This window comes from Podarcis tiliguerta, assembly GCF_965153285.1.
Source record: "Podarcis tiliguerta genome assembly, chromosome: 13".
Taxonomy (NCBI): domain Eukaryota; kingdom Metazoa; phylum Chordata; class Lepidosauria; order Squamata; family Lacertidae; genus Podarcis; species Podarcis tiliguerta.
The window spans coordinates 44,495,370-44,567,458 of NC_139546.1; the positions used below are offsets into that span (position 1 = coordinate 44,495,370).

Consider the following 72,089-nt stretch of genomic DNA (forward strand, 5'->3'; position numbering starts at 1 on the left):
ACATTGGAAAGCAAACCTTCCTTCAGCAAAGGAATAACCAGGAGCCTATCTTGTAATAGTTCCTTTGAAACCGCACCCTTATCTGCCCCGTAACTTATGCAAATATCACATCGTGTGTATGGTGGATGGGTGAAGCTTTCCCCGAAATGGTTTGAAGATCCCAATGGGGGCACCTGGAACACCATATTTGGCCCACATGTCAGAGATTCCCCATCCTTGTTCTAAAGGAAAAAAGGTGACTACTAACCCACATGCACCCTAGCAGCATGGAAAATACCTGGAAAAAAGTTTGCTCAATGTTCTCCATTTTCTGGGCATGTGTGTGAGAGAAAAGGTGCATTTTTTTGTTGTTTTTTAATAACCTTCTTGTCATATGGCCCAATTTTGTATTTCTGTTTCTTTAACCTACCTCACATAGTTGTTGTGAGGGTGGAATGGGTAGTGGGGAGAACCATGCACAGCACCTTTTGCTCCTTGGAGGTAAGGTGGAATTTAACCCAGTCAGTGCTTTTTTTTTTTCCTGGGAGTATGCAGTGGTACGCATACCGCTAGACATTTTGTGAATCTAAGTTTGGCCTCATTGAGGGGCAGTATTTCAATATGAGTAGGAAAATGAGAGTACCCCTAAACATTTTTTTTAGAAAAAAGCACTGACCACATCACCCTACAACTTGCCCTCATTCTCCAGGCAATTTGTAGAAGAACAAATCAAACCAATGACAGTTCAACAAAGGAAGAGCAGGATGGATCAACAAGTTGCTTCATTCTCAGAGTGTGAATTTTCTCTTCTTCAGACAGTCTTTGAAGGCCTCCTTGACCTTCTCATTCCTTAGAGTATAAATAAAAGGATTCAGTAAAGGAGTAACTACCCCAGTAAGGACAGCAAGGCCCATCTGGACATCTTGGGAGTATCCCTGGCTGGGTAAAGCATACATGATAATTGAGCTGCCATAAAAAATGGAGGCAACAGTGATGTGAGATGCACAGGTGGAAAATGTCTTTTGTCGACTTTTGGTGGAATGCATGCGCAAGATGGTGCCAATGATGTAGACGTAAGAGAGAAGAGTGACAAACAAAGAGCCCAGGAGCATAACTGAGCACAAGATATTCTCCAGAGCCAGGAGGGCCTGCACATCACTGCAAGAAAGCTTTACAACTGGGGTGTAGTCACAGAAGAAATGGTCTATAATATTAGAGCCACAGAAGGATAGTGGGTAGAGTAAAATGATTGGGGCAACAGGAGCAAGGAAGCCACCGATCCAGCAGCCCAGGACCAAATCAATGCAGACCCATCCATTCATGATGATGGCATAGCGCAGTGGCTTGCAGATGGCGACATAGCGATCAAAGGCCATCACAGCAAGAAGGATGGTTTCACTGGCACCAAAGAAGAAGTAGAAATAGCACTGGGCCACACAGGCCAAGAAAGAGATGGCTTTGTTCAGAGAAACCATGTCCACGAGCATCTTGGGGATAATAGACGTGACAAAGAAGACCTCCATGAGTGAGAGGTTGCAGAGGAAAAAGTACATGGGGGTTTGGAGATGCTGGTCCAAACATACCAGTGTGATGATGGTGATATTCCCAGATATTGTTATCAGGAAAACAACAAGAAGCACCACAAAAAGGATGAGCTCCAAGTGCCTAGGAAGTTGGAAGCTAGTTAAGATGAACTCAGTCACCTGCTCCATGGTGCTCTGGTTCTTCAATCCCATGGCCAATGTGGAAGTATAGAACAATCAAGCAGTTGAAACATGTATGCTTTAGAGTTTGTGTGATTCAAGGCAGACTCTTTTTCCGCTCTTCTACTGTTCTGGGCACTAACAGGAGCTTCCTCGCTGACAAGAATTATCAAGATGTTTTCTGTTGACACCACAACTAATTCTTTGTTCCTTTTGTTCTGTTGCTCATAAAAAAAATACAGAATGTTTTGTTTTCTTGCCAGCAGTAGAAGTTTAGAACAGAAAGCTCAAAGTAGGTTTTCCTCCAGATCATGATTCTGCAAAATTGTCATTGATTTTGCAGTACTCTGCACTTGGAAAATGACCAGCATTCTTCACTGTACATTGCATGTAAACATGTGTTGTTCAAGATGGTCAGAACTTCACTGGACCTTATTAAAAGAAAGATAGCTGCTTTACCTTACCTCTAATTATGTGTTTGTTTTATTTCTATTGCTTCTTTATAATATCATTTACAAGATAAAGTTGTTGATCACAAAGAGCCTTATTTCTCATTTATATTTTCATCTCTTTTTTTAAAAAACAAAAAAACAAACCACAGCATCCTCAATCTTCCATCTAGGGATGGGGGGGGGAATAGGAGAAATTTGCAATGAGATACTGACAATTTTTCAGGATGACTTAAACAACAACAACAACCACAATCCAATTTGAAAATGTGGGAAACCAAACTTCAGAATGTGAAAAGTGAGGAACAGAGAAAAACCAAAATTCACACAACCACTCATCCTTATATCCTACCAAATACAAAAATTCAGCACTTGTACATAGAGCATTAAGGCTGCAATCCTATCCCCATTTTCCTAGGATTAAACCTTGTTGAACTCTAGGAGACAAGCTTCTAAGAAGACTTTATATGATTTCATGGTATATCCCTTCCTGAAGAAATACACCCAGCTTCATATGTATAATCAAATAAAGACTTTGATAGATAGATACATAATATTCACAGTAATCAATTTGTGGTTCCATTTCCAACTGCTTTGTAGATTATGCTTTTGGGTTTTATTCTAACTTTATTGCCTATTTAATGATTTCATTATGTAGAAGTATAGTATATTTATTTTCAGACAATGACTTGTAGAGTAGGTAGGAAGAAAACAGAATGCACAAAACACAAAATAATGCATTTATACTGCACTAGATGTCTCTCACACAAAAGATAGTCATGTTCAGCCCATAATAAAAAATCTATAAATACATTTATAATGAAAGCAAATCAGTAGAATATTCTGTAATATGCCTGGCATAGCCATGGTGAAATTATATTTCATGTAGATTTCTAAATCCTATAATCTTACCACAGCTGATTGTCTTGCCTTCATTCTGTTGACATAATATCAGTTAAGCAAGCTTTATTTAAAGGTGCCTTGGGAGGATGGTCACAGTGCTTGAATGAGCCTTCTACAATCTGTGCTCTTGTTATGTTTGGATTACAATTCCCAGTAGGTCCTGCTCAGTTCAAACCGTCCAAACATCAACCATCACAGACCCTCAAAGTGTCCCTATTTTCAGGGGACGTCCCTGATTTGGAGAAGCCATCCTGGTTTCTGATTTGATCCTGGAATGTCCCACTTTTCCTTAGGATGTCCCTATTTTCATTTGAGAAATGTTGGAGGGTATGGAGTTATCCGACCCCTATGCTATCTTAAAGCAATCTGGTATAGGTAAGTTTTTTTAAAAAAATGTTTAATATTTTATTATGTTGGAAGCTGCCTAGAGTGGCTGGGGCAACCCAGTAAGATGTGTGGGGTATAAATAGTAAAATTATCTTTCTGGAATGGATTGTCCCTATTTTCAACAGAGAAACGTTGGAGAAAAATGGAACTGCCTTAAATTACGATTGGGCAGTTTTCAGATTTGGAATCTCGGGTCCTATGGTCAATTAATTCCTCTTTCCCATTCCATGGTTACCGATGTTATCTCTCCAAGGCAGTTTTCTAACAGCAATATTAATCATAAGCTTTCCTCAGGAGGATTATGTGTATCTTGCACTATGTGTGAAGAACCAAATTTCAGCTATTTGCAAAAGAAGTATGCTATCCGTTGTTGTTTTTTTTAATAAAAAAATAGGCCCTTCAGTGCGTAAGAATTAAGTGTCCTTCTCTCTAGTAATGTTTGAGAATTCATAAGAACATGAGAAGAGCTCCACTGCATCAGAACCAAAGGTTCATCTGTTACAGTGTTCAACCAGACTCATTTATGAAGCCCATGATCCCTCTCTCACAGTTGTCTCCCTGTTTCTGGTACTGTGGTAGCTCGAGTTACAAACACCTCAGGTTACAAATTCTTCAGGTTACAAACTCCACTAACCTGGAAGAGTTACCTCTAGTTGAGAATTTGACCCAGGATGAGAATGGAAATCGTGTGCCGGTGGCACAGCGGCAGCAAGAGACCCCCATTAGTGAAAGCACGCCTCTAGTTAAGAACAGTTTCAGGTTAAGAGTAGACCTCCAGAGCGAATTAAGTTCGTAACTAGAGGTACTACTGTATTCAGAAGCATGATGCTTCTGGTCCTGAAGACAGCATACAGGTATTATGGTGAGTGCTATCATTGGCTAGTAGTCATGGACTAGTGGCCAATGGGTGGTGCAGTGTTCAGAGGGCCAGACTAGGACCCAGAAGACCAAATCACTGGGTGACTTTGGATCAGTCACTCTCTTTTCCTCGAACCCGCCTTGAAGGATTCTTGTGAGGATAAAAGGGGGAGGGGGAGAATAATGAGCTCCTTGGAGGAAATGTGGGATATAAAATGCAATAATGTTTACAATAAAATAAATAGAATAAGATTTTGCCTATGTGAATGTTAAATCATTGGGTTTTTTGTGGGGGGGGGGTATATTCTTTTTATCACAAATGTATTAGTTTGATGTTCCAATTTACCACTTGACTCTTGGTGGACAATCTAAGTCTGTTGCTTTTCAATTAAAAACAAACAAACAAACAAAACAAAACTTTTCTGCCTCATTCTCTGATTAGTGTGCAGCTAGCAAAATAAATGCTAATTGATTTCCCCTTCCAAACCAACCTCATTATCTGCTTCCCCTGATGTACCAAGAGAACAAAAAGTTTGCTACTAACTCTTCAAAACTTTGTTGCCTGATTAAGTCCCATGCCTATAGATTAATTTTGTTCACAGTTCTGCAGGATACCCCCAAAGGCCTACAATACTTACTGAATTAATTAAAGTGCTCTACAGTCTTAAATTTCTGCCAAGGGAGATGATCAAAAGGATTTTGCTAACTTTTCTCCTACTGTAAATGCAGTAAGAGGTTTTTTTTCCCTGCTATAAAATTATACATATATAATTTGTGTGTGTGTGTACATATCAGGAGCTTTAAGATGTTTGATTTCATGTGCTCATCCTAACTTAGACCCCATCTGTGCTATGCATTTCAAACAGTATCATACCACTTTAAGCAGCCATGGCTTCCCCAAAAGCATCCTGGGAACTGTAGCCTGTTAAGGGCAAGGAGAGTTGTTAGGCGACTCCTATTCCCTTTTCTGGACTACAGTTCTCAGAGTGGCTTAACAATCAATCCCTCTTCCCAGGAGCTATGTTTCCTAAGAGGCTCTTCAAGCCTTTGGTCTCCACTGCACAGGGTAACAAGAAGAATTGGGCCAAACATTCAAAAGTAAAGTCCAATCCAGTTCATATCTTCCTTCCCCCCCCCCTCTCTCTCACACACACATTTCAAGATGGGAAAGGGGACAACATTAAGGAAGTAGTAAATCTGAATTGCCCCCAATCTTCATAATGGCACAGCTCCATCCTATGTCCAAATTTATGACTGCACAAGCTGAGGCACTCAATGCTGGCTAGCTGCTCTCAAAGTTGTTTCTAGGGGAAGGTTCAGATTGAGTTAGGCCTGATCAGATTTTGGTTGTGGAGCTGGTTTTCCACACTAAGATTCACCTTCAAAACATGGCACACTTGTTGTGTGTCCCAGAAAAAAATGGGACATACTTTTATCTCCGTGCAAGATCACAACAGCCATTTTGCGTGCTGTGAACTCTCACCGTCTCACCCCCAAAAAAGCACTTTTATCAGAGTAGAGTGAGGCGTGGGTCACATGACTCACCTGGGTGTGCATCCCAGAAGATACACATCCTGGTATCAGATCTCCAGAATTCGGAGGGTATGACATCAGAGTGGTTTTCTTACATCATCCCAGTGCCTTTTCCCCATCCAAAGCTTATTTTTCACACAGTAGTTATCACTGGCAGATTTCATGAGAAAACTATGAGAGGGAGAAAGGCTCATCAAGTTTGTCCACCATTGACCCAATAAAGCAGATTGTAACAAGCAACCAGATCAGCCATTTTTACTATTCTTTCACCAGGATACCTGATAGAAGCCTCCTTTGGGAACTTCTGGGTGTGAATTTAGGGCTGTAGCCAACTTTGTTCTATCCGCAGAAATTAATTGGCCTAAATTGGCAGCTATATTAATTTCAATGGGTCTATTCTGAGTAGGACTAACATTGAAGACAACATTGAAGTATTGCGAAAGGAGTTGTTCAGATATTGCAAGTGTGTGTGTGTGTATATGTGTGTGTGTGGTTTATTAGAATTCCCCATGAAAGGATAAATCCAGATTAAATGGGGGTGGGGCATTCTGATGCCAACAATGTTGTGTAGACGCTGGCAAAAATGTTTGTGCATTAAAAGCACACAACAGCCCGTTTTATGTAATCAGTTTCTCTCACAAATTGGACTTTTCACAACAGGGTCTTCCAACCAGAAGCCCCAGTTTTCGCGAGAACGGAGGTCGCATGAGGGTTGATAGTCAAACCTTTGCAGAGCTGCAATTCCTAGCACCCTTAGTAAACTACAGTTCCCAGAAATCTTTGGGGAAAGCCATTATTTTTAAAGCTGTATGAAAGTGCTTTAAATGTATGGTATAGGTGTGACCAGAGAACTGTAACCACCCTGGCAGAATATATGAACAGGGGCACAGGCTTACTGCCTCAAAGGTTTGTTTTGCTGACCAAACTGCATATGTAGGGCTGTACAAATGAGATGGCTGGCTGATGACAAGATACCTATATGATTCTACGATCTTCGGACTATGAAATAAGGATCTGGTGGCAATTCAGAGGTATTTCACACCAATGAAGGCTTTTGTTTTAATGAGAAAACTATGTATTTGGGCTTCATGGATCTACTTTAACCAGTTCATAACTCCCATTCCTTCCATCATTTCAAACTGCATGAGTTTCTCTGCATTTTATTAAATACATGCCTGCAGGCAAAAGCATTTTTCAAAGCATCTTGGACCTGCCTGTTCCTCAGGCTGTACACAAAGGGGGTCATTAGAGGACAAACCACATTGTTAAGAATGGCCACAACCTTGTTGAAGTTTTGCCCACCATCCTGCTCAGGTATGACGTACATAGAGATGCAGCTTGCATAGGTGACAGTGACAATGGTGATGTGGGAAGCACAGGTGGAAAAGGCCTTCTGCCTCCCTGCAGAAGTTGGGATGCGGAGAACAGTTGAGATTATATTCACATAGGACACAACGGTGATAGCAAAAGTCCCCAGTAGCGTAAACACCGAAAGAATAAAGGCGGAGAGCTCTACGACATGTGTGTCACCACAGAGAAGATGGATGTCAGGGGTTCAGGAGCAGAGTCACAGGAGAGGGAGGAAATGGAGAGCGAGGGGGAGGAGTCCGAAGGAAATGTCAGCGATGACAGCAGTCAGAGGTCTCTGAGTCTCTCCAGTGACTCGGAGGATTCACAGAAAGGGGCCCCCATAGTCAGGGCAAGGGGAGTGCCCAGGGGGACACCTCGGGAGGAAGGGGCCAGAGGGGACTCAGAGAGTAACAGCTGGAAATCCGGACCAGCGTCCCCCCCAGAGTGCAGTAGGGGGGAGGAGTCCCAGGCATCGGGATCAGGTGGCGCGCGGGCAGCGGGAGAACGTGAGGCAGGAGTGACCACACCCTCGTCAGGGAGCGAGGAAACGGTCATCAGGAAAGTTAAACGCGCGCGCGCGCCAAGTTCAAATGTACAGGAGGGCGGCAAGGTGGGCAGCCCGGGTAGGGAGCCAGGTCCTAAAGCCCGCCGAAGAGAGGGGGAGGAGTCAGAGGGGTCAACGTCTGCGTCAGAAGAGTCCAGGAGGGAGGAGACCCCGGGGGGTAGTAGGACCCAGAGGAAGAGAGAGAGAAGGAAGAGGTGGAGTAAGATTAGAGTCTTAAACTGGTGCACAGGGGGCGGAGACTCAGACGGAGCTTCGCCGGTCTAGACTCCAGACGTAGAGCTGGGACGCTGAGGCTTGGAAATGGAAACTATTCTTCAATAAAGACTTTGATACTTTACTACCGGCTAGCGTTGGTCCTTGGTGAGCTGGGACCAGGAGCCAGCTCTGACAATGGGTTAATGGTTTGCTGTCGCAGAAGAAATGGTCAATGATGTTTGAGCCACAAACAGGAAATTGAACTAATAGCAGGGTTTGGGCCAATATCCCAGCAAGCGACCCAATCCAAGAGAACAGCACCAAAAGTGTGCAGAACTTCTCATTCATGATGGTGGTGTACCTTAGGGGGTTGCAGATGGCCACATATCGGTCAAAGGACATCACAGTTAGCAGAAAGAAGTCTGTGGTGCCCAGGAAGAAATAGAAAAAGAATTGACTTATACATCCAGCATACGAGATTGTTTTCCTGCCAGATGCAAGGTTGAACAACGCCTTTGGGATGGCAGCAGTGGTGTATCCAATTTCCAAGATGGCATAATTCCGGAGGAAGAAATACATGGGTGTCCTGAGGCGGAAATCCATGAGAGTTATGGTGATAATGGTCATGTTTCCCATTACAGCCATCAGGTACATGATTAAGAAAAGGACAAAGAAAAATATCTCTAGTTTGGCGTCAAAGTTCATTATATTATGATAAATTGTTTTTTAAAAAATGTAGATTAGGAAGAAATGTGCACATTAGGAGAATTTTTTTCATGAAGACTTAAAAATATATGTAAATACGAGCTGATTTGCCAAAATTTTGTACTAGTTAACTATTTAATCATATAGCTTGGCACTGATACTACCCTAGATATCTCTCTCAGAAACAGGAATAATTGATTTGTTTGCCCATAATGAAAATAAGAAAATTCTGAATACCTTTATAAAGCAAAGCAGTATCATATGCTATAATATGCCTCACCTTGGTATGATGCAGCTATCAGCACCAAATCTATAATATAGATTTCCTGTGTCACTTAAATCTTATCATGGCTGGGTGTCTTTCATCATCCTCTCCATAGAATACTAGTGAGACAAGCTTTATTTAAAGGTCCCTTGGGAGGAGGATGTTCATTCTTAAGTGGAACAAAGCTGCCTTAATTTGTATAGATTAGCCTTCTCCAACCCATGCTCTCCACATGTTTGGACCACAGCTCCCAGCAGCCACTGCCAGACTCAGAGGGTCCCAAATTCAATCTCCAAGTTAGGAGCTGATGATTATTCCAGTCTTTCCCAGGCCTATCTGAAGTTGGTAGTCATTGAACCCAGGACTTTCTGTCTGCAAATCAGATGCTTTACCACTCAGCCCTCCCTGCCCCCCACAGTGGAATGTGTTGCACCCATAACGAAGGACAGAAGGCAGTTGGTCAAGTGCAGGAAGTCCCCAATTGTTATTTATATTATATATATATATTAATTATATATGTATTATATGTGTGTGTGTGTGTGTGTGTGTGTGTGTGTGTATAGGCAAGGATAGAAAGGAAGCCCCCCATCCACGAACCCAGGACCAAATAGGTGCAGACCCATCCATTCATGATGATGAGCGCAGTGGCTTGCAGATGGCAACATATCGATCAAAGGCCATCACGGCAATAAGGATGGTTTCACTGGTAGTAAAGGAGAAGTAGAAATAGCACTGGGCCACACAGCCCAAGAAAGAGATGGCTTTGTTCAGAGAAACCATGTTCACCAGCATCTTGGGGATGAGAGATATGACAAAGAAGACCTCCATGAGTGAGAGGAAAAAGTACATGGGGGTTTGAAGGCGCTGGTCCAGACATACCAGTGTGATGATGGCGATATTCCCAGGTAACGTTAGCAGGAAACTGAGAAGAAGCACCACAAAAATGAAGAGCTCCAAGCACCTAGGAAGTTGGAAGCCAATCAAGATGAACTCTGTCACTTGCTCTGGTTTGCTATGATTTATTGGCTCCAGATTGAGCTACAAAATGGTCAAGTGGGCACACACACAAATTTAAAATGGTAGAGTTTGTAGCATTCAAGGCAGGCCACTTCCCCCCTTTCCTGGGGTTAAAAGGATACAAACACCTCTCATCTTCACCTTAAACATTCATATAAAGTCATCTTCTGCAAGCCAGTGATTCCCTCCCCCCAATTATGAGAATACTTCTCATAAAACATTTTTTGTTGGTCCCACTCTTTTTGCACTGAAAGATTCTAGTCAGATTGTCCCAGTTCAGCTCTTTCTCTGAAGACAGCCTAAGAAATCAGTGGTGGATTGTTGTAGTCCTGTGCTGCCAGCCATGACAGAGCTCAATGGAGGGAGAAGTCAGCCAACCAGCCAAGTCTCAGAGGGGTACGTGCCTGGAGGCAGAGTCCATATACAAGGTCCAATCCAGTCCTAAGGTCAGGAGTATCTCAGTTCATGTAGCCAGACGATCCAGGGGGTCAAGAAAGCCGAGGGTCCAAGGCTGCAAGAAGCAGCAAGGTCTGTTCAGGAATGACAAATGTTGTTTCCAGCACTTGGTGGAGGCTGGAAACCCTACTTAAGAAAGCTGGAGCCAGCTGGTTCTCTTCAGGAGCAAGAAGGCAGATGAGCAGCAGGTGGAGTCACTTCACCTTCTGCTCCTTCAGGCTGCTGCTCAGCAGGTGAAGCTGACTCCTGGCCCATGACACAGACATAGGAGCCCTATGAGGGGGTGCACCCCCCCAAGTTGATGGACATTGCCATTCAAATGGTGTGTGTGCACCATGTCATGTGATCAATTATGTGGGGTGGGGCTGACCTGCCATCCCCCTCAATATTTTCTTCAACTTGGCACCCCTGGTGGTGGAGACATTGTTTAATTGCATTGAACCATCACACTATGTGTAACAGGAATATAAGAGGTATACATGAATGATTAAATTTAGAACCGCCTGATGTTTATGTGGGGGGATTGTTCTTCTTTTAATTTTAATTGAATATCCCCCTTTAAAGAATCCCTATTAGTCTTCATATCAAATGTCCATGTGTACTGAATACTCTACAACAAATTGAACATACAACATGCTGGGTTGTACCAATCTCCTTTGTTTATACTCACAGAACCCCATTTTACCTGGAAGGGCATTCAAACAGCAGACTGGACAAAGGGACAGATACAGTATTTTCAATTCCGCTTCCACTTGTCATCCACATGTGGATCCCTGAAATATTTGTCAGGTGTAGATACTCCAGTGATTCAGAAAGCCTTCTGTAGGTTGATGAACACAATTCGTTACAGCCTCTGCCTTCTCTCCTGGAGTCAGTGTTAACATTTATTGGCCATATCAAGGTAATGAAATGCAATTGGTTCTTTCAGTTCTTGCCATGGCTTGGTATAGTGTCTTTCTCCTTTACACAGTATGAATTATCAGTAAGATGAAGCTTATATGAAGGCACTTGGGGATGATCATTACTGAGTGCCTAGAAGGTTCAGCTTCACACCTAATGCCAGGGGAACCCAAGTCTCATACCAAGACCTTCTGATCTCACTGCCATTACCCAGATAACCAAAAACACAATGAACCTCCTCAGTGGCCACAGAATGCTGCCAACTGTTGTGAGTGTCGAAGGAAAACCAGTTTGCGTGGCGGTGGCAGTGGAATGGTGCATCTTGAGAAAGGGCATGACATTTCCACACTTCATGGGACTATTTGCACCCTGCATATACTTATGTCCACCATCATCTGATGACCCACACCATCAGACTTTAGCTACAGACAGTAGGTGTCTCTCAAAAGCCAGTTTCTAATAATCAGTGGTGAGACTACAGTACATGTGAAGTAAAATGCGCACACACCCTTTAGTCTTACAGGAATTGTTATGAAAAGAAACAGCAGCCACAGAAGAGGTGGGGAGCATCAAATTTTGGAGTGTACGACACAGTGATATTTTAAACCCTTTCCTTCCTGGCTGTGGTCACAATGGAAATTACAGTGGAATAGGCCCTCTGTCTTCTAGTGGCAGAAGGCATATGCAAGACATTTCAGATTATTTTGGTGCAGGGCACTACGGTAATGCTCAAGTTGCCATGCTGTTATGTACTGAGTTGAATAGGATCCAAAATGCAGCAGTCTGATTGGTCCTAGAACAATAGGATTCAGAATGCAGCAGTCTGATTGGTCCTAGAACAATGCAGCAGTATGATTGGTCTGCAGGAGCCACCCAATCCGGCTCCAGATGGAAGTGAATCCACAACCTGATTGGCCTACAGGAGAATTCCGGAATTAGCCAGTCACGTGCAGCCCATTATGTAAATAATGTATATAAAGCAGATACTTTGAGGGGACTTTCATTCCTCCTCACCACTATGAGCTGAATAAAGAGCATGAAATCCACTCTCAACTCTGAGTATATTTCACATGTAAAGAAAGCATGGTAATAATGAACCCAAGAAATCCCAAAAGCCACATGTCATCACAAAGGAACTTGATCAATGGTTTACTGTCATGGAATAAATGGTTGAGATGATATATATGTCAATATAGCCTATACCGAGCTGGTTGGACCAATGGCCTGTCTCAGTATAAGACAAGTTCCTATATTTTTATTTTGGATAAATTTAAAAGAGGTTCTTAGACTGGTGGTATCCCTCCCAGAAACCCCCAAAGAAAAGATGCAGGCTCCAGGTGAAAATATACTCCTTTATTGAAATACAAATGTGCATAGAGACACCCTCAAAAATAAACAGGCTGCAAAGAACAACATCCAAATCAATGTTTCTTATACACTTCCAGATTACACATGTGATTTCTACCCACCACTCAAAGGATCAAGGCAATCTTAATAGCTGCATCCTAATGTCACAATCAAGATTATTTGGGTCTTCAGATCAGCCCTCCTCATAATATCATATGTTTACCTAAATCATTTTTCAAAGTCTTTCTTTATTAAGTTGTTGACTATTTTTATTTAGCAATTAAATTTGTATACCACCCTTTATCTGCAGGTCTCAGGGCAGATCACAACATAAGAATGCAATATGAAAGCACAAAATACATAATACAAGCAAGAAGTAAAAAGCACAAACCAATAAAAACCCTCCCCCACCCTATTTTCCTATTCATTAAATTTCTCCCCATATCCTGTTCTATGGGAAGCGGGTGGCGATGTGGGTTAAACCACAGAGCCTAGGACTTGCCGATCAGAAGGTCAGCGGTTCGAATCCCTGTGACGGGGTGAGCTCCCGTTGCTCGGTCCCTGCTCCTGCCAACCTAGCAGTTTGAAATCAAGTCAAAGTGTAAGTAGATAAATAGGTACCGCTCCGGCAGGAAGGTAAAAGGCGTTTCTGTGCGCTGCTCTGGTTCGCCAGAAGCAGCTTAGTCATGCTGGCTACATGACCCAGAAGCTGTATGCCGGCTCCCTCGGCCAATAAAGTGAGATGAGCACCGCAACCCCAGAGCCGGTCACAACTGGACCTAATGGTCAGGGGTCGCTTTACCTTTATCCTGTTCTATCTACAAAACAATCCAAGATTAATGACAATTGCCATGGCTTTATTAATGCAGACAATGGCTATCATGAGTTACCGTATTTTTCTGTGTATAAGATGCCCCATGTATAAGACGCCTCCTATTTGGGGGGACTCCAAATTAAGAAAGCACCCCTCATCAATACATGTGTATTTTAAACCTAATTTTTTGGTAATAAACAACAACCAACCTAGTCTTATACACAGAAAAATATGGTAATCATTCCCAGTGTTTCAGGATGAACATTTGCTACAAACAGTGCCTAAAAGCAACTAATTCTGTACTGTAAAAGGTCTGGAAGGGCCTCCTTCTTTCACCATTTTATTTAGGGATTGATAAATGGTGATGCCATTTTGACTTCCCTCTGAAAAGATAGGAGAACAGTCTCAAATGATTTCCACTCATTGTGAGAATGCCCACTTCCTCAGACAGTCTTTGAAGGCCTCCTTGACCTTCTCATTCCTTAGACTATAAATAAAAGGGTTTAGTAATGGTGTTACAATGGCAGTAAAAACTGCAACTACCTTCTGTACCTGCCGAGAAAATCCTTGGCTAGGTAAAGAGTACATGAAAATTGCACTGCCAAAAAAGATGGAGGCAACAGTGATATGAGCAGCACAGGTGGAAAATGTCTTTTGTCGACCTTTGGCAGAGTGCATGCGCAAGATGGTGACAATGACATAGATGTAAGAGACGACAGTGACAAACAAAGAGCTCAGGAGCACCACTGAGGACAAGACATTCTCCAGAGCCAATTGGAAATGTACATCATCGCAAGAAAGCTTTATCATTGGGGCATAGTCACAGAAGAAATGGTCTATAGTGTTAGAGCCACAGAAGGATAGGTTGAAGAGCAAAATGATGGGGCCAAGTGTAGAGAGGAAACCACCAATCCAGCAACCCAAGACCAAATTGATGCAGACCCAACCATTCATGATGATGGTATAGCGAAGAGGTTTGCAGATGGCAGCATAGCGATCAAAGGCCATCACGGCAATAAGGATGGTTTCCGTGGTTCCAAGAAAGAAGTAGAAGTAGCACTGAGACACACAGCCCAAGAAAGAGATGGCTTTGTTCATGGAAAGGAGGTTCACCAGCATCTTGGGGGTGATTGACAAGACAAAGAGGACCTCCAGGAGGGAGAGGTTGCAAAGGAAAAAGTACATGGGGGTTTGGAGGCGCTGGTCCAGACATACCAGTGTGATGATGGTGAAATTCCCAGCTACTGTTAACAGGAAAACAAGAAGCAACACCACAGAAAGGAATACCTCCAATGGCCTAGGAAGATGGAAGCCAATTAAGATGAACTCGGACACCTGTTCCTCACAGCTCTGATTCCTCAACCACAGTTTGAGCTGCAAAATCGGCAAGTGAAGACACATGCAAATTACACACGTTGGAGTTTGTGTGATTCAAGGTTGCCACTTTCCCCCTCCACCCTAAAAAGTCTTCTCTTGTATTCCAGTTACTTCTTAATTTTGCGATACTTCCCTTTTCATAAATTCAGAACATTATTCTTATTCGTATTATTCCTCTCTTCCTAACAATAAGAGGTTCCATAAGATTGTCCTAGGTTGGCTTTTTCTCAGATCAATGCCTAACAAGTGGGTGATAGAAAAGTCGATTACTGTATTTTTCTGTGTATAAGACTAGGTTTTTTTTTTTTTACAAAAAAAAAAGGTTTAAAATTGGGGCTCTTCTTATACATGGGTAGTGCTGTGGGGTGTTTTCTCAATTTGGAGTCCCCCAAAATAGGGGGCGCCTTATACATGGGGGTGTCTTTTACATGGAAAAAATACAGTATCTGTACTGGAAAAATTCACCACCCCATGCATGAAACAAAACAGTAGTATAATAGGCATGTTTGAATGATTCAGTTTAGAGCTGTCTGATGTGAGGAGGAAGATGAACCAATTTTTCTTCTATTAACTTAATTCACATACCTCTTTAAAGAATCCCCATTATTCTTAAAAGCCAATGTATGTGTATAGTGAATAATCTAAAATAAACAGCCAACATTATTTGGTTTTATCCAGTGGCTCCCACTGAGCCCTCTTCTTTTCAGGAGAGCATTGAGTCAGTAGATTGGAGAAGGGGCCATATTCCCTTTCCACATTGCAGACCCATATGCACTCTAAAATCATACTCAGAAGGTGTTGCTGGGGTGGGGTCAGAGCAGTATGGAAAGTGGTGCCAATGGAAGGGGAAATTGGCAAAAAACTGTATCTTCTCCTACTCCAGCACCGTAAGACTCCAAAGAATTAGAAAGTCACAGACAAAATTTATTACATCCTCTGAATTTTCTTGCGTAGCTAGCGGCCATATCAAGATAATAAAGAAATAAAGTGTTGGTTCATTGGCCCCCTAATCTTACCATGACTTAGTGTCGTGTCTTCATTCTTTCTAAAGAATGTGCTGTCATTGAGACAGAGTTTATATGAAGTTACCTGGGAATGATTATTACCGAGTCCTAAAAGCTCCCAGCTGTATACCTAATGTCAGGGGAACCCAAGTCTCAAGTAAAGTCCTTCTCATCTCACTTTCATTGCCCAGAGATCCAAAAGTACATGTGATGGGAGGGGTAATGGAATGACCTATCTTGCAAAAAGGGCATGGCCAACTCATTGACATCTCCACACTTCAACTGCCACAAAAGCATCCTCCTCTGCTTTCATTTATGTCCACCCTCACGACACTCACTTTCAGACCTTAGCTACAGACAATAGGTGTCTCTCAAGGGCTATTTAGAAACTGTTATGTACTAAGCTTGGATCCTAGAACAAATAGGATCCTAGAATGCAACAACTGATTGGCTTGCAGGAAAAGACCAATCAGGCTCCAGGTGGAAGTTAACCAGCCCATTAGGCTGATAGGATCGTAGAATGCAACAACTGATTGGCCTGCAGGAAAAGACCAATCAGGCTCCAGGAGGGAAGCAGAATCAGCCAATCAGACGGGACTCATTGTGTAAATAATGTATATAAAAGCCTGAGGTTTGGGGCGCAATTCAATCACTGTTTTACGAGCTGCAACAAAGAGCATGAAATCACTACAGGACTCAGAAACCAACACAGGTCATCCAAAATGTAAAGTTAAATGTATCTCTCTAGGTTTACAGGAATCCTTTAAAAAAGAAATGGTAGCCACAGGTCAGGGAGACATCAGGTTGGGGTGTGGGGTGCTAACCTTTCCCTTCTGGCTTTGGTTACAATGACTCAGGGTCCATTCCATGATTCTATGATTATATGAAAATCCTCTCCCCTACCTTCCAGCCTCTATTGGCATTTAGAAGAAAGCTCCCATTTGAGTCAAAGAAAGGGGCTGGAGAGAGATTTGGGTAAATAGCTGGGAGGGAAATGGTTAAAAACCTTCCATTCCCTCCATAGTTGTGGGCTGAATCATCATTATCACATTATGATGCAAGCATTTTAATATTTTTAAAATATTAACAATGTTGACCCTGATTTTTTTTTTAATTAAAAGTATATCACTTAGACCTCAGTTATGAATTTTATAGCATTGCTATTTAATTCTTACATTCTTATCTCACCATTCCATGAATGGTTCCTGCCCCCATTTTATCTTCACAACAGTGAAGGATGTTAAGCTGAGAGAGAGTACCTGGCCCAAGGAAAGTTTCTGAGTTCTCTGGGGATATGAACCTTGCCCTCCTGGGTTTAAGCTCACCATGCCCTGCCCTAGATGCAACATGGCCTCTTCTTTTCACTCCCCCATTTCAAGTACGGAGTCCGTAGAATCAAAACAAGAGAGGATTAAATTAGTCATCTGTTACTCAGAATACATAGATCTTCTGGGAACCTATAATGTTGTGGGAACCTATAATGAGCCACAAAACTAGATCTCCGTTCGTCAATATTTCTATACAGCTTTCAAATATAAAAAAGAGAGGAGATATTAGGGGGCTAATCATTCACAAATGTTGTCCACGGTCCTTTACACTGCAGTTGGCACAGCCACAATATGGAAGGCATGAAATAATTTGCAAGGTAAGGTTTAGAAAGGAGAGGTGGCTCATATCCTTTGTCAGGAATGGGGAGGCTGTGGCTCTGCAGATCCTTTTGGACTTCAACTCCCACACTGTTTGACCATTGGCCATGCTGGCTGGGGCTGGTGGGACCTGGAATTCAACAACCTCTGGAAGAACTTAGGTCCACCAGCCATCTTAATTTAAAATGGACCCCTATCTTTCTACCCACGATTATCTGGATATACAATGTACATTGTAATGTTTCTGCAGTTTTCCATGATAGCGGGAATGCCATTTGGAACCTTGACAGTCTGACTTCATAGTTCCAGCAAAGAGCTTAAAATGGTGCACATGGTTCTCTCGTTCCCATTCTTTATCACAACAAACCTGAGAAGTTGATTAGGCCAAGGTTCATGACTGTGTGAGGATTTGAACTCAGGTTTCCCAGGCCCTAGTCCAACACACTAAACACTGCACCATGCTGGTTCTTTTCCAAAGGTGACACACTTTAGAGTTACTGCGAGGATGCGGAGAAAAGATTTTCAGTAGCTTAGAATTTTATACCTATCCACCAAGATAAAAAGCACACACAGGCTTAGATTCCTCCCTTTCTCCTCTTCCATCCACCTCTGCCTTTCTTATGGTTTACTCTTCTAGCCATATGTGTGTGTGTGTGTGTGTGTGTGTGTGTCTGTCTGTCTGTCTGTCTGTCTGTCTGTCTGTCTGTCTAAATATAGTAAAGGTCGGCATCAATTTTCCTACTTTGTGTGTTTTCCTCATGTTTTGTAGGGGCCATAGCCCAGCAGTAGAGATAACGGTTATCTTGATTGAACTCAATCCTCAACATCAACACCATTAAGTAATTTCGATTGGCATATTTGAACTTGGAGGTTGCGCATGCAATTGCCGACAGCTCTGTAGTGACTCAAATGATTGTGAACATTTATTCATTTATGTCTTTGCTTATATTTATCATGCCATTCATCCAAAGTGGTTCACAACGTTATTTATTTATTTCAATGTTCTTTATTTCTGTCCATCACTTTCTTCTCCTACCCCATCTCCAGTTCTAAAGAAGGTATGAAGTACAACCAAACAACAGTCAGTGAGCTTATCCTTCTGGGCTTCACCGACATCCGGAAACTGCAGCTCCTGTTATTCACCACCTTTCTCTTTTCCTACCTTCTGGCCATCCTAGGCAATGCAGTGATTATCACGGTTGCTCAAATAGATCACCGGCTACACACTCCTATGTATTTCTTCCTCCAGAATTTCTCTTTCTTAGAAATTGGCTTCACCACAGCAATAATCCCCCAAACCTTGGTCCATCTTTCAACCGGCAATAAAAACATCACATACATTGGATGCATGATACAGTCCTTCTTATATTTCCAGCTGGGAACTACCGAGTTCTTCCTCTTAGCTGTCATGTCCTACGATCGATATGTAGCCATCTGCAATCCCTTACGATATCCAGCCATCATGAACCATTATTTATGCATCACACTGGTTGTGTTTTGTTGGGTTGGCAGTTTTCTCCTCATCATTGGTCCAGCAGTGCTTTTCCTACAGTTTCCAATATGCAAGTCCAACGTCCTTGACCACTTCTTCTGTGACAATACACCGTTGATCAAACTCGTTTGTGGGGACACATCGCTTTTGGAATTCTTTGGGTTCATCACTGCTGTGCTTTCTGTGCTGGGAAGCCTGACAATTACAGTAATGTCATATGGCAATATAATCCAAACCATCTTACATTTCCCCACTGCCACAGGGAGACAGAAGGCCTTTTCCACTTGTGCCTCTCACTTCATTGTGGTGTCCATCACCTACGGGAGCTGCATCTTCCTTTATATCAAACCAACACAGAGCAGCCAAGTGGAGTTTGGCAAAATGGTGGCTGTCCTCAATACTGTTGTGTCCCCTTTGCTCAACCCTTTCATCTACAGCTTGAGAAACAAACAGGTTCAGGAGGCCTTGAAAAATTTGTTTGGGCAACTCAAAACCATTGCTAAGGGACCAGGGACCATCTGAAAAGGAACTGTGAAAAGAGATTATCTGAAAAGAGACTGTGAAAGGAAATGGGCATTGTATTATTCTTCAGAAGTATCCATCTTTGCAGACGCTCTGCCTAGAAAAATTAGTGTTACACTCCATCTTGTAACATCATCATTACCAGTTCTTTTTTCTGGGGGGACACAAAGTTACGCATAACCCTAATCATTTTGTGAATTTTTGTACAGTGGTACTTCGGGATACACATGCTTCAGGTTACATACGCTTCAGGTTACAGACTCCACTAACCCAAAAATATTACCTCGGGTTAAGGACTTTGCTTCAGGATGAGAACAGAAATCGTGCAGCGGCGGTGCAGCGGCAGCAGGAGGCCCCATTAGCTAAAGTAGTGCTTCAGGTTAAGAACAGCTTCAGGTTAAGAACAGATCTCCAGAACAAATTAAGTACTTAACCTGAGGTACCACTCTACTTTTGTCCATTTGCTGTATTTATTTTTCCCAGTTTGAACTATAAAATGGTGATTTTCTTGAGTCAAAACAAGAGTACCCCTAAACATTTTTAGGAACAAAAAAACCACTGATCGTTACTATTATTGTTCTTTAATTCTGTTAAATAAATGTATTATTTAATTTCATTTCATTAAACAGACAAACATATCCATATACTGCATACTGTTCTGGAAGATGTATTATATATTATCTTATATAGCACAAGTTCTACTTTGAATTAGGCTTTGCCAGCATCCTGTAGTTGAGATGGTTTTTCATGCAATTCCAGAATTTGAGACTGAGGTAAGTAACATTTCCCACATCTGCCAATGCCAAATGATGTGCTTGTTCCCTGCCACCAACCCCAAAGCTGATGGTTTTGAACATAGCCATTCTCATTTGCAAATTTGGTAAGGAAACAGGTGTTGTGACAGCCTCCCATCATGAGTTGATTCAGATGCTCTTGCTCTGGACTCCCTGAATTGAACAAGGATTTAGATTATTTGGCCTAAAAGGTATAAAGAGAGGTTTTGCAAACAAAGGAAGGTTTCCCCTCCCCCCCCTTTTCCTTTTTAAAAACTATTTGTTCCAGCTTTTGACATACCCCAAGAAGTATCACGGGCCTATTTGAGTTGGTTCACACTTATCCCTCCTGTCTTTCTTTTGAACTACACCAGTTTATTTGTCCTTTATTAAATAAATGTCTGCAGTCAAAAAGCACCTTTCAAAACATCTTTATCTTGCCTGTTCCTCAGGCTGTACACAAAGGGTGTCATAAGAGGACACAACACTTAGTTAAGAAATGACACTACTTTGTTGAAATTATGCCTATCACCCTGATCTGGTATGATGTACATAGAGATGCAGCTTCCATAGGTGACAGCGACAACAGTGATGTGGGAAGCACAGTGGAAAAGGCCTTCTGCCTCCTTGCAGCAGTTGGGATGTGGAGAACAGTTGAGATTATATTCACATAGGACACAACAGTGATAGGTAAAGTCCCCAGTAGCATAAACACTGAAAGAATAAAGGTGGAGAGCTCCAGAAAATGTGTGTCACCACAGAGAAGATGGAGTAATGGTTTGCTGTCACAGAAGAAATGGTCAATGATGTTTGAGTCACAAAAAAGAAATTGAAGGAATAGCATAGTTGAGGCCAAAATCACAGCAAGCGACCCAATCCAAGAGAACAGCACCAAAAGTGTGCAGAACATCTCGTTCATGTTGGTGGTGTACCTTAGGGGGTTGCAGATGGCCACATATCGGTCAAAGGACATCACAGTTAGCAGGAAGAAATCTGTGGTTCCCAGGAAGAAATAGAAAAACAATTTACTTATACGTCCAGCATATGAGATTGTGTTCCTGCCAGTTGGAAAGTTGAACAACACTTTTGGGTTGGCAGCAGTGGTGTGCCCAATTTCCAAGTTGGCACAATTCCGAAAGCCATTTGTTTTATTTTGTTTTTGCTTTAATGGCTATCCCACATGTCCTCCAACCAAAATGCCATATATAGTTCTGCCTTCTGTATTTTATCCATACCACCATTCTCTGAGGTAGGTAAAGCTGATACATTTTGAATGGCTCAATTTCATCCAGTGAGCCTCGAGACTGAGCAAGGATTTGAGCCCTCATGTCCCAGATCCTAGTCCAAAAAATGTCAAAGAAAAATGAAAAGTCCATTACATACTTATAAGTCTGAAGGAAGAGGAAATCACACTAGTTTATCTATCTATCAGAGCCCAGAACCAATGGAAGCACACAGTACGGGCCTCTGTGGCATGGCTGGGCCAAGGCCTAGTTGCTTACCTCTCTTTCCCTTCATTTCAGAACCATTGAACCATAGTTGTCAGAAGTAAGCACCGCTTATTCCTATGGAGCTAACTCCTCAAACATCTGACCTGGTAAGGTGGAGCTGAGCATAGCATAGCCTTTCTGTCATTTACCAGAAGAGGAAGAGCAAGGTGGCAGCCAGGTAGAGGCTGCATGTGTGCAATGGCAGGAGAGCTGTATTGACCCTGACGGTGGGGCCACACAGCCCCACCATCATCACCTGCCCTCCCTCCTGGTATGTGGCAGTGATCTCACTGTTGCAATCTGCCCCACTGAATGAACCACTCCTGGCTCCTTTTCAGGAAACCGTGCATTGGATTGCAGTCTTTCTGACAATAATAATAATAATAATAATAATAATAATAATAATAATAATATAATGATAATAATTTATTATTTATACCCCACCCATCTGGCTGGGCTTCCCCAGCCACTCTGGGCGGCTTCCATAAAAATATTAAAATACTGTGATACATCAAACATTAAAAGCTTCCCTAAACAGGGCTGCCTTCAGATGTCTTCTAAAAGTCTGCTAGTTGTTGTTCTCTTTGACATCTGGTGGGAGGGCGTTCCACAGGGAGGGCGCCACTACCGAGGAGGCCCTCTGCCTGGTTCCCTGTAACTTGGCTTCTCGCAGTGAGGGAACCGCCAGAAGGCCCTCGGTGCTGGACCTCAGTGTCCGGGTAGAACGATGGGGGTGGAGACGCACCTTCAGATACATTGGATAATATATTCTGTTTCCTTTGCCTCATGTGTATGTGCCTGTATGCAGATCATGGATTACCATTAAGATGCCCCTCAGAAGTTGTTGGACTACAGATCCCGTCAGCCTCAACATGTATAGCTATTGGTCAGGGACAGCAGTATCAACAATCCAACTTCATGTGGAGGGCACTGTTTTGGCTACCACTGATGTATATAGTCCACACCTGCCCACTTTTGTGGACACCCGTGTTGGGGGGGGGGGCTGTCCTGATAGGTTCCTGCGCTTTAGAACTGACCACTTCACCACTGTCTACATGCTGGTCTATGAGAAGGAGATCTGGTATTCATTCACTTGTTTTCTGATTTCCTGGTATCAACCAAGGTTACTAGAGGTCAACATCATCATCATTATTATTTTTAAAAAAGTTTAAGAAGTTTGTTCCTAGCAATCATTCCCTAGAGAATTAATTACCCTAAAGTGAGAGGCAAGTTTTGATCCTTGGAGACATCTCAACTTAGATGGTTTAATTTTTAAGAAGTTAATAAGTAGACTGGAGCTTGGGAACTAATCAGCTGTTTAAAAAAAGTTTTGAAATTAATTATCTGCCAAGTTTCTAGCAATGCTCTATGAAAAGGCCTATGAAAACTAGATTTTTAAAAGTCCTGTGTAAAAGTGTAATTTAACATCAGTGTAAAAAGACATACTGTATATTTAAAATCAACATGCTTTTGAAAAAGGTCCTCCTTCTGACAGGTAGAATGTCTTGTTTAGAGTTGAGGTGATTTCACAAACACTTCCAGCTCTGTCAAAATCACTCTTATGGCAACTTTTTCTATGCACAAAAAATTTAAAAAAATTATTATTATTTTGTTTAAATTCCCACCACTTGCCCACACTCTTAGTTCCTCACAATTGCCCTCAGTTATGCCAACCAGTCAAATCTGGGTGGCTGTAAGGGACTCTGATCTGCTAGAATCAACTAAGGTTGCTGGAGGTCAGAAATTATTCTGTCACAGTTTAATAAATTTGTTCCTTGAATTCATTCCCTAGAGAATTAATTACTACCCAGAAAATGAATAAGAAGCACACCTTGATTCATAGGGGTATTTCAGCAGAGATACTACTACTATTATTATTAAGAAATTAATGAGTAGACTTGGAGCTTAAGAAAATATATAATAAAGTTTAAAGTTTATTATATAGCAAAGTTTCCTGCAGTACTTTTAGATAGTCTATGAATACTGGGATGGGTGGTTTTTTAACAAACTAAGTCCCCTAACTTAAACATCAATGTAAAATAATATACCTTTTAAATCGGCACTCCTTTGCAAAACTGTTGTCATTTGTATTCATTTCTGAAAAAAAGCAGCTCTCTTTAGAAATGAACAAATACTTTCCACTTTGACAAAATCACTTTTATGACAACCTTTTCAGTATTCTGGATAAAAGTAAAATTAAAATTAAACACCACTTGTCGGCACCCTCAGTTCCCTACTTTTGCTCTCAGTGATACCAGCTAGCCATATCTGGGTGAGTTCACATTTAGATACTTATAAAGTACTTTTGGAAAGCATTCAAGGAATGAGAGGAGCGGAGAGATGGGCTACAAGGAAAAATTAGCATCCATTGATGGCGGTCAGGCCACTGCAAGCATGAAGAACTGGCAAACAGCTATTTCAGGAGACTGAAACACTCACCATAAAACTGTAAACTCCACTGTAAGGGAGTGTACAGCTCATTTAAATAAATTAAATGTCTGCAAAGCATTTCTTTGGGAGGAAGGTGTGTGGAAAATGGACCCATTTTAATCACTGCACACTGTCACTTAAACAGGCAAAGGAGAGGGGTGATGTCTATAGACAGAGCAAGGGTAGCTAACCTGTGGTATATATAAAACAATTGGGGACTTCCAGCACCTGGCCAACTGCCTCCTATCCTTAGTTATGGGTACAACATATTCCACTGTGGGGGGCAGTGGAATGTGGCTGAGTGGTAAAGCATCTGATTTCCATACAGAATGTCCTGGGTTCAATTGCTACCAACTTCAGATAGGCCTGAGAAAGACTGGAATAATCATCAGCTCCGAACCTGGAGATTGAATTTGGGACCCTCTGAATATGGCAGTGGCTGCTGCGCACTGTGGTCCAAACATGTGGAGAGCATGGGTTGGAGAAGGCTAATCTATACAAATTAAGGCAGCTTTGTTCCATTTAAGAATGAACATCCTCCTCCCAAGGGACCTTTAAATAAAGCTTGTCTCACTAGTATTCTATGGAGAGGATGATGAAAGACACCCAGCCATGATAAGATTTAAGTGACACAGGAAATCTATATTATAGATCTGGTGCTGATAGCTGCATGATACCAAGGTGAGGCGTATTACAGCATATGATACTGCTTTGCTTTATAAAGGTATTCAGAGTTTTCTTATTTTCATTATGGGCAAACACGTTAATTATCTCTTTTTTTGAGAGAGAGATATCTAGGGTAGTATTAGTGCCAAGCTATATAATTAAATAGTTAACTAGTATAAAATTTTTGGCAAATCAGCAAGTCTTCATGAAAAAAATTCTCCTAATGTGCACATTTCTTCCTAATCTACATGTTTTTTAAAAGCAATTTATCATAATATGATGAACTTTGACATGTTATTGTCACCAATGTGTGCATTTTATGGACTTTTTATCCCAGTATATGCACATTTGCACCCACTACATGGCATTCCAAAATTTCGAGAACTGAAATTTTTGAAACACCCCCCCCCCGCGTTTATGTGTTATTAGTGTTATTAGGAAGTTTTGAAAGCCTTCAACAACACACATTTAACAACAATGTAATGTGAAAAATGTTGACGCTTTCCTTAAAAACTTTGCTCCCAGACTTTTGCTGACTTGGTTGTCCTTCTGTGGCGATAACGTCATAGACCATTTTTTGTGGCTAAAAATTTCCTCTCTCCACTTTCAATTTATTTCTTTTACAACCCCCTTTTACAACTTTTATATATGCTGTAAGTGGCCCAGAGTGGCTGGGGAAACCCAGCCAGATGGGTGGGGTATAAATATTTGTTGTGTTGTTGTTGTTGTTGTTGTTGTTGTTGTTGTTTTTAGCAGAATTTGACCACTTTTGCCATTATATTCATAGTATTCCCTCCCTTCCACCTGTGATCCTTTAGGCATTGTGGCGAGACTCCAATTACACACCTTTTGAAATCTTAGAACTCTCTCACAGCCATTTTGGGCAGGAAGGCTTCTATGTACTCTGACTTCAAGCCACAGACGCCATACATGGTAATTTTCTGATCTGAGCTCTGTGATGGTTAGCAAAGCTGTTGTAGCAATTTCCTGCCACAATCCCATTGGCTCATATTGTGATTTTGGTAATCCAACCATTGTCACAGTGAAGTCAGACTCTCCTTCAGGGCAGAGGCAGTCACAATACAATGGACATGGTGAGATGAGGTATTACGGAGCATGTGGCAAAGGGCAGGATGTCACCTTCCCTCCAGCTACAGAAACTGCCTATACTGTGGCAGCTGACTCTTACATCAACACTGGTGAAACAGTGAAGTCCTCTGCCAAACTTTAGCTGAAGGAATATATGGCAGGGCTTGTGGTATCCACAACTCTATCCTCAACATTGCACTGATACCGTTTAGCTTCTGTTCCATAAGGTAACTGCCTCACTCAGCCTAAGTTAGGACCGACCATGGTGATGTGCAAATTCAGTAACTGTCTTCCTCACACACTATCTTACAAACACAGTTATTAAGTCTTCATTAAGTGTAAGTACTAACCATTTGTGTGAATGTCAATTACCAATAAATATTGGTGGTCCCAATTAATTTCTTTTCAGATATGTTGTCAGACAAGGACTTTGCAAGTGATCAGTTCAGTGCTTGACTCTTTGCATGTGTGCTTTGGATAAAAATGGCACTTGTAAATGGACATTTTCCCTCTATCTTTGCAGGTATGGTCAGTTGAATCCAGTTGTGTGAATTTCCCCTGATTATTTAGCTCAGCTGGAAGAGCATGAGACTCTTAATCTTAGGGTCTTGGGTTCAAGTCCCACACTGGGCAAAAGGATTTTTGCATTGCAGGTGTTTTGACTAGATGGCCCTTGTGGTCCCTTTCAACTCTGTGATTCTATGAATCCGATTCTGAGTCAATGTATGAAACAGGAGGCTGAACTATATGATTCTGTGGTCTGATTCAGGCAGGCTTGGCTTAACTTCATAATGATAATGATAATGATAATGATAATAATGCTATTTATCTATACTCATCTTTTGCCAGCAGATAACTCATGAAAGTCAAGGCTTTATGGAGAACCAAACAAAGATCAATGAATTTCTACTGCTGGGATTCACTGAGAATGGCAAACTGGAGATATTTTTCTTTGTCCTTTTCTTAATCATGTACCTGATGGCTGTAACAGGAAACATGATGATTATCACCATCACTCTCATGGATTTCCACCTCAGGACACCCATGTATTTCTTCCTCCGGAATTATGCCATCTTGGAAATTGGATACACCACTGCTGCCATCCCAAAGGCATTGTTCAACCTTGCATCTCGCAGGAAAACAATCTCGTATGCTGGATGTATAAGCCAATTGTTTTTCTATTTCTTCCTGGGCACCACAGACTTCTTCCTGCTGACTGTGATGTCCTTTGACCGATATGTGGCCATCTGCAACCCCCTAAGGTACACCACCATCATGAACGAGAAGTTCTGCACACATTTGGTGCTCTTCTCTTGGATTGGGTCACTTGCTGTGATTTTGGCTCAAACTCTGCTATATGTTCAATTTCCTGTTTGTGGCTCTAACATCATTGACCATTTCTTCTGCGACAGCAAAGCATTACTCCATCTTCTCTGTGGTGACACACATTTCGTAGAGCTCTCCAGCTTTATTCTTTCAGTGTTTACGCTACTGGGTACTTTAGCTATCACCGTTGTGTCCTATGTGAATATAATCTCAACTGTTCTCCACATCCCAAGTGCTGCAGGGAGGCAGAAGGCCTTTTCCACCTGTGCTTCCCACATCACCATTGTCACTGTCACCTATGCAAGCTGCATCTCTATGTACGTCATACCTGAACGGGATGGTGGGCAAAACTTCAACAAGGTTGTGGCCATTCTTAACAATGTGGTTTGTCCTCTAATGACCCCCTTTGTGTACAGCCTGAGGAACAGGCAGGTCCAAGTTGCTTTGAAAAATGCTTTTGCCTACAAGCATGTATTTAATAAAATGCAGAGAAACTCATGCAGTTTGAAATGATTGAAGGAATGGGAATTATGAACTGGTTAAAATAGACCCATGATACTTCTTATGGAGTTTCAGAAGCCCAAATAAATAGTTTTCTTGTTAAAACAAAAGCCTTCATTGGTGTGGAAAACCTCTGAATTATCACCAGATCCTTATTTCATAGTCAGAAAATCATAGAATCAGAGTTTTAGGCAGTGTTATTTTTCTATAAAAATTAATGCCAGAACTCACCATGAACCTCTCTTTTGCTCTCTTATAATGGCCATGGTGCCCACCTGAGAGGTGCCAGAACTGAGTTTTGATGAACTTTGGCTGACAAGGACCCTCGTAGCTTCGGGACCACCTCTCCTGGTATGTCCCACAGAGGACCTTTCAGTCTTCAAATAAAAACATCTTGGAGATCCTGGGCCACAGGGAGGTTAGGCTGGCCTTGACCAGAGCCAGGGCATTTTCGGCTGTGGCCCATATCTGGTGGAATGCTCTGTCACAAGAGACTAGGGCCCTGCCGGACTTGACATCTTTCTGCAGGGCCTGCAAGACAGAGCTGTACCGCCAGGCCTTTGGCCAAGGCACAGTCTTACCCCCCTCTCTCGTTTATCTAATCCTCATAGAACTCGAACCCAATGGTTGCCATTAATTTGATTCTGAACTCATTTTAGAATGAATGTTTTTTTTATTAATTGACTGTGTGGTTTTATGTACACTGTACTATTTTTACTTGTTGTTACCCGCTCTGAGCCCAGCTTTGGCCGGGGAGGGCGGGATACAAATAAAAATTTATTATTATTATTTATATATATAAAAAAACCTGGTTTGAGGCCTTGTAGGCCATATCTGCATCCAGGGCTGGAAATCTAGAGCAAGCCAACCTGGAACATATGTGGCCATTCATGGTAGGAAACATTCACCACAACACTTTGCTCCGATGGAAGCTGCATCTCTATGTACAGTGGTACCTCGGGTTAAGTACTTAATTCATTCCAGAGGTCCGTTCTTAACCTGAAGCTGTTCTTAACCTGAAGCATCATTTTAGCTAATGGGGCCTCCTCTTGCCGCTGCGCCACCGGAGCATGATTTCTGTTCTCATCCTGAAGCAAAATTCTTAACCCGAGGTAATATTTCTGGGTTAGCGGAGTCTGTAACCTGAAGCGTATGTAACCTCAAGAATATTTAACCCGAGGTACCACTGCACATGAAACCAGAGCAGTACAGCCTTTCAATAAGGCTGTGGCCGTTCTCAACATTGTGGTTTGTTCTCTTATGACCACTTCTGTGTACAGCTTTGTGGAACAAGCAGGTGAAATATGCTTTGAAATATGCTTTTGACTGAAAACATGTTTTTAAGTTCATGGAGTTTGAAACAACGGGAGGAAGGGGAAAAGTGAACTGACTAAAATAGGCTCATGAAACATTTTGTGGTATATCCGAACCCCAAATAAACCAATTTCTTTTAAAATAATCATTGGTTTCCAAAAGTCAATGAACTTGGCATATCATGTGTGCCGCTTGAATTTCAAGCAACAGAAAACTCTGTTCTACATAACTGGATACTGGTAATCACTCTTACTCCCAGTATAGTTGTTTTAAGAAAACTTAAGCTTTTTGTGGAAATTGTGTTTTTATTCCTTTCACACATACCAATCATAGTATCTTTTTCAAGGAAGACCTCTTTACTGTCGAAGATTAAACAAGCTTTTAAGTGCCACTAGGGGGCAGCACTATGCAGTTTTGTAAGCACAACAACCGCCTGAGGCAGGAAGCCTGTGCCCCTGTTCATATATTCTGCCAGGGTGGTTACAGTTCTCTGGTCACACATTTAATGCACTCTTATACCACTTTAAAAATAATGGCTTTCCCCTAAGATTTCTGGGAACTGTAGTTTACTGAGGGTGCTGGGAACTGCAGCTCTGCAAAGGTTTTACTAGCAACCCTCATACCTATTGTAAAAAGTCCAATTTGTGAGAGAAACAAATCACATAAAACGGGTCACCAAGTGCTTCTAATGCATACACATTTTTGCCAGCATCTACACAACATTGTTGGCATTCAGAATCCCCCACCCCCATTTAATCTGGATTTATCCTTTCAGGGGGAATTCTAATAAACCACACACACACACACACACACACACATTTTCAATATCTGAACAACTCCTTTTATAATACTAAGAGTTGTCTTCAAAGTTAGTCCTACTCAGAGTAGACCCATTGAAATTAATATAGCTGCCAATTTAGGCCATTTAATTTCAGGGTAGAACTTAGTTGGCTACAGCCCTAAATTCACATCCGGAGGAACCCAAAAGAGGTATCCTGGTGAAAAAATAGTAAAAATGGCTGATCTGTTGCTAGATATGGTCGCTTGTTACAATCTGCTTTATTGGGTCAATGGTGGACAAACTTGATGAGCCTTTCTCCCTCTCATAGTTTTTTCATGAAATCTCCCAGTGATAGCTACTATGTGATGGGGAAAAGGCACTGGGATGATGTAAGAAAACCACTCTGATGTCATACCCTGCAAATTCTGGAGATCTGATACCAGGATGTGTATCTTCTGGGATGCACACCCAGGCAAGTCATGTGACCCACGCCTCACTGTACCCTGATAAAAAGTGTTTTTCCAGAGTCAGACCGGGAGAGTTCACAGCATGCAAAATGACTGTTGTGATCTCGTATGGGGGGGAAAGGGATGTCCCATTTTTTTCTGGGACACACAACCGGTATGTGATGTTTTGAAGGTAAATCTTAACATGGAAAACCAGCTCCACAATCAAAATTTGATGGCGCCTAATTCAAACTGAACCTTCTGCTAGAAACGACTTTGAGAGCAGCGAGCCTGTATTGAGTGCCTCAACTTGTGCAGTCCTAACTTTGGACATAGGATGGAGCTGTACCATTATGAAGATTGGGGGCAATTCAGAATTACTCCTTCCTTTATGTTGTTCCCTGTCCCATCTTGAAGTGTGTGTGTGTGTGTGTGTGTGTGTGAGAGAGAGAGAGAGAGAGAGAGAGAGAGAGAGAGAGGGCGATATGAATTGGATTGGACTTTACTTTTGAATGTTTGGCCCAATTCTTCTTGTTACCCGGTGCAGTGGAGACCAAAGGCTTGAAGGAGGCTCTTAGGAAACATAGCTCCTGGGAAGTGGGATTGATTGTTAAGGCACCCTGAGAACTGTAGTCCAGAAAGGGGAATAGGAATCGCCTAACAACTCTCCTTGCCCTTAACAGGCTACAGTTCCCAGGATGCTTTTGTGGAAGCCATGGCTACTTAAAGTGGTATGATACTGTTTGAAATGAATAGCGCAGATGGGGTCTAAGTTAGGATGAGCCCATGAAATCAAACATCCTAAAGCTCCTGATATGTACACACGCACACACAAACATGGAGCCAAGTGAGGATTCCCAGGTAAGATCCCTCCCCCACCTGGCCTGATCTTCTTGGCAACGCTTCCCCCAGATGGGATTGGACAACTGACTGGGGTAGGAGGAGACCTCCAGGTATCCCACCTGAGGGAAGGCAAAGCCAAGCCTATGCTGATGGAGCCGCTCCAGATCCAGGGGCTGCGCATGTCCACGCAAAGGTCGCCCCCCGTTTTATGCGGGGAACGGTCATTATAGCAGGGAAAAAAAACTGTTACTGCATTTACAGTAGGAGAAAAGTTAACAAAATCCTTTTGATCATCTCCCTTGGCAGAAGTTTCAGACTGTAAAGCACTTTAATTAATTCAATAAGTTTTGTAGGCCACTGGGGTTATCTTGCACAAATGTGAACAAAATTAATCTATAGGCATGGGACTTAATCAGGCAACAAAGTTTTGAAGAGTTAGTAGCAAACTTTTTGTTCTCTTGGTACATCAGGGGAAGCAGATAATGAGGTTGGTTTGGAAGGGGAAATCAATTAGCATTTGTTTTGCTAACTGCACAATAATCAGAGAATGAGGCAGAAAAGCTTTGTTTTGTTTGTTTTTTTAATTGAAAACACAGACTTAGATTGTCCATCAAGAGTTAAGTGGTAAAGTGGAACACCAAACTAATACATTTTTTATAAAAATAACATACCCACCCCCGAAAAAACACCCAATGAATTGATGTTAAATAACAACATTCACATAGGAAAAATCTTATTCTATTTATTTTATTGTAAATATTATTGCATTTTATATCCCACGTTTCCTCCAAGGAGCTCATTATTCTCCCTCTCCCCCTTTTATCCTCACAAAAATCCTGCAAGTCGGATTTGAGGAAAAGAGAGTGACTGATCCAAAGTCACCCAGTGATTTGGTCTTCCGGGTCCTAGTCTGGCCCTCTGAACACTGCACCACCCATTGGCCACTAGCCCATGACCATTAGCCTATGATAGCACTCACCATAATGACTGTATGCTATCTCCAGGACCAGAAGCATCATGCTTCTGAATACAGTGGTACCTCTAGTTACAAACTTAATTCGTTCCAGAGGTCCATTCTTAACCTGAAACTGTTCTTAACTAGAGGCGTGCTTTCACTAATGGGGGCCTCTTGCTGCCACTGTGCCGCTGGCACAAGATTTCCATTCCAATCTTGGGGCAAAGTTCTCAACTCAAGGTAACTCTTCCAGTTTAGCGGAGTTTGTAACCTGAAGCATTTGTAACATGAGGTGCTTGTAACTCAAGGTACCACTGTACCAGACACGGGGAGACAACTGTGAGAGAGGGATCATGGGCTTCATAAATGATTCTGGTTGACCACTGTGAGGAAGAGGATGCTGGAACAGATGGTCCTTTGGTTCTGATGCAGTGGAGCTCTTTTTGCATTCTTATGAATTCTCAAGCATTACTAGAGAGAAGGATGCTTAAGTCTTACTCACTGAAGGGCCTATTTTTTAAAAACAAAACAAAACATTGGATAGCATACCTCTCTAGCAAATAGCTGAAATTTGGTACTTCACACATAGTGAAAGATACACATAATCCTCCTGAGGAAAGCTTATGATGAATATTGCTGTAAAAAAAAAATGCCTTGGAGAGGTAACATCAGTAACCTTGGAATAGGAAAGAGGAATTAATTGACCATAGGACCTGAGATTCCTAATCTGAAAACTGCCCAAGCCACGTGAGCAACTGAATGGCTACAATCCACAGGGAATATTTCCACTCTCCACTGCAGGAGGCAATACACCTCTGAATACCAGATGCTGGGAATCACAACTGGGGAGCAGGGGTGCCCTACTTCTGCGTTCAAGCCACCCCCCCAATAAAGGCTGCCTCGCTTGCTGGCTGCGGAGGGCGGCACTGAACTCCTTCTCTCTTGGAGGCAATACTGCTCCCATCTTCTGCCTTTTCTCATTGACTTTGTGGGTGCCTGGCCCCCACAATTATATTATTGTGGGTGCCCAAGCACCCCCGGCCCCCTGGAGGTGGCTCCTATGTTGAGGAGAGTGCTGTTGTACTCAGGTCCTGTTTGGGGGCTCCCTGTGGGCACTTGTTTGGTCACTGTGAGTACTGGGCTAGATGGGCCATTGGCCTGGTCCATCAGGTCTCTTCTTATGTTCCTCTTCATACATAGCAATAGTTCTCAGATTGTTGGGGGTGATAAAGCAAGGGCAGGTGAAATAGACTTTACATGTGCCACTGTATTCTGCTCTGGTCAGACCTCACCTGGAGTACTGTGTCCAGTTCTGGGCACCACAGTTCAAGAAGGACACTGACAAACTGGAACGTGTCCAGAGGAGGGCAACCATAATGGTCAAAGGCCTGGAAACGATGCCTTATGAGGAACGGCTAAGGGAGCTGGGCATGTTTAGCCTGGAGAAGAGGAGGTTAAGGGGTGATATGATAACCATGTTCAAATATATAAAAGGATGTCACATAGAGGAGGGAGAAAGGTTGTTTTCTGCTGCTCCAGAGAAGCGGACACAGAGCAATGGATCCCAACTACAAGAAAGAAGATTCCACCTAAACATTAGGAAGAACTTCCTGACAGTAAGAGCTGTTCGACAGTGGAATTTGCTGCCAAGGAGTGTGGTGGAGTCTCCTTCTTTGGAGGTCTTTAAGCAGAGGCTTGACAACCATATGTCAGGAGTGCTCTGATGGTGTTTCCTGCTTGGCAGGGGGTTGGACTCGATGACCCTTGTGGTCTCTTCCAACTCTATGATTCTATGTGTGGAATGTCATCTGCGTTTTCTATAAATACAAACACTGAAACACAGAAGTAACTTCCATGAATTCTGGTCATGGCCACTGCTTTGGGCGGTTTCAATAGGGTTTTAGACAAATCCATGGAGGATAAATTCTATCAATGGCTGCTGGGTCCACAAGAGCCAAATTTCCAGAGGTAGTGTGCCTTCATCGTTGCGTTCTTATGGGTCTCCTTGAGCCACCTCATTGGCCATTGAGGACTGTAGAATGCTGGAGCAGATGGATATTTGGGCTTGATCCATCAGAGCTCTTATGTTCTCATAGAATCTGTCCAGGTTAGGGGAACTTCACTTTGCCATTGACCCACTTGCTCTGTGCACCCAGTGACAATGTTGTACTGATGCAACAGCTGACAGTATACTGTAGAAGCAAAGGACTCACAAAAAGGTATTAGATAACAGGAGTGGAAAATATGAAAGGTGATCCTGCATTGAGAAGCATCAAAGTTGAGCCTTCATTGGGCTAAACGACCTCCAAGATCCCTTCCAATATTTCAGTGTCTTTCAGTGTCTTGTATTTTTCACTAATCCGAAAATGTCATTAGCTTCAGTCTTTGTTTGCTCTCTAAAAATATGAGATCAACAACAACAACAGCAGCAACAACAACAACAACAACAACAGGTTTCTGCAATCTGCTTTAAAAGATACCATTTTGAGGCTCTCGGGCTTATTTTCAGACCATGTGGTTGCTGTTCTGAAACAACCACCTGTGGTTCTACACCAGCTTCCACTTCATTTGAATGCTGAATGCCGGAAGAACGGTAGCAGCTGAAACTGAGAAGCTTTGAAGCGTGGCCACCCATGAATGTTCAGCAAAGTGGCAAACCCCCAACTAAACTTCCAGATGTCATCTGGCTTGTTTGGAGCACTGGATGTAATTACTTAATTTTAGAAAAAACGCAAGGTAGTCCTCTTGATAGAGAATGCACTGGAAAGCTACACTGAATCCAGAGAGACAGGAGGGAGTTAGGGGTTTCAAAGAAAGACCTGCAGACATCTAGTCTAATTGCAAATGCACTCTATGTGGAGCTACCCTTGAAAACTGTCTGGAAGCTGGGGCAGAATGCTTCTGTTGGGGCAGAATGCTTCTTCAAGGAAATGGGACAATTTATCACAGGTCCTTCAAGCAGTACACTTCTATGTGCTACTGGGCCTGATTAAAAGTTTCAATACTAGAGTTCAAAGCCTCAAATGGCTCAGGGCTCAAGTTCCCAGCCCTTGATGTACAAAGCCCCTAACAAGTTTGGTCCAGGATAGCTTTAGGACCACCTGAACCCTTCACTCAAACATATATCACTGAGCTATGTTTAAGGAATACTGTTAACTGAATGTGGCGTCCTTGAAAAACTGAGCATCTAGCATAGCTGGCCCAGCAATGTGGAATGTCTTCCTGATGGCAATCTTCCAGGCACCCTCATTTCATACTTCCAGATGCCTTCTGAAGACATCCATGTGTCTACAGCTCTTTTGAGTTGCATGGATTCTATGTGAATGGCTGATGCCTTCCAATTCCTCCATTGCTTTTATATTGTTCTTATTGTGTTATTTATTTATTGCATGTATATCCTATCTTCTTGTCCAAGGAGCTCAAAGCGGCTTACATAATCCTCATCCTCTTCATTTAATTCTCACAATAACCCTGAGAGGTAGGTTAGGCTGAGAGGAAGTGGCTAGCCCAAGGTCACCCAGTAAATTTCATGGATGAGTGGGGATTTGAAGCCTGCTCTCTCATGCCCCAGTCCAACTCTCTAACTACTGCACAACACTGTCTTTTTTATATTTGCCATGCACCACTTAAATATTTTCTATATGAGGTAGTGGTATATAAATATTTGTAAAAGAAGTCATACTCTCCAATCCATACTTTGATATATACCAGTTTATTCTGCCTTGGGCAGACCACACCTGAAGTACTGTGTCCAGTTCTGGGTGCCACAATTTAAGGAGGATATTGATAAGCTTTAACATGTGCAGAGGAGGGCAACCAAGATGATCAAGGGTCTGGAAACCAAGCTTATGAGGAACGGTTAAAGGAGCTGGGACAAGAGGAGACAAAGAGGAGATACAATAGCCATCTTCCAATATCTTAAAGGGTTGTCATATGGAAGAGGGAACAATATTGTTTTCTGTTGTTAGAGAGGGTAGGACCTGAACCAATGGCTTCAAGTTAGAAGAAAGGAGATTCAGAATAAACATTAGGAAGAGCTTTCTGAAAGTAAGAGCTATTTGACAATAGAACAGACTCCATCAGAAGGTGGTGGACTGTTCTTGGAGGTTTTTAAGCAGAGGTTGGATGCCCATCTGTTATGGATGCTTCATCTGAGATTCAGTTGAAGGTTGACATTGATGCCAAAATCCAGCATTGCCTGTGCTCTGCAAGTGCAGCTTTCTTCCAATTGAAGTCCAGAGTGTTTGAGGACTGGGATATTCACAGGGAAACCAAAATGCTTGTTTACAAAGGTATTGCACTACCAACCTTACTGTATGCTTGTGAAACATGGACCACTTATAAACACCATCTCGTAAGATTCCATCAACAGTGTCTCCGAAAAATTTTACATATCACTTTGGAAGACAGATGAACTAATGCCAGTGTACTGGAAGAAGCAAAGATCACCAGTGTAGAAGCAATGGTTATTCAACATCAACTTCATTGGACTGGCCATGCTGTGCGGATGCCTGATTATTGTCTTCCAAAGCAACTACTCTATTCTGAACTTAAAAATGGAAAGCGTATTGCTGGTGGTCAACAAAAGAGGTTTAAAAACTCTCTCAAGGCAAACCTTTAAAAAATGTAGTATAAACACTGGCAACTGGGAAACACTGGCCTGTGAGTGCTCCAATTGGAGAACAGCCTTTACCAAAGGTTTCAAGGGCTTTGAAAATACTTGAACTTAGAACGAAAGGGAGAAACAGGAAGGCACACTTGGCAAACCCTCACCATGATCCACTCCTGCCCAGAAACCTATGTCCCCACTGTGGAAGGACATGTGGATCCAGAATTGGCCTCCACAGTCACTTACGGACTCACTGTGTTTATGAAAGACAATCTTACTCAACTATGAGTGATGACCAAAGAAGAAGAAGTTGAGATTTCTGCATTGCAGGGGATTGAACTTAGAGGACCATTTGTGGTCCCTTCCAACTCTACGTTTCTATCATTCTATCTGCAGGGGAGGCTAATGGACAGTGACTCACAACAGGGCCTTCTCCATGATCGCGCTACATTTATGGCACACTGTTCCCAGGTGACGCATCTGTCTATTACACTGTTGCTGTTTAGGGCAGCATAAAGGCCTGTTTGTTTATCCAGCCCTTTAAGATGTGAATGTCTATTGCAATCTCAGCAGCGGCAGTTAGGATACATTCTGAATATTTTTTATATATATTATATATATCATATTGTTTTGCTGCTTGCTGGCCTGGTCTCCCATGAGAGGAAAAGCAAGCTAAAAATGAAATCCGTGCTAGTTCACAGTTAAAGGGGCTAAATTATGCAAAGTTTAGAAATTGTAAGAAGGGAGAGCAAAAAAAAAAAAGTTGTTTCAATCGCAGCAATAAACATCAATAAAGCTATTATATGGGATAAAAGAGGAACCATAGAAAATGCGTTCTTAAAAAATATGCCCTATTTTTTGTTTGTTTGTTTGTTTGTTTGTTTTGCTTCTGTAATTTAATCTTGACTATGGCTACATACATATTAACACCTTGAAATGCCTCATGTTGTTTTGCCTATTGGTTTTCAAGTAACTTTTTAAAAAGGGGCAAGGTGGTATTCACCTGATGTCCATTACCTGATTTGCTTCCAATTTACTGAAATTGTCATGTCCTGTGTGAGTGCCTGGAGGCGGTTGGAGGATGGATGGCGGCTAACAGATTGAGGTTGAATCCTGACAAGACTGAAGTACTGTTTTGGGGAGACAGGGGGTGGGCAGGTGTGGAGGACTCCCTGGTCCTGAATGGGGTAACTCAGCCCCTGAAGGACCAGGTGAGCAGCCTGGGAGTCATTTTGGACTCACAGCTGTCCATGGAGGTGCAGGTCAATTCTGTGTCCAGGGCAGCTGTCTACCAGCTCCATCTGGTACACAAGCTGATTCCCTACCTGCCTGCAGACTGCATGATCTAGTCATCTCCTGCTTGGACTACTGCAACCCGCTCTATCTGGAGCTAACTTCGAAGGTGACCCGGAAACTACAACTAATCCAAAATGTGGCAGCTAGACTGGTGACTGGGAGTGGCCGCCAAGACCATATAGCACCGGTCCTGAAAGACCTACATTGGCTCCCAGTACGTTTCTGAGCATCAGATGTCAAGGAAATAAACAACTATCTGACTTTTAGAAGACATCTGAAAGCAGCCCTGTTTTAGGGAACTTTTTAATCTTTGATGTTTTATTGTATTTTTAATATTCTATTGGAAGCTGCCTAGAGTGGCTGAGGAAACCCAGCCAGATGGGCAGGGTATTATTATTATTATTATTTACAATGGCTGCCTGACACATCTCAGTTCTACCATGGCTTCTGTTTTCTAATCAGATGGAACCTAGTTGGAGAGTAAGGTGTCTTTCTAAAGGAGCTACATAATACTGAAGAATTGTGGTGAATGTCATGTGCACTTGGCTTCAAACACCAGTGGTTCGAGTATTTTATTCTTAATCTGCACCTTCCCAGATACATGCAACCTCTAGCACACAAAATGGAGTCTCTGCACCCAACCTCTAGCATAGTCACCCTACTAACAAAATGGAGAATCCCAGAAATTGTAGCAAAACAACTTTACCACCATTACACCATGGTACAAATTGTTTTCCTGGATCATTGCCTTTCTCTGTGTATTTTTTTCCCCCTACCCCACTTTCAAGCTCATTTGCAAGGATATACTAAAAATGGCCTTCAGTCTCTCGGTCACTGCTTTCAAGTGCAGTCATGATCGGCAGATGTTTTCAGAGCAAAGGAAACCAAACTGAATCATGCGCATCTAGGCCTGCATCTGTGGTCGCTTCCTGTCTGAAGCTCTATAGAGGGCTGACACCCCAGGCTGGAGAGAGAAATGATTAATAAAATTAAATGCCTTGAGAAAGACATTAAAAAATCAATGAATGGCAATCCTTCTAGACGTGAGATGAGCAAATATTTGAAAGACATTCACAGGTCACTTCTCCTAATCTTTCTTTCTTTCTTTCTTTCTTTCTTTCTTTCTTTCTTTCTTTCTTTCTTTCTAACGAATCATACCCTTCACGGGAAACTGGTCTCATGAAGCAGCTTTTGCATCTCTAAAACACATGAAAATACCTTTACAAAATGCAAGAAGAAGAAGAAGAAGAAGAAGAAGAAGAAGAAGAAGAAGAAGAAGAAGAAGAAGAAGTTACAATTACAAATTTTGCAATGTGTAGCTGCTTGGGTGGGGAAATTGGATCTGATTTCAAAAATATGAATTCCTCAATTGGTGTAGTGGTTTGAGTGTTGAACTAGGCCCTAAGAGACCAGGGTTCACATATCCACTCGGCCATGAAGCTCAATGGGTGACCCTGCCTCTTGGCCTATCCTAGCTCACAGGGTTGAGGTAGGAATTAAATGAGGGGCAGGAGAACGGTGTAAGCTCCATGGAGAAAAGGTGGGGTATAAATGAAACAAACAAACAAACAAACAAACAACTCTCCCATGTCAACATCTACATTGTATTATGATTATTGAAGAGAAGCCCCTGGCACCAAGTGGCTGCTCATAGTTCCAACAGCTCAGAGATTCAAAATGTTTTGCCTTCTATCTGGGAAAGAAAGTTGTCCACAGAGAAACAGCTTTGTGGGGCAGGTTGAGCACTGGAAAGCGTTGCCAAGTTGCAGAAATGCTAAGGGAGGCAAAGTTTCTCGAAACAAGGTGCTAGGAGAAAAGGTGTTCAATGGGATTGGTAGGAACAAACAGAAATCTAGCCTAGCTCAAAGAGAAGGAACACAGAATCAATGACTTTGAGACACAGTGGCTATGCCTTTGCTGGGAATCACGAGTGGGGAGAGGGTAGCTGCACTCAGGTCCTGCTTTCAGGCTTCTCATGGGCATCTGGTTGACCTATAGCCATCTGGAGGGCTCTGTCATGAGGCAGATTGAGGTGGTTGCTTCAGTCAGAAGAAGCCCCTAAGATGGCAGCCCCATCGGTATCCTGGGCATATCTTGTGGGGCAGGTTCAATGAATCATAGAATCATAGAGTTGGAAGAGACCACAAGGGCCATCGAGTCCAACCCCCTGCCAAGCAGGAAACACCATCAGAGCACTCCTGACATATGGTTGTCAAGCCTCTGCTTAAAGACCTCCAAAAAAGGAGACTCCACCACACTCCTTGGCAGCAAATTCCACTGTCGAACAGCTCTTACTGTCAGGAAGTTCTTCCTAATGTTTAGATGGAATCTTCTTTCTTGTAGTTTGGATCCATTGCTCCGTGTCCGCTTCTCTGGAGCAGCAGAAAACAACCTTTCTCCCTCCTCTATGTGACATCCTTTTATATATTTGAACATGGCTATCATATCACCCCTTAACCTCCTCTTCTCCAGGCTAAACATGCCCAGCTCCCTTAGCCGTTCCTCATAAGGCATCGTTTCCAGGCCTTTGACCATTTTGGTTGAGATCTCATCGAAAATTAGTGCTGATGCTAGTGTTATTTCTTGGCCAGCAGCAGTGGCAGCATGGTTGGGAAACAGTGCTGGTGGCAGCAGGCACGGTTGCTGCAAATCACCAATGGGAAGAACACTGCAGCACTTGAGTCCTGCTTTGGGGCATCTCATAGGTATCCGGTTAGCCACTTATTACTTTTTAAAATGCCATTGAATTACTTATTTAGAGAATTGTTCACTTGAGTTTCTATTTTGTTTTGTTAAACACATAGGAAGAGCCTGCAGGATCAGGCCCATGACCATTCTAGTCCTGCATCCTGTTCTTAGTTTGGCCAACCAGATGCCTGTGGCAAGTAGGACCCAAGCACAAGAGCACTCGCCCTTCCTCCACTTTCCAGCTGCAGGCATTCAGAAACATTACTGACTCTAACCACGGAGGCATAGTTTATCCATCATGGCTAGTAGTTTTTATTGTTTTCGCTTCCATGGAGTTATCAAATACCGTATTTTTCGCTCTATAGGATGCACTTTTTCCCCTCCAAAAATGAAGGGGAAATGTGTGTGCGTCCTATGGAGCGAATGCAGGCTTTCGCTGAAGCCTGGAGAGAGAGAGGGGTCGGTGCGCACCGACCCCTCTCGCTCTCCAGGCTTCAGGAAGCTATCCGCAAGCCTTCGGAGCACGGCGAGAGTTCCCGCAGGGCTCTTAAGGCTTGCGGATAGTAGCCTGCATCCCGAAGCCCGGGGAGCGCTCCACAGCACAACCCGGGCTTCGGGCAGATATCCGCAAGCCTGGGGAGCCCGGGTTTTTTTTCTTTATTTCCCTTCCCCCCAAAAAACTAGGTGCACCCTATGGTCCGGTGCGCCCTATAGAGCGAAAAATACGGTACCCCTTCAAAGCATCCAAGTTCTACATTGGCTCCCAGTATGTTTCTGAGCACAATTCAAAGTGTCGGTGCTGACCTTTAAAGCCCTAAATGGCCTTGGCCCAGTATAGCTGAAGGAGATTCTCCACCCCCATCATTCAGCCTGGACTCTGAGGTCCAGCTCTGAGGGCCTTCTGGTGGTTCCCTCACTGCAAGAAGTGAGGTTACAGGGAACCAGGTAGAGGGCCTTCTCGGTAGTGGCACCCGCCCTGTGGAATGCCCTCCCATCAGATGTCAAGGAAAGAAACAACTATCTGACTTTTAGAAAACAACTGAAGGCAGCCCTGTTTAGGGACTTTTTAAATGCTTGATGTTTTATTGTGTTTTTAATATTCTGTTGGGAGCTACCCAGAGTGGCTGGAGAAACCCAGTCAAATGGACCGGGTATAAATAATAAGTTGTTGCTGCTGCTATTATTATTATTATTACTACTACCACTACTACTACTGTTACTACTATTGTCGCTATCACTGCCTCCTGTGGAAACAAGTTCCATAGTTTAACTGTGAAAAAATATGTTCTTTTATCTGTCAGCTTTATTGCTCCAACTACAACATTCAGCTAAAATTTCCAGAGTGGTTTAACAACCAATCCTTCTGCCCAGGGAACTCTGGGAATTGTTGTGTTCCAAGGAGAATACAGGTCTCCTAACAACTCAGTGTACCCTTAATAAATGACATTTGCCATGATTCTTTGAGGAAGCCATGACCGTTTATCATGGAATGATGCTACTTTAATGAATATTGCAGTTGGGGCCTAATACCAAACAGTAGGTTTATTTTCCCAATGTATCATTCTATTGCCTATTTCTTTTTTTTAAAGGGTGGTGCTTGAGAACACAACTTGTACAGCTGGGATTCTCACAAACCTCTTTCGAAGCTTAAACCTCATCTTTCGCTACAGTGACAGAAAGCATTGCTAAAAACTCAAACACACACGTACAAAAGAATTACCCTGATTAGCACATTTGTGGTTGGTGGCCGTTGGCTCATGTTATCACCTCTGAAATATTTTTGTCTAGATATTTCTCAGAATCCTGACACCTGGGTATTTCAGTAGTGGCCACTGGATGTCATTTGAAAGCTCCATCAAGAACAAACTGGTTGAGATAATGAAGTTATGAGAAAGCAGAAATACGAATCACCGTTATTCAGGGTCTAAGGAGGAGGAGGTAGTTTTGGTTTCTTGATGAAATATGCCTAGTTCAGAAATAGGTCTAATTTTGGACAGTTTTAACAGGGTCCGTCCCCCCCTTAATCAGACACCTGTTCCTTTTGGGGAAATATGTGTAGTTGTAATAATTTATTACCTTGACACAATAAAGTTGATAATCATAGTCTAATGATAAATTGCATACAGTAGTAACTGAAAATATCTTGTTGGCATCTTGTTGACAGCAAGAGCTGTTCGACAGTGGAATTTGCTGCCAAAGAAGGAGTCTCCTTCTTTGGAGGTCTTTAAGCAGAGGCTTGACAACCATATGTCAGGAGTGCTCTGATGGTGTTTCCTGCTTGGCAGGGGGTTGGACTCGATGGCCCTTGTGGTCTCTTCCAACTCCATGATTCTATGATTCTATCCATCTATTTCAGGAGACAATGGAGTGAGCCTCTGAGGGTGAAGTCAAACCAATATATTAGCAGCACCAAAGTGACATTCCTGGGGCACAAGCGTGGACAGTGTGTATGGAGGTTCTGGGCTGCCCAGACAAGACCACCCCCTCAGCCTGCATGATGCGGTCCAAAGGAAAATAGAGCAATACATTTGGAACCAGCTTGGCTTCAGGAGTTGCCAGAAGGAGGTGTACAAGGCACCATCCAACCATCTAGGGCAGGCATGGCCAAACCTGACCCTCCAGCTGCTTTGGGACTACAATTCCCATCATCCCGGACCACTGGTCCTGTTAGGTAGGGATGATGGGAGTTGTAGTTCCAAAACAGCTGGAGGGCCAAGTTTGGCCATGCCTGATCTAAGGACTCCACTCCGGAATTGTGTAGGGTTTACTCCTTAGATAGGGTTGCCATATTTCACACATTGATGAGCATTTTCCTGCCAAATCACATGAAATAGTGATGTTTTATGCTATTTTTTATGGAAAATCAGCAAAAACTACACTGCCGACATGAGTTGCCACATGTCTGGATTTCCCGGGACATTTTGCTGATTTCCACCCAGACACTGCTACCAACTACAGTATTCTGGATATGTCTGGGAAATTCCAGACATATGGCAACTCTGCCTTAGGCTTTTCTTCTCCCAAAGAGATCCCACAAAACAACAGTGGTGGCAGCCATGTTAGTGTGCGAAAAACACTACAGTTTGGTGATACAAGACATTTTATGGCAGCGTAAGCTTGAACCTTGCATCGAAGTGAGCTCTGATCCAAACAAAGCTTTTACCATAACGTGTGGGTTAGGTTGCATTCATACAGCAGTTTATTCAAATCCATGAATGTTTCCCTGTGGAGATTATGTTTTTGCTGATAAAGAGTTAACTCCATCTTTGAACTGTGTGATTTACTGACTGGCACGCTCTGAGACAGTTGGAATGGGTAGCTATGGGGTGCTGGTTTGTGGGGCTTTTAGATGCCCAATTATTCTACTTTCTTGTGTCTGGGCTAGAGAGACAGAACATTCCATGTCCATCATCTAGACTTGCAGATGATGATGAAGATGATGATAATACCAGAGATGGCAAATCCATGTCCTCCCAGATGTTGCTGGACTTCAGCTCTCATCATGATGGTCTGGGGCTGATGGGAGTTGGAGTCCAATACTGTGAGGTCCAATTTCACAGACATAATCTAATTATTAAAGGAAGCGCTTCAGGTAGGGATAACCATGAGATGTAAATACTGGTCACCATTTATGATGGTCGTTTTTTAAAAAATCCTCAATTATTTAATAAGGAAACATATTTTATTCTCCAAAGCAAAGGTATCAGACTGCTATTTTGCCACTAGGAAGGAGCAGGTGACAGTTTCAGAGGTATTGGGAAGTACCAAGACTTTTAGGTTTTGAGTTTCATTCTAAGTGAAGAAATATGAAACTGAGAAGCAGAACTAACGATGAATGTTTGAAACAGTTGTAGTTGTGCCAGGTGTGTGAGAGAGAAGAGCAGAGAGAGAACGTTAGGTATAGGATGAGGACATTTCATGGCCCTCATTCTTTAATTATTTTAGCATCATGTTTAGCTAATTTATCCTCCCAGTGTCATGGCTTCATCCACTTAACAAACACATGCATTTCTCTCTTTCTTAATGTATATACATAGACATTATGTATGGAGTATGTAGACAAGAGAGCAAGAGAGGGAAGCAGAATTCAATAAATGCACACAACTCATGAAGCACTTCTTCAGCTTACACAAATCTTTGCAATCCTATTCCAATTTTCACTATAGGTGAACTAATTTTGACACTTCGTTGGCCCAGTGTCACTGTTCAAATCTCAATTTAATCCAAGGTATCTCTGAAATATTTCATTCTTCATCCTCATGCCACTTCTTCATTTCTCGTCTCTTTGTGTGCTGAGATTAACCCAGGAAGTCTTCCATTAACCATAGTTAACTGTTCCATCTGAACCAATAAACTATCATTATAAGATTTGGAATAAGCTAGGATCTTAAACTATGGTTTAGAATTGGTTTAAATCTTGGTTTGCCCTGATCCTGGGGAACCTAGCCTGTTGGTTCATATATAACTGGAGTCTATGGTTAATGGAAGACTTCCTGCATTAATCCAGCACACTAAGAATATGGAGAGAAAGGGCATAAAGCTTGTGCATATTTCAGTTCAACAAAATGAGTTATATATGTTTGAATCAGATCATTAACTGCAATAAAGACACCACAGAATACAGGAAGGGCAGCTCATAAATAAAAGTATGTATATGTTTAAAGTACTATGGATCTACACATGTACCCAGACAGCAGTGAGAATGGAGGCAAAGATGTCATCCAATCATCAACATTATTTTATTTCATTGCATATTAATCCCACCACAACCAGTAATTTGAGGGACGGCCTTCTCTTCTGCAGAACACCCAAGTCAATGTGTTATTCTTAGGCTGCTACCAAGTCTGGGCGGACTTACAAACACTGTTCTTTGGGGGTTCCAGACTTACTTGTTGTGTGGTCAAAGATGCTCATAATTTATGAAGTGCAAAGGTCTTCCTTCCTAATGCTTTTTGTGAAGCATCTTTGACCTCATTGTTCCTGATGGTGTATATGAAAGGGTTCAGCACTGGGGCAAATATCATGTTCAATACAGACACAACTTTCACCAACTTGAATGAAGCTCTTGTGACAGTAGCTCTTAAGTAGATGAATTGGACTGCTCCATGCAAGATGCTGACCACAATGAGATGGAAGGCACAGGTGGAGAAGGCCCTCTGCTGTCAATGATGTTGGAGATGCAGAAGGAAAGCAACACCACCACAACAACAATCATTGTTTATGTGCCTCTATAACAAACTCTGTGTCCACAATACCTGCCCCCCCCAAAGGTTGTACATGGAAGGGTGTTGATTTTCTTCTCTTTGCTTAGATAAAGAACCAAGGGCAGTGGTAAAACCATGTTTCCTTCAACAGTGCCCACCTTTCAAGGAGATCTAACCAACTTTCCCTGTAAAAGATGTTTCATTGATGGTCTAATTGCACTTCTGATTCACACATGAAAGGGATATTTCATCTACACCTTGCAAAGCCCTTCTTACAAATTGTATAACACTAATGAAAAGTTATTTCACCTTCTCCAAAAGTTATGGGATTCTGTCTCTAGGGCTGTGCCCCTTTGTGATTTCCCATCAGAAACACCCAAAGCTGAAGGTTGGATCAGGTAATGTTGAGTCAGCCAGGCCCCACATGTGTTGATGTTCCGTAAAGAATTCAATGCTTTATTTGTCATCCTTCACATATTCTAAGAGTCTACATTTTCCCATGTATTTTTTCTGGAATTTCCTTTAGAGTAATGTATGGAAGCAAGAATTCAATCATGCAATATTTTACACAGGTTTCATGGCTGTGTAAGGTTCAAAGGTTGGCTACAGTAGCCCAGGAGTGAGGATCCTTTTTCAACTTGTGTCTCATTCCCTACATGGCAGTGATGTGCTTAGAGCTTAGAAACTGCAAAGGTCTTACTTCCTAAGTCTTATTTTAAAGCACCTTTGACTTCATTATTATGCATTGGTATTGTGGAAATCCCTTTGGTATTTCTTCTTTGGAGATGATAAGCTGTTTAGAAATCATTTACTAAAAGAAAACTTTGTCTTCCTGGCCACACTATCTTATTACAGCTGGGGTGAGGAATCTGTGGCCCACTAGATGCTGTTAGACTCCGAATCCCAACACGAGTCCCAGTCATCATAGCCAATGAGCAAGGATGATGGGAGTTGTAGTCCAGCAACATTTGGAGGGCCACAGTTTCTTTATCCCCATAGCATCTTCTGAGAGTGCCACCAAGTCTGATAGGACTTCCAGACACCGCTCTTTGGTGTCCCCAGACTGATGTGCTATGTAGTCAAAGCTGCTTCGATGCAGGGTCTGGAAATGGACAAGACACCCAAAGAAGGTGGATGAAGCCAGGTATTGGCTTTACTGAGACATTACAGAAGTGTTCTCAGGTTCAGTCCCCATCATCCACAGGTAGGACTGGGGTAAACCTTTGTCTGCAAGCCAGTATTGGTCCTGCCAGTCAGTGTGGACATATCTGACCTAGATGGACCAAGAGTCTGATTCAAAGAAGGCCAATTAATCAGCTGTCTCTTGCCGTTATCTGGTAAATTGGGACATAAGAAGGTAGAATCATAGAATCATAGAATCATAGAGTTGGAAGAGACCACAATGGCCATCGAGTCCAACCCCCTGCCAAGCAGGAACCACCATCAGAGCACTCCTGACATATGGTTGTCAAGCCTCTGCTTAAAGACCTCCAAAGAAGGAGACTCCACCACACTCCTTGGCAGCAAATTCCACTGTCGAACAGCTCTTACTGTAGATTACACTTTCTATTCCCATCCATCCATCCATCTCCTCTAATCATCACTAAATTGATTGGCAATGGCACCATTTCAGAATAGAATCAGAGCTGTGGTAAACTTGGATTCAGAGGAGCATACGGTAAAATTACAGGGGATGATGATGATATATTTATATACTGCCCATCTGACTGGGTTGCTGGGATTCAGGTCTCTGTGAGCACTGAGTTAGACAGCAGTCCTTTCCAACCCTAGTCAGTGCTTAGAACTTAGAAACTGCAAACCTCTTCCTTCCTAAGGCTTTTCGTAAAGCATCTTTGACTTCATTATTCCTGATTGTGTATATGAAAGGGTTCAGCACTGGGACGACGATCATGTTCAATACAGACACAGCTTTGACCACACCTAAAGAAGAGCCCTTGACAGAAGGTCTCAAGTAGATGAAAAGGACTGACCCATACAAGATGCTGACCACAGTCAAATGGGAGGCACAGGTGGAGAAAGCCTTCTGCTGTCCACTGGATGAAGTGATACGGAGGATCGTGGAGATTATGAAGATGTAAATTACAGCTGTCAAAAGCAGAGAGCTCAGGATCACAGCCACAGACACCACAAAGCCAAGGGCTTCAATTATTTTTGTGTCCCCCCCTGCAATCTTTAGCAAAGCCCCAACATCACAGAAAAAATGATGTACAATGTTGGAGCTACAGAAAGGAAGCCTCACAGCCTTCAACACCTGGAAAATAACTGAGAAAAAGTCTGCAAGCCACGCAGCCAGTGAAAGCTTAAGGCAAACCTGAGAGGTCATGAGGGTGGGGTACCTTAATGGATGGCAGATGGCTAAGTAGCTATCAAAGGACATGATAGAAAGAATGAAAAACTCTGTGACACCAAAGAGGAAGTAGAAGAATGACTGCCATGCAACAGTGGAAGCAGATCGTGTTCTTTGCCGACAGGAAGTTGACTAGCATCTTCGGCATAAACACAGTAGTGTGTCCAATCTCAATAATAGAGAAGTTGCTAAGGAAGAAGTACATTGGCTTCTGGAGCCGATGGTCCACAGTCACAATGACAATGATGAGACCATTCCCTGTAAGGCACAGAAGGTAGAGCAGAAGGATCACCACAAACAAAAGGATATGAAAATGGGGGAATCCCAGAAGGATGAATTCTGTCACTCTTGAGCAATTTGTTAAGTCCATCCTTTGAGCCTGCAAGTAGACAGGAGAGAAAAAGAGCTAATGAGGAAAATAGGAAGCTGCCTTCTGGTGAGTCAGACAATAGGGTCATCTAGCTCAGAGTGGTCTATCACACAGCTCGAGGGCTACATGCTTGATCTTGTAAAAGCTTGGCCTTGTAAGTGTTGTTACAGTTGTGCAGTAACAACAGTTGTGCAGCCCATAAACATCCCACAATGACCACTCGCAGATGGTACGGCAGCAGAAAGCAGACTTAGCATCAGCTCCAGGCATGCTAGCATGGACAAGCCAGGACAAACCAAGTAGTCAAGTATGGACAGAAAATCTGCCCATTTTGGTTCTCCAATTTTACCTCCTTCCAAATTTAAAATCCATTAGCTCTTTGCTACAAATTTCTCCCAGTCACCACATCTACATATGCAGTTTGGGTTACTATACAATCTCTGCAAGCTTCCTTGCATTTATATGGGTTTTTTTAAGTAATAAATGCCCTTTCCCCTAGTATACCTATGCTGCATTGGAAGATTGGGTTGATTTGATTAGCATCCTATGCCCTTTTAAAATGTGTTGGGGAAGGGGTTTATGGGGTTGTTGTTTTTATTTTGATTATGTGTTTTGTGGTTTTATATTCTGATTTTATTCTGTGAAATGCACTGAGGCCTGCGAGTATAAGGAGGTATATGAATTGAAATAATAATAATGATGTTGATAATAATAATAATTGTAATAATCTGCATTGGAAGTGTGGATTTAGAACAGGGGTCGGCAAAGTTTACCTTGCCTGGGCCGGTTCACTCCAGTGGAGATCTCTCTGTGGGCCGGATCGCGGGCGCGTGTGAGAGCGCGTGTCTGCGATTTCCGGACGCCTGCACAGATGCAATATTTGACATCTGCAACTGCGCAGACTTAATTTCAGGCATCTTCACATGCACAGATGTGAATTCCAGTACTGCGGAATCAAGTCCCTGCGCCACGCTATGCCAGTTTAGTGCAGCATGCAAGGACTCGCTGAGCGGGTGGCTCAGTTCAGGGCCGCTCATGGGCGGGTTAAATGACCCCTGTGGGCTGCTTGTGGCCCATGGGCCTTAGGTTGCCGATGCCTGATTTAGAAGGATAGCTATGCTTGAGCCATGTATTGCTTTGAAGAATGCTAATTAGAAAGGCTTGCCTTTAAATTTGAATTGAATCATTTTTCCCCCTCTTTCTTCCTACCTAGTCTGTGCAATTTTGTACACATTACACGGCTGAAAAAGTGCATTGAAAAATTCAGAGAGGTGCAAATTTCAAGGGATGACTATGTTTGGGTTTGTGCACTGCATCAGAAAGTGATAATTATGTAGGTTAAGTGAGAAATGAATTAGATTTCTCCTGCATTTCTAGTTTTAAAGCATGGGATGGCAGGGAGTGGGATGGGAGAAAAAGAGTGTAAGGATGATCATAGGAAGGAGGAGAGAAATGATGTCCATTCTCTGTATGTTAGATCTCACCCATTAAATCTACATCTCTGCAGTCTTATTCTAATTTTCAAATATATTGTAGAACCCTCAGTTTTGCCACTCATGCATGTGCAGACAGTCAAAATGACATCACACGCATGCACGGAAGCGGCGAAACATGACCCTTGCACATGCAGACGCGTTGTCGCATCTTACGTTCTATTCAGGATGCGAACAGGGCTCCGGAACGGATCCCATTCGCATCCCGAGGTACCACTGTATGCCTAATCCAGTCCATTACAGATTGAGCAGTCTGTAGCTTCAACATTTATCATGTGAATAGGCAAGGAACCATTAAATTGGCTTTAGATGTTGTAATAATATGGAATATGGAATTAAGCCTGCTGTGCCTTTCACATTCTTTAAGGGTGATGAAGAAGTCCTAAGAACATATGAGAATCCTGCTGGATCAGACCAGTGGCCCATCTAGTCCAGCATCCGGTTCTTACAGTAGCCAATCAGAAGCCATGGGGAAGACCAGAAGCAGGACCTGAGTGCAACAGCTAGTTAAGAAATAAGTGCTTAATTCAAAAGCAAGTTATTTTTTAGTTAGGTGAATTCAAAACTATTTGTAATGCGGAATGTTGATTTCCCTTATGGGAAATTACAGGGCTTATCATTAGAGAGCGAATCCAAAAACATTACGCAGAAGATCCATAGATAGCTCCTCATTTGCTCCGTATAATTTGTGGGAAAGTTTTTAAACAGTGCAGATAAATTTGAACATATACACATACACCAAATTGCAGACGCAGCATTGTGCATCTTGATGTTTCAACACATGCTTTGCAGGTCTAGGGAGCAATAATCTCAAGGCAATCTTCAGCAGGGTTGGTAGATAGAGACAGGAGATCAATCAGAGCAGATATAGTTATGTAGCTGACACTAAGGGAAAGGACAGGATAGAACGGCAGCTGGATAAAACTCCAAGACTTCTGAAGAAGAAAATCCATAGGATTTCATTTCAGTAGGATGATACATTTGGAATATGACTGGCAAAAATGTATGATCAGCTATCTGATTGTTGGCCTGAACAAGCACTATTGGCACATTTGTGATGGATCCAATAGCTATAATGTGAGTATATAATCCCCCACCCATCCCTTTTTAGAAAATATGCTTTGTAGTCTTAAAGCAAATACTCATTAGTTTTCAGTCATGCATTCATTTCCTGCAGAAGCACCCTCTTGCCTTGCTTTGTATCATTTCTCAGATTCTCCAAACTTAGACCTGAAAACAGCACTTATTTGAAATGTTTATTCTGCTAAAAGAATCTGTATTCTGCTAAAAACAACAAACCTCTCCCTCCCTTCTCACTTCCCCACTGACTTCACCTGTGGCTTCTTTTCAATATTGTGTTGATCGAAGCAGAAAGTAGATATATTTTTTGTGTGTTTTACTGGGGGCTTCTTGTCTCACTCCGCCACCCGTTATGAGAACTCTTGCCACTTTGTATTCAGAGGAATATTAGAAGTACAACATAGCTATAGTGGTTAATATATGTAGAAACTTGTATGTGTGCCCAGCTGGATCTCACCAAAGGCCCATAGAGTCCAGCATCCTCTTCTCATAGTGACCCACCAGATGCCCCTTATAGGAAGCCCATGAGCATGATCTAAGTGCAACAGCAGCTCTATCCCCACCTGTGATCCCCAGCGAGTGTCAGGCTTCAGGGAATTGGCTTCCTCCCCCTCCCCCTTTGACAGTAGATAAGCAGAACAAAGGAAAAGGAGTCTCTTCACCAGTTAGAAACTTTAATGACCACAGAGAGAGAACAAAGAATCCATTTCCTAGGAATGAAGGTGCTCCCAATTAAGGGTCCCACCAACTTCCTCCCTAGTCACCCGCATCACTACTGCATCTTGCAACCTGAGCTCGTAACCACTGTGCTTCTGTGCAGGCACCTTAACTGTTCTCCTTGACCTTGGGCTGAGCAGATGGATGCTTTCCAGAGACAGTTAATCTCTCTCTCTCCCCCCAGTGCTTCTTCTCCATCCAGGATTTCCGAGCTTCTGCCTTCTGAACTATGCCCCTCTGCAAACCACTGGTCCAAATCTATACTGTCCTCCTGCTCCTGGGAAGCTTCAGGATGTTGATCAGGAGCAGGGGAGGGGGAGTCTCCCACCATTTCTCCTCAGTACTGGGTCCCTGACAGCAAGTGGCATTCAGAGGCATACTGCCTCCAACAGCAGAAGAGGAATACAGCCAGTGCAGCTAGCAGCTATTAACTAATGCATGTAAATGATACTTTTAAAACAAGAGAGGACCACCTGCAACTCTCCAGCTGTTTTTGGTCTTCAGATCACATCAGCCCCCAATCAGCATGGCTTATGATCAGAGATGATGGAAAATGATGTCCAGCAACATATGAAGGCTCATTGGTTCCCCACTCCTGGAACATATAAGTGTTTAAATTAAAAATGTTTTCAAGAGCTACATTGTTCACTTATTTTAAATATTCTGTGGCTGCCTTTTCAAGGCCAAAGCTTCCACAAGGCAGTCCATAAAAAAAAATGGAGGTTGGTAAAAACGTAATTCCAATATATACAGTGATTTTAAATGAGCAGTTAAGTTAAGTTAAAACATTGTACAGTAATACCTCCATGAATGTCTGCCTCATCTAGCTTCCATTCCGGTGAATGTCCACAGCAAACCCAGAAGTACCAGAATGGGTTCTTTCTGGATTTTCTGCTCGCGCATGTGGAGAAGCGCTAAATCGTGCTCTGCGCACATGCACAGACATGACACTTTGCCCTGCGTCCTTTTCGGCTAGCAGCCTGGGCTCCAGAACAGATCCCGGCCACAAAACAAGGTACGACTGTACAGGCGGGCCAGAACCACACTCATATAAAATAAATGTAAGATCAATAGGAAGGAGCATGTTAAAGTCAATGTGTTAAAAGAAAAACAGCAATGAAAGTTAATAATAATAATAATAATAATAATAATAATAATAATAATAATAATAATAATAATAATAATAATATCTTTATTGTCATTGCCCCCTTGGGGAAAACGAAATTACTTGACTGCTCCATAAAAACACTAATTAAACAATACAGTATAATACAGCAAGGGAGATTAGATGACTTTCAAAGTCCGGGCTTCCCATTCAGGGCCGAGATCACTCTGGAGAAGAAGCTGTTCTTAAGACGGCTGGTTCTTGTCTTCATCGTCCTGTATCTCCGTCCCGACAGCAAGAGCTCGAAGAGACAGTGACCAGGATGCGATGGATCTTTTACTATGTCCAGTGCCTTCCTATGGCACCTTGTGGCATAAATCTGCTCTAAGGTGGAGAGTGGGCAGCCAACAATGCTCTCTGCTGCCTTAATAACCCTGCACAACCCCATCCTGTCCTGGGTAGTACAGCTTCCGTACCACACACATAAGCCATAAGTGAGCACGCTCTCAATGGCACAATGGCATGCAGCATTGCATTTCGACTAAAAGAAGAAGTCTAGAATAGGGTTTCATAACCCATTTCAAAGCCAGCACAGATGTATTTCCCCCAGGAGGAATTTCCACAAATGTGGCTTGAGAACAAAGCCAAAAATCCTGGATCCAAGTTTGGATTCAGTTAAGTTCTCAAATATCCAAACTAAATCAAATTCAGTCTCCATTTCTAATGTCAGTATTTCCTTCCAATAAATTCCATCAGCCTACAGAGGGAACTTATTGCCTCTGCTGAAATACTGTCACCTGGCAGCAGGCATTCCCATCAGGCTACTGAACCTATTTCTATCCTAGTAACTTTAAAAACAGGTCTCTGACCTTGATGTTTCACTCCTCGCTCCTTATCCCCATTTCTTTGTGTGTCATGAATTTTAGATTGTGTGAAGACATAGACTATCTTCCGCCTGATCTTGCATGAACCTGTGGGAGCCTCTTTTTATGTTTTTATTTTGCTGAAGAGTGGGATAGACATGCTTTAGCTAAACCTATTAAAATAACATGGGGATACGGGAAATTCAATGAAATAAAGAGAGAAAATGTATTCTGCTCTCTATTTTGGTGCAGGATGAATTGAATATCCAAATAATATTTTTTAAAGTTTCCATCACCTCTCTCTTAACAATCTTGGTGAGCCCAGTTATGGATTTGACCAATTGCACAAGAGTGTCAGAGTTCATTTTGCTTGGATTCCCACATATTTGGGGAATGAACATCACCTTGTTCCTCGTGGTCCTCCTGCTCTACATTTTGTCAGTTGCAGGGAATGGTCTCATTATTGTCATGGTGAGAGTGGAGCGTCGGCTCCAGAAGCCCATGTACTTCTTCCTTAGCAACCTCTCTTTCCTGGAGATGTGGTACACCACTGCCGTTGTTCCCATGATGTTGACCAACCTCCTGTCGGCAAAGACCACCATCTGCTTCTATTGTTGCATGGCCCAGTCCTACTTCCACTTCCTCTTTGGCATCACGGAGTTTTACATCCTCACGGTCATGTCCTTTGACAGGTACTTAGCCATCTGTCAGCCACTCAGGTACACCACCATCATGACCTCCAATGTCTGCCTTCAACTTTCGCTGGTTACATGGCTAGGGGGCTTCTGCACCATCCTTTTGCAGACGGTGCTGGTTGTAAGGCTTCCCTTCTGTGGCCCCAATGTTGTCAACCATTTCTATTGCGATATTGGGCCCATGTTGAAGATCGCCGGTGGAGACACGCATCTTATTGAAGCCCTCGGCTTCCTGATTGCTGTGGCTGTGATCCTGGGCTCCCTGATGCTAACGGTGGTATCTTACATCTTCATCATCTCCACGATTCTGCGCATCCCATCAGCCAGCGGACAACGGAGGGCCTTCTCCACCTGTGCCTCCCACCTGACTGTGGTCAGCATCCTGTACGGGGCAGTCCTTTTTATCTACTTAAGACCTTCTGCCAAACACTCATCTTTCAGCCTCAACAAAGCCATCTCTGTGCTGAACACTGTGATCACCCCAGTGCTAAATCCTTTCATATACACCATCAGGAACAATGAAGTCAAGGAGGCTTTACGGAAAGCCTTAGGAAAGAAGGTGCAGAATCCACTTATACTGTGAGATTTGGACTGTATTGGGAAAACTTACAGAGCAATCTAGTGCTAGGGATAGAGAAGGTTTCCATGTGGTCCACATTTTTAACCAAACCGCCCAAATTTGCACCTCTAAGACTAACAGGTGGGTCAGAAGAACATCTCACTTCTCCAAATTTCTTGGCTTATTTTTTTTTTTAAAAGGTACCCAAATGTCTAAAGTGCATATTCTATAAATGTGTATATTGTGTTCAAATATGTCCATTGTGACAATAACACTTGGCTGTGTTTAGATTAATTTCTCAGATAGAGGTATCCCAAGATGGAGACAAATAATTAAATACAGATCAAAGATAGAAATGGATTAATTGAAACTGCAAAGAGTAGGCAGAAGTCAACAAACCAACAAATTAAAAAAGGGACTCAATCCAGTATGAGGGGTTTTGTGAGCAGTATACCAGTAGAATACCCTGGTACTGGTTTGAATGAATTAAATCTTGCTTTTTGTTTAATAGGTCATTTTAGTTTTGTTAATTTTTTGGTTTTGTCGTCGTTCAATTTTCTCTCCTCCCTTCCTTTTCTCTCTCTCTTTTTACTTCTTTTATATAATACACATTTATTTTGGATTCTTGACAATTCAATTATATATGCTGTAATAACTATCTAGAAATATCTAATGTACGATTAGTTTGTTTTTTGCTTTTTTGTATGTTATGCTTGTAATATTTATTTATTTATTTTTTTAAAAAAGAAAGATATAGACTGCAGTTTGCTGATTCCTGCATTGCAGGGGGCTGGATTAGACCCTGAAGGACTGATGCTAACCAGTGTGGGCAATTTGGATTGGACCACTGTTGTGACCCCAGTATAAAGCAGCTTCATCTGCTCCTATGAGTAGTACTCAATTCTGAAACACAGGAGCTTATAATCACAGTCACTCAAAGCCACACATCCCCATGGAGAATCCAAAAATGCAGGCAGCTTTGCTGATCTTATAGTGAGCTGACAATTGATGGTATAGTGGTTAGCATGGTGGACTTAGGCTTGAAGACTGGGATCCACAACCCTGATCATCTGTGACATTCACTAAGCGACCTTGGGGCAGTGCCTGATTGATCCTGGTCTATCTCACAGTCAGCATAAAGTGAGGTGACCCAACCCTTTTTCTGTGCCACTCTGGTGTCAGTGGAAAGTGGAACACAAATGTGAACTCTATTAAAGCACCATGTGGTCCATAGACTGCCATTTCTCATGATGGCTTGGTTTGAATGGAAGAACAATTGCTTAATGCTGTGCCATATATTGAATGCAACAAAAGTGTCTTTTAAAATAGCCAAGCAAGTCTTTTGCCAGGTTAACTAATGAAAACAGAATTTGTTTAACAACCCTGCTCCCCACTGCCACCAAGTTCACAATACTGGCAAATATCGCTCCTGTTAATCCACTCTGAGAATTGTAATTCTGGGGAGGGCAGAGGAGTAACAAACCATACTTCTCATTATTATTTGAGGGAAGCTTAAAGTGGTGCCTAGAACACCAAAGCTGTAACAATTGCTTGTACCGCCTCACAATTACATTTTGTACTGCAGAAGCTGGAAAGAAATTTCATACACTTTTCTACAAGATGCCTGTTGCACTTCACAAGTGTTGTCACGACACCTAGTGGCCAGACCCAAAAGCAATACAGTGGTACCTCAGGTTACATACGCTTCAGGTTACATACGCTTCAGGTTACAGACTCCGCTAACCCAGAAATCGTGCTTCAGGTTAAGAACTTTGCTTCAGGATGAGAACAGAAATTGTGCTCTGGCGTTGCGGCAGCAGCAGGAGGCCCCATTAGCTGAAGTGGTGCTTCAGGTTAAGAACAGTTTCAGGTTAAGAACGGACCTCCGGAACGAATTAAGTACTTAACCAGAGGTACCACTGTATCTTCATCATCATCTTCTTCTTCTTTTTGCTGCTGCTGCTGCTGCTTTCTTAACCACCCTTCAACATGTCCCAGGATGGGCTACAACAATTTAAAAATACAATATTAAAATTAGTTAAAGCAAGTTACTGTCAAGTTGGAACTAAAATATATAATTCAGGCGTCAAGGGCAAAAGTCAATTGGATGCAATTTCAGCATACAACAAGCAATACATAATCAAGGTGCCAGATTCACTTTTGTGGGGAGGGTATCCCACAGATTTGGGGCTGTCACAGAAGATAATAATAATAATAATAATAATAATAATAATAATAATAGATGCAAACTAAGGTCAATTTTTAAAATGCACCACAGCGATATAAAAAAGGGGTGAATAGTTGGTCTGGTTAAAAAAATGCATTGCCACAAGAGGGCAGTAAACAATTTAATAGCACATTGGAATATAATACGGGGGGGAAAAGGGTTGAAACACCCTCCAAACACTGAAGAGAGTGCTCACCAAATCTTCTTAGGAACAGAGTCCCATGATCTTGGGTGCTGCTCACATACCAGGTGCGAACACCAGCCTTGCTGAAGATTGCCAGAACAATTCATTCCTTTGCTTGCCATCGCATCCACCATAGTCAATAGCGTCACACTCATAGCATACATTTAAAGCACTTTGACAGTCACAGGGAATCCTGGGAGCTGTACTTTGTTAAGGCATAGCTTCCAACATGCCGCAGAAGAAAATCAGGATTTTCATCTTTTGGGGCCATGCTCCCGAGTGAATCATATGACTCCCACGAGATGGCACGCACCCCTCCCCAAATGTGCTTCTTTCAGGATTTCTCTCTTGTGGGAGCCAGGTGACTCATGCAAGAGTGCGGCCTCCCAAAATGTGCTTCTTTCAGAGCAGTGCTCTTGCGGCAGCCAAAATGGATGCTGGAAATTGCAGCTCTGGGAAATTAGCACCATTAACAGCCTACGGTTCCCAGAATTACACATGACTGTTAAAGTGGTATAACAGTGCTTTAAGTACTCATCTGCACCTACATTAACCCTGTTAGGTTTCCCCAGGGAAACCCAGTCTTTAGCACTGAATCAGAATGTATGGCAATTGGATTTTCGATGGATTGCTGTTTGTTCTTATTTAGCGCTAAAGAGCAGGTTTTCTGGGGGAAAGCAGTGGGGCAAAGGCAAAACCACTCCGGCTCATGCTTAGATAGCACGGGACAAGTAGAAAACCACTCAGATCTGTGCTTTGTGGGCACAGGGGAAGCAGAAGTCTGGACAAGCCCAAAATGTATGGTATGGATGTGACCACAATTGAGAAAATGAACCCAGGAGGATCACATTGGTGGCCAACCACTTGAGAGCAGCAGAGATCATACATGGGGGCAATCAATTGCTCTCAGATTCACCAGTCAATAATTAGAATAAGAAAAAGGATTGCACTGGAAGCCACATGGGCAAATATGTAATCTTAAAATTAGACCAGCCTCTTGGGGGCAGCAAAGGCATAGAAATTAGAGGTAGCCGTATTGTTTTCTAGTTCTTGTGTGTGAAAACCACAGAAAGTTTCATATAACTTGTTGAGCCATACTTTCCTTCACCACCACCACAGCTGCTACTTTGGGGTTTTGTAAATGAATTGCAGACTCTGTTTTTTATTGTTGGTGGGGGAGAGGCTGCTCTTTGCTTGCAGCACTGTGGGTGGCGCTGTGGCTCCATGGAAGGCAAAAAAAGTTAAGGTGAGGTTTGCAGAAAAGTGGCTTTCGGCCAAACAATGAGTAGAAAGTGGTTTCCTTTTTTATTGCTAAGAGGAAGGGTAAGGGGGGTGCTGATTTTAGGATGCCTACTCCTACAAAAGTATTATTATTATTATTATTATTATTATTATTATTATATCCCCCACCCATCTGGCTGGGTTTCCCCAGCCACTCTGGGCGGCTCCCAACAGAATATTAAAAGCACAATAAAACATCAAACATTAAAACATCTCTAAACAGATCTGCCTTCAGGTGTCTTCTAAAAGTCAGATATTTGTTTATTTCCTTGACATCTGATGGGAGGGCATTCCACAGGACAGGCACCAGTGCCAAGAAGGCCCTCTGCCTGGTTCCCTGTAACCTCACTTCTCACAGGGAGGGAACTGCTAGAAGGCCCTCGGTGCTGGACCTCAGTGTCTGGGCAGAACGATGGGGGTGGAGACGCTCCTTCAGGTGTACTGGGCTGAGGCTGTTTACAGCTTAAAATGTCAGCACCAACACTTTGAATTCTGCTCGGAAACGTACTGGGAGCCAATGTATGTCTTTCAGGATTGGTGTTATATGTTCTCAGCAGCCACTCCCAGAATGGTTTCATGGGGTACTGAGGAGTGGATACATTTAAGTGTCTCCTTTGCAAAGTTCCCCATGCTAAAACCATTTCTCTACACCTGGGTTTCAATTATTCTGAGCTGTGAAGCTTCCAGACTAAACAAAGAATACTACAAGATCAGAACAACAACCCACCTAGTCCAGCATTTTGTTCTCAAAATAGCCACACAGTTGCCTCTAGCTGAATCACATTGGAGGAGGACCACTTGAGGCAAAATCTAATCTAATACTGGATGACAATTCTCTTGGGGGCAGCAAAGCAGTACTAATTAGAGGCAGCTGTCTTATTTTGTAGTTTCCGTTGTGAAAACCACAGAAAGTTTCTATATAACTTGTTGAGCCATATTTTCACCTACCAGCACTCCAGCTGTTACTGTTGGGTTTCACAAATTAGTTGCAGACTCTGTTTTTTTATTGTTGTTGCTGTTGATGGGAGACGCACTGTTTTGTCACATGGCTGTTGGTGGCACTGTGGCTCCATGGAAGGCAAAAAGTTTAAGATGAGGTTGCAAGAAAATCACCTTTGAACAACAAGAAGAAAGTGGTTTTCTTTTTCTATTGCTAAGAGAAATGAGAATGACAACTGTGGGCAGTATAGTCCTATGAAAATACAGTTTCAGGCGACAGCGAGGAGTGGAAACATTTCCCTGCAAAGTTTCCCAAGCTAAGACATAACTGTGTTGCAGTTCATCTGACTGTGAAGCCTCCAGACTAAACTCAGAATATAAGCAGAGTCCCACTGGCTCAAACCCAAAACCCACCTAGTCAAGGGTTCTGTTTTCACAATGGCCATTCAGATGTGACCAGGAAACAGAGCAAAATGATCTTCCTTTGTAACTGACTAAGGCAGCAACCCTATGCACAAGAAGCTGGCATAAAGGTACACCAGATCCAAACCCTGTTCACAGTGGGGTTATAGCCACTTTCCTCTTAAGGCCGGCAAAAGAAAAACAAACATTTAAAATAGTGTTCTATGCCAAGTTGCCAAGTCATATAGCTGAGTTTAACTGGCTTAAGGTTCAGCCTAACTCCCCACCACCAAAAAAAAAATATTCTGATACTACCATGCCCCTGGAAAGCTGGTGTATCTTCAACAAGGTATGCTTGTGTATCTTCAGCTGAACTAGGGTTGGGGACTTAATGCTGTCTGAGCCAAGATGAACAAAGAACCAGCCACCTGAGTGGGAGATCTGCTGCATCCAATGATTCTTGCCATAGGATTGCACTTTAAGGAGCCATAAAAACAGTCCACAAGGAAGGGTTTTTCCATTGGCTAAGGGATTTTGCAGAGCTGCCCTGCTTTCCCAAAGGTACACAGCATTGCCCCCTCTCTCTCCAGACACACACACACACCAGTGGCTGATGGAATGTGCAATATGGTTGTGATGATGTACAGGTGTAAACCAAAGTTATCAGGAGAGAACCCAGTACTGTAACTGCAGTTGACATGAAGCTCAAGGAAAGTAGTGTCTTGACAGGCTAGATTCAGCCCTAGGATGATATCACAGAAGTAGTGGTCAATTCCATTTGGACCACAGAATGGGAGTTGAGAAAGGATCATTATTGACGGAAGAACAGATGGAAGAGCTCCAGGCCAGGTTCTAACTGCAAGCTGCAATGTCAACCAAGCACTCATGATGATGGATTAACTCAATATGTTATAGATGGGTACATACTGATGGAAGGCCATTACAGTCTCCAGAATGTAACCACAAGTTCCCAAGAAGAAATAGAAGTATATTTGAATGATGCAGCCGATGACAGAAATAATTTTAGTATCTGTTATCATGTCCATCATCAGGGGAGAGTGCTATTGTGCTCAGTCTTGCCTGCAGGATTCCCATAGACAACTGGTTGGGTCAATGTGATAACAAAATACTGGACTACATGGGCCATGGGCCTAAGGCAACAGGTTCTTATTTTGATAGCTTGCCCTTACCATTTTGTCACAGCACTATTTACAGTACCTTATTTATCTATGATTAACACCCTAGAAAAGAAACTGGTTACCAGCTGCTGTCAGTGGAAGAATATGTGTAGTTGTACAGAGATGATGTCAGGGAATAAATGAAGGAGCACTTTTGAAATGCAAACTAGCTTTGTTTCCTCTGGAATATATAAAAACACATTGATGACGATGCCTGGTATACCCAGGGCAAATAGATGACACAAGGCTGCTGAACCCAAGGCAAGGATTACTCTGGTGTGATGAAGTTCTTTGTTTGCATTTGCTCTGCCCTGTGGCTTTTCTTGGCTGGTGAGTAGCAGTGGCAAAACCTTTGTTAAAACTTAGTTCTCTAATTGCCATTATTCCCATTATCTCATACCTCTATGTCAATGTTCAGGGTTTTATTTCACCTTTTCCTATGCTGTGCTTCATTTGTAGAATCTTCTGGATCTGTCACTTTGACACAACCCAGATCAGTAATGGCATCCCCTGGGGGCTCCATAATGCTGGACTGTGTAGTATCTGGATACAATATTGATAATAACCACATGTATTGGTTCCGTCAACACCCTGGGAAAGGCCTCGTCATCATAGCAGGCTTCCGAACTGGATATACTGCAGACATTGCCAATGAATTTAAAGGACGTGTGACACCTTCCACCAGTGGTTCAACAGCAAAGCTAGCGATGAGTGCCCTGACCATTTCAGATGCTTGTGTCTACTATTGTGCCAGATCAGCCACACTAATGTAGGTCAGGCTTGTCATTGTACAATATCCTCTAGAGGAGCCCAAACATATTGCTCAGTGCATCTTTTTGATTGGTTTCCATTCCTTGTTTCAATGAGCAAAGATTTAAGAGAAAGTAGTTTTACTTATTCCTATGGGAGTCAGAAAGAGGAAGTTTGTTAGTCTAACTTTTTAGCTGATACATATGTTTCCTGCCATCCTAATATATAAAAAGAAGCAAAACAAAAACAAAAACCAACCAACACCACTCAGGCTGTTTTACACTAACGTACCACAGTGCATACCATTGCAATTCAATATAACAATATAAAAGAACTGAGTGGTGGTGACAGAAGATGGGGTCAGCACTTAAGAATCATAAATCATTTTCAAAACGAGTCAACATACAACAACAACCATGGTTCTCAAATAGATCCACAACCGAAGTGATAGATATCCTTGGTGGGGGGACATTTTTTGTGATTTTGGGAATGTAGCCTTTCTTGAGGCTCTGGAAAATAATCAGCTGCCCTTACCCACCCCTGAACAAGGAAAACACAGAGTTTAAACTAAATCTAAACAAAACATTGTCTGCCTCATGAAATAAAAGTTTGCCAGAAGGTCCTCATCAACCGGGAAGGTCGTCACCAATGCTAGCTCTACTCACAGCAGACCTGTTGAAATGAATGGATGTTCTCCTTCTTCCTCTTCACCTCACCTCCATCCTTGGATATACACCTCTTCAGGTTATCTGCAGCATTCTCTGTTTGCTTTCTGCACTCACATAAGCCCTGCTGTTAGTTTTAGACCATCTATCCACCACATAAATTGTTGTCCCCTGTGTCTTTTAAAATTTTTACTTCCTTAGCCACATTTACTATCCTAACTATTCTGATTCTTTTACAAAAATAAAAATAAAAATCCACATATTATAATGTTGCCTGAGAATTGTCTTTATCCCCCTGCTCTACAGCTTTTAGCCTCTTGGAGTAGCTTAATGTATACTATATAGCAATTGCTGTATAATTGTCCATTGGAGCAGTTAACCCCCTGGGAAGATAGGAGCTGATATGCCAACCATCCCTCCCTTGAACTTTCCATGCACAATGTCCCTGTACCTTGGTTGCCTCCATGTACCCATGAATTTTATCCACAGGCATTCAAGACTGGTTGGGCTGATAATGGACTAGGAAGCCATCATGTCAAACCATTCAACCCAGAATATTTGGAACAGGAGAATTTGGAACAAGCAGGCCACAGGAGGAAACAAGCTCCATGGTGCCAGTGCCTGCCGATCTGTACAACAAAAATGATTGTAGGCATATATTTACTACTTCCCTTTAGAGCTGGGCTGAGCAGCTAATTCCACCCTATTTCAGTCTCACCGGCACACAATTGCAGCTCTGTTCTCTTCCATTCTGTTCTGTTGCATCCTAGAATCATAGAATCATAGAGTTGGAAGAGACCACAATGGCCATCGAGTCCAACCCCCTGCCAAGCAGGAAACACCATCAGAGCACTCCTGACATATGGTTGTCAAGCCTCTGCTTAAAGACCTTCAAAGAAGGAGACTCCACCACACTCTTTGGCAGCAAATTCCACTGTCGAACAGCTCTTACTGTCAGGAAGTTCTTCCTAATGTTTAGGTGGAATCTTCTTTCTTGTAGTTTGGATCCATTGCTCCGTGTCCGCTTCTCTTCCTGTTGGATCCTGTTCCATTGTGTGCATTTTGTATGCATTTTGTGCACTTCCAATGTAAAATACACAGTTTTCAATGCATTCATCAGTAAAATAAACATGTGTGGGGAGGAAGTACTTCCGTCTGTACTTTCTGTGCATCTGGTGAAATGCAGAACCCAACTAGGAGTTTCATTCTGATCCTCAAACAATTTGGGGGAGCGACAGGTTGATGTGCAGTGAAAGGCAGATCATCTCTTGCCCCATCTCTACTTTTCTTTTCCAAATAGACATATAAGCTTTGCAGTGTCTTTCATTACCTCCTTCACCTTCTCATTTCAGAGTGTATATATGAATGGATTAAATAAAGGAGTCACCACAGTATGAAGAATAGCCACAGTTTTGTAAAGACCTGATGTATGGGTTTTCTCCGGCAGCAAGTACATGAAAATGGAGCATCCGTAGAAGACAGACACCAATGTGATGTGAGCTGTACATGTGGAAAAAGCCTTCTGCCTTCCAGTGGCGGATGGGATGCGCACTATGGTGGTGATGATGCACAGGTAGGACACCGAAGTTAACAGCAGTGGACTCAACACTACCATGGCAGTTGACACATAGCTCAGCCACTCGTGCAGCTGTGTCCCTATAGGCTAACCTCAACACTGGGATATCACAGAAGCAGTGGTCAATGACTTTTGGACCACAGAATGGGAGCTGGAAGAAGACAATAGTTGATGAAAGAACAGACAGAAAGGTTCCAGCCAAGTCCCAACAGCAAGCTGGAATGTGAACCAGCCACTTATGATGATGGGATAACGCAATGGGTTGATCGAAGGCCATCACAGCCACTAGAATGTAATCACAAGTTCCCAAGAAGAAATAGAAGTACATTTGGATCATGCAGCCCATGAAGGAGATTACTTTAGTATCTGTGATCATGTTCATCAGCATTTTGGGGACAATGGCAGAGGTGAAGCAGACTCCTGAGAAGGAGAGGTTACAAAGGAGCCAGTACATGGGGGTGTGAAGACGGTAATCTTTCCACACTAGGAATATGATCATGAAGTTCCCAACTAATATTAATGAATAGGTCACCACCATGGTCAGGAACACAAGAACCTTCACTTTCTGGATGCCAAGAAAACCTACTAAGAAGAATTATTTCACCACAGTGTGATTTCCACATCTCATGGCTTCTTCTGTTTTAAAATGTTTGCAGGAATACAGAAAGTTTCATGAGTTTGAGGTAGATGGAAATCAGGAGCAAAATGAGGACAATTCAACCCATTGTAAAGGTGAAGGACCTCTGGATAGTTAAGTCCAGTCAAATTCGACTATGTGTGAGGCTCTCATCTCCACTTTCAGGATGAGGGAGCTGGCATTTGTCCACAGATAGCTTTCTGGGTCATGTGGCCAGCATGACTAAACTGCTTCTGGAGCAACAGGACACTGTGATGAGTGCCAGAGTGCACAGAAACACCATTTGCCTTCCTGCCACAGAGGTACTCATTTATCTACTTGTGATGGTGTGCTTTCAAACTGCTAGGCTGGCAGGAGCTGGGACAAAGCAACGGGAGCTCACCCCATCACATGGATTCGAACTGATGACCTTGTGATCGACAAGCCCAAGAGGTTCAGTGGTTTAGTTCACAGTGCCACTCCCATCCCCATAGTGATAGTGCATGGCTATATAAAATTACAATGTTCCTTTGGATGAATATGAATATGTAATAGCAAGCCGGTCAGAGATGGAAGAAATCCTTCTCCTTTCTGTTTTAAATATTTACAGATTTCTTATATCTTTCTTGTTTTGCAAATTATTATAATATGATCCAATCAGTTTAAATCATTTGTGCCTCCTAATCATCATAACTGGGGTTAGCTAAGTATATTGCTCAATATTTCCTATGAAATGATGCAATGGGTAATGTATAATGGAAAGCAAAGGCTGTAGGCAGAACAGTTTGGCTCCTCCCCCCTACCCCCAAAGAGCACCCCAGGAGCGTGGGGCAAAGCCTTCCCGCTGCCTGCAAACCTTGTCGGGGCTTCAGGGGAAAGCAGAGGCTGCCGGCAGAGTACGGTGACTCCTCCCCCCACCCCCAAAGAGCACCCCAGGAGTGCAGGGCAACAGCGATTTGGCTCCAGGGACCACACATTTGCTCCATAAGATGCACAGACATTTCCCCTTACTTTTTAGGAGGGAAAAAGAATGTCCTATGGAGCGAAAAATACGGTATGTTAAGATAACTTAATTGGAAAAGCTTGCAAATAAATAGATAGGCTTAGGATTTAAATATGTAAGGATAAGATTTAAGATGTTTAAAGTCATACTAGAAAAAATGAAAGCTGTTAAGTGACCATGTTAATTTTTGAGAAAATCGATTTTGGAAAACTCTTAAAATGAGATATAATGAATGTCAACCAAGGGGATTTGAGGAAGTCGCTTAATAATGTTGCCAAGACTTAAACAGGATGTTTGTTTGTTTGTTTGTTTGTTTGTGTGTGTGTGTGTTTTGAATTTTTGAAAACCATTTTTTTGGGGGGGGAAAAGAAGAAATATGGCTACCTATAATTTTTAAATGTGATGCACAGCTTTATGGATATGTAATATTTGCACTGTCATTTCAAGCAAGGCCAACTCCAACTTTATTTTCTTAATATAAATTTCATAAGAACCTGTCTACTGATTAGGCCAAAGCCCTTCTAGTCCAGCATCCAGCTCTCACAATGGCCATCCCAGATGGCCTTGGGAAGCCCACAAGAAATACACGAGCTCAGTAGCAGCAGCTGTGACTCAGTGGCATTTTGCCTCTGACACTGCAGGTAGTACACAGCCGTTATGACTAGTGGTCATCAGTAGACCTGTCCTCCAAAGGTAGCTCTCTGCCATCACGTACCTTAAGAAATATCCCCCAACAATATTTGAAACTTGAGTGGATGAAAGGATTCCTCCATGAAAAGGGTTTGTTGTTAATTGCTATGGAGGAGTGCAAGAGAACTTTCTCAATGAAAAGAACTCAGAGATAATGATAATAAATGCCTTCTCCTGGAGTCCAGTTCTTTTGTCTATCGCATTAGAATGTCTCTTATTAAAACTATCCTCTGCAATCCCATTTTGCTGAAACTCAAGCTGAGCCAAAAGTTGCCAGTGGAAAATGTAAATGTACAGTACTAACGAGTGGTTGTTTTTCTCACGGGAGGTGCAGTAAACTCGGAAATTCCATGATAATTGTTGTTGATTAGGCAAATTCTTCAAAGTATGCAAATGGAAGAAGACATCAAGCAATAATCGGAACAAATTAATAAGAAGCATGCAGTGATACAGGCCCAACAGAGACAAGTCTCTGTGGCATCCCTTAAACTGTGGAACTCCCTCCCTACAAATAGTTGTCTTGCATCTTTATTATACAATTTTTATCATATGAACCCCAGGGTACTCAATATGTACTTCTGTTACCCTGGCATTTTTTAAAAAAATGTTTTTATTAAAGATTTTCTTGAGTAAAAAAGTATGTACATCGTCTGTTTTCATAGAATCATAGAATCATAGAGTTGGAAGAGACCACAAGGGCCATCGAGTCCAACCCCCTGCCAAGCAGGAAACACCATCAGAGCACTCCTGACATATGGTTGTCAAGCCTCTGCTTAAAGACCTCCAAAGAAGAAGACTCCACCACACTCCTTGGCAGCAAATTCCACTGTCGAACAGCTCTTACTGTCCGGAAGTTCTTCCTAATGTTTAGATGGAATCTTCTTTCTTGTAGTTTGGATCCATTGCTCCGTGTCCGCTTCTCTGGAGCAGCAGAAAACAACCTTTCTCCCTCCTCTATGTGACATCCTTTTATATATTTGAACATGGCTATCATATCACCCCTTAACCTCCTCTTCTCCAGGCTAAACATGCCCAGCTCCCTTAGCCGTTCCTCATAAGGCATCGTTTCCAGGCCTTTGACCATTTTGGTTGCCCTCCTCTGGACACGTTCCAGTTTGTCAGTGTCCTTCTTGAACTGTGGTGCCCAGAACTGGACACATTACTCCAGGTGAGGTCTGACCAGAGCAGAATACAGTGGCACTATTACTTCCCTTGATCTTCCCTTGATCTGTTTTCTGGTCCTAAAGCCTGTTTACAGATCAATTATATTCAAAGTGAGACTTTAATGGTGTATACAGTATAAGATTGGGGGAGGGAAGAGAAATGGGGAGAGAGAAAAAGGGGGAATAGAATGGGGGAGAAGGGGATAGAAAACTTTAATTCTTTTACCAGAAAGAGGGAGACCCTCGGCCACGCCAGACCTAAATAGGCGAGGCCCCGCCCCGCCCCGCCCCCCGCGCCAGCCGATTGGCTGGCTCGGGGTATGACGCATCTGAGGATTCCCTGCTATCCCGGGGGCTGAAGCCAGTCCCCGCGAGTGTGGGGAGGGGCGTGAAGCCCGCAACCCCACCTGCTCTCTAGCTCGGAAGTGGCTTTCTTTTACAAGACATGGCAAGGGAATGGCATCCACAATATAAAAAAATACTGCTCCATAATCCCACAAGCTCCTCTCTATATCATTAATAACAGAAAACTTATTCTGCCCTGGAGACCTGAGTCTCTCAATAGTGGTGGAGTTGGGTAATATGGTGTCCTGGTGTGAGGCCAAAATTTGGCGCCCTACGCACAGTCCTTGCACTAACTCCCACCTCTTTCCCAAACCTGGAAAAGTGCTAAGGTTTGGGAAAGAGGCTTGAGGGCTCTTGAGGATATTTCCGTTCCAACTTAAAAGGGAGCAGGCTTTGAGTCACAGAGTCTGCGTATTTCCTGTTTCACAGGATGTTTATGTTGTGTCTTTGCTTTCGTTTCTCTCTCTCTCTCTGCCGGAACTCTCAAGCAGGCAGTAGTGTTTTTCTTTGTTCTGATCAATGCTGAATAAACTTGGAAATAATGCTCTCCTGTGTGCATCTTTCGCTGTGTGAACACTGCTGATAGAGTGTGCAAGAGCTCTGGAATTTTTCAAGCTATTTCTGTAGCTCCTGTTGCTAATTGCTGATACTGCGTGTCTACGGGAGATCGATGGACGTCCGGAGATGACGTGGAGTTATGATGGACTTTGTCTCCCTGGCAGTATCCCAACAGTCAGAGCCTCACACCTGCTTTCCATAGCCTAATGTCTCTCTTCCCTGGTTCTGGGATGGTGCCCCCTTGATTCCAGTGTGCACCCCCTGCTCTCAACCAAACTAATTTTCAAGAACTTAAGAGACTTATAGTTGGAACAGAGCGAAAACCCATCATAGTATAGCATATGCTATGCACCGGGGGCCTTCTGCTGGTTCCCTCACTGTGAGAAGTGAAGCTACTGGAAACCAGGTAGAGGGCCTTCTCAGTAGTGGCACCCACTCTGTGGAACTCTCTCTCTCCAGATGTCAAGGAGATAAGTAACTAAATAACCCCTGGTATTTTCAAGGCATAGGAGGAGGTCCACACATTATGGTCTATTTTTTTTTTTTTTTAATTAACCATTGAATTCAAAACACAATACTGGAAGAGCTAAAAAAGAAACTTCCTTTTCACATTTTTCTGCAGGGCTGCTTTGAAATCTTTGTTTCGGATTGTGTAAATGAAAGGGTTTAACAAGGGAATGAAACTAGTGTGCACAACAGATACTGCTTTGTTGACTTGTGTGTTACCCTGGGTTGAAGGCTTTAAGTACATGACCATGAGCACCAGGTAGAACATGGTGATGACTATAAGATGGGAGGCACAAGTGACAAATGCTTTTGATCGTCCAGTGGCTGAAGGGATTTGAATAATAGTGGCTATAATGCATGTATAAGAGATCAGTGAAAGGCCAAAGGAACCCCACATGATGGCTGCACCATATATGAGACCTATCAGCTCCATTAAACTGGTGTCGGCACAGGCCAGTTTCAGAACTGGTCCAACATCACAAAAGAAGTGGTCTATGACATTGTTTCCACAGAACGGGAAAGTCCACACTACTACAGACTGAGAAAAGATGATCACAAACCCTACAACCCAACTCATCCAGGTCAAGTTCAGGCAGAGTCTGTTGGTCATGATGGTTTTATAGAGCAAAGGTTTGCAAATGGCAATGTAACGATCAAAAGACATGACTGTGAGAGTGATGAATTCATCATGGACCACATGGAATCTGCAGAAATGACTGGCAGAATCAGAGACCAGGGAGAAGAGACGGTGGAGGAAGATTGGAAGAAATTTAAAGACTATTTACAGAAACACTACAAGATTAATGAATGTTAAAATAACACCAGATTGAATGTATAAGGTTATTGGAGTAAAATTTTAAGGATCAGAAGACCCAACATCTTAAGTTCTAAGCATTGAATAAGCTATATTAAGACATTCAAATCAGAAAGGAGGTTAAGACAGAGGGAAGGGATTTGTTGTTTAATTGTATGAATTGGAATACAGGGAAGGGAGACTCGGGGAAGTCAGAGAAGCAAGTTAATGCAAGATCAATATGAAGATAAGATTGTTTTTATTTCTGTTGTTTGTAGTATGTTATGTTTGTGTATTGTTTGTTGCTTTTGTTTTGCTTTGTCGTCTTTTATGCAAAATCGAATAAAATATTTAAAAAAAAAAAATATGAGAGTGATGAATTCAACAGCGCAAGCTGCAAAAACCACGAATCCTTGTGCCATGCAGCATGCAAAGCAGATTGTGGTTTTGCCTGAGAAGACCAACATCTTTGACCAACATCTTCGGTACTACTGTTGTTGTGGTGCAGATCTCGGCCATGGAGAAGTTGACGAGAAAGAAGTACATTGGAGTATGCAGCATGGGTTCCATGCAAACAATCACAATAATTAAGCTATTTCCTGTTAGTGTGAGAAGATAAATCACTAGAAGTATGGTAAAGAATGGCATCTTTAGTCCATGAAGCTCAGGAAATCCCAGGAGAATAAACTCAGTGACAAATGTGACATTGACCATGTCGTTTCTTCCTTCCTGAAATAATGCAAGCAAACAAAATGGTTTTTTTTCCCCAGTGGAAGATCAGAAATACGAATATAAATATGAATATATATCACAACTACCATTGGAGGATTTTTAGTGCCTCATCACAGCATGTCCTCTGTGCTATGGCTTGGGAGCAAGAAAACATGGATGTTGTGAGGCGAAATGTGCTTGTTTAAAACAATAATCCGTAAGCAGACCCCTGTGTTGCAATATAGACAAGCTGAACAATATAACACAACACGATGACCAATAACAATGGCACTAAACACTACAGACTAATACAAATGTTCAGAAACTACAACTCTGTTCCGGCGTTATTTGGTGACAGATTATGTATATATTGAACTTTTGAATTATTCTATCGTGACTGGTGAAGAAGATTTAGAGACTTTGGTTGTAATTTCTTAACATTTGTATTAGTCTATAAATAGTGTTTAGTGCCATTGTTATTGGCCATGGTGTTGTGTTATATTGTTCAGCTTGTTTAAAACAATGGCAGAAGTTTGAGTAATGCAGGAATGGAGACAACAGAGAGGAAAATTGTGGTTTTTAAGTATGGCAGAGGTTTGAGAAAAGTACTATGTAATGTTTGAGTGCTCCACATCCTTGTCTCTTTCTCATGAGGGAGCTGAGGAATGGAAGGTGGAGAAGTTTGAGAACAGTGATAAAGGGGAAAACTGAAAGGCAAAAAAAGTGTGCATTTTATACAATGGCAAAAGTTTGAGTAAAGCAAGAAGTGGGTGACACAAAAAGGGGAAAAGAGAGGACCCAAATAATTACCGCCCAGTCAGTCTGACATCAATACCTGGGAAGATTCTGGAGCAGATCATCAAGCAAACAATCTGTGAGCACCTAGAAAGGAATGCTGTGATCACCAATAGTCAGCATGGATTTCTGAAAAATAAGTCATGTCAGACTAACCTGATCTCATTTTTTGACAGAATTACAAGCCTGGTAGATGAAGGGAACGCAGTGGATGTAGCCTACCTTGATTTCAGCAAGGCATTTGACAAGGTGCCCCATGATATTCTTGTAAAGAAGCTGGTAAAATGCGGTCTTGACTATGCTACCACTCAGTGGATTTGTAACTGGCTGACTGACCGGACCCAAAGGGTGCTCATCAATGGTTCCTCTTCATCCTGGAGAAGAGTGACTAGTGGGGTGCCACAGGGTTCTGTCTTGGGCCCGGTCTTATTCAACATCTTTATCAACGACTTGGATGATGGACTCAAGGGCATCCTGATCAAATTTGCAGATGACACCAAACTGGGAGGGGTGGCTAACACCCCAGAGGACAGGATCACACTTCAAAACGACCTTGACAGATTAGAGAACTGGGCCAA

At 42.5% G+C, this 72,089-nt stretch overlaps 3 protein-coding genes and 2 pseudogenes across 5 annotated transcripts; 2 read left to right on the top strand and 3 right to left on the bottom strand.

Moving 5' to 3' along the window:
* Window positions 1-548: 548 nt before the first annotated feature.
* LOC310662638 (olfactory receptor 6C4-like) lies at window positions 549-8,627 on the bottom strand (the record flags this gene model as incomplete). The annotated part of the gene is made up of 3 exons (XM_083409583.1): window positions 549-1,727; window positions 7,071-7,213; window positions 8,117-8,627. The coding sequence occupies 3 exons, from the start codon at window positions 8,625-8,627 to the stop codon at window positions 768-770; spliced, it is 1,614 nt and encodes a 537-aa protein (XP_083265709.1). The 3' UTR covers window positions 549-767.
* A 9,886-nt stretch (window positions 8,628-18,513) lies between these two features.
* LOC310662639 (olfactory receptor 6E1-like) lies at window positions 18,514-19,467 on the top strand (the record flags this gene model as incomplete). The annotated part of the gene is made up of 1 exon (XM_083409584.1): window positions 18,514-19,467. One exon carries the CDS (start codon window positions 18,514-18,516, stop codon window positions 19,465-19,467), a length of 954 nt encoding a protein of 317 aa, XP_083265710.1.
* Window positions 19,468-47,544: 28,077 nt separating this feature from the next.
* Window positions 47,545-48,637, bottom strand: LOC310663093 (olfactory receptor 6X1-like; annotated as a pseudogene). Its single transcript has one exon. The product of its transcript is annotated as an olfactory receptor 6X1-like (transcript).
* A 5,630-nt stretch (window positions 48,638-54,267) lies between these two features.
* Window positions 54,268-55,152, top strand: LOC310662640 (olfactory receptor 6X1-like; the record flags this gene model as incomplete). The annotated part of the gene is made up of 1 exon (XM_083409585.1): window positions 54,268-55,152. The coding sequence occupies one exon, from the start codon at window positions 54,268-54,270 to the stop codon at window positions 55,150-55,152; it is 885 nt and encodes a 294-aa protein (XP_083265711.1).
* A 14,139-nt stretch (window positions 55,153-69,291) lies between these two features.
* LOC310662641 (olfactory receptor 6X1-like) lies at window positions 69,292-70,719 on the bottom strand (annotated as a pseudogene). The gene is made up of 2 exons: window positions 70,370-70,719; window positions 69,292-69,878 (listed from the first exon to the last, which is right to left on the bottom strand). The product of its transcript is annotated as an olfactory receptor 6X1-like (transcript).
* Window positions 70,720-72,089: the final 1,370 nt, after the last annotated feature.